At 39.4% G+C, this 71,940-nt stretch overlaps 3 protein-coding genes across 3 annotated transcripts; 2 read left to right on the top strand and 1 right to left on the bottom strand.

Moving 5' to 3' along the window:
- Positions 1-16,038: 16,038 nt before the first annotated feature.
- Positions 16,039-25,707, top strand: RBP2 (retinol binding protein 2). Its single transcript, XM_054386083.1, has 4 exons — positions 16,039-16,111; positions 20,262-20,440; positions 23,926-24,027; positions 25,654-25,707. The coding sequence occupies exons 1-4, from the start codon at positions 16,039-16,041 to the stop codon at positions 25,705-25,707; spliced, it is 408 nt and encodes a 135-aa protein (XP_054242058.1).
- Positions 25,708-40,260: 14,553 nt separating this feature from the next.
- On the top strand, positions 40,261-59,337 carry COPB2 (COPI coat complex subunit beta 2). The gene is made up of 22 exons (XM_054386325.1): positions 40,261-40,309; positions 42,500-42,637; positions 43,240-43,326; positions 44,241-44,367; positions 45,465-45,613; positions 46,730-46,876; positions 50,458-50,557; positions 50,675-50,817; positions 51,025-51,224; positions 51,793-51,903; positions 52,154-52,242; positions 52,321-52,427; positions 52,744-52,887; positions 53,535-53,665; positions 53,896-54,103; positions 54,605-54,715; positions 55,608-55,822; positions 56,095-56,187; positions 56,267-56,447; positions 56,581-56,649; positions 58,518-58,607; positions 59,073-59,337. The coding sequence occupies exons 1-22, from the start codon at positions 40,307-40,309 to the stop codon at positions 59,166-59,168; spliced, it is 2,739 nt and encodes a 912-aa protein (XP_054242300.1). The 5' UTR covers positions 40,261-40,306; the 3' UTR covers positions 59,169-59,337.
- Positions 59,338-59,896: 559 nt separating this feature from the next.
- Positions 59,897-65,658, bottom strand: MRPS22 (mitochondrial ribosomal protein S22). Its single transcript, XM_054386068.1, has 8 exons — positions 65,538-65,658; positions 65,082-65,236; positions 63,505-63,669; positions 62,188-62,331; positions 61,723-61,806; positions 60,530-60,675; positions 60,317-60,425; positions 59,897-60,051 (listed from the first exon to the last, which is right to left on the bottom strand). The coding sequence occupies exons 1-8, from the start codon at positions 65,656-65,658 to the stop codon at positions 59,959-59,961; spliced, it is 1,017 nt and encodes a 338-aa protein (XP_054242043.1). The 3' UTR covers positions 59,897-59,958.
- Between the last annotated feature and the right edge of the window lie 6,282 nt (positions 65,659-71,940).

The raw sequence follows: 71,940 nt of genomic DNA, 5'->3' as shown, positions 1-71,940 counted from the left end.
AATTTAAGTGGACAGTAAAAAGCAGGAGTTCTCCAATACAATACTAATAAAACTTCCCAGTATGTATCATATTGTATTATATTCTTTTTTTGGACAGTGTCATCCATAACCACGTAACCAATTCATGACTTTTCATCCTCTATTAGTAATACATTCACCTGACAATACTACCTATGTGGTATTGCTGTTTATGTTTTAAGGAGGGTCTTTTTTACCTCAAACCAAATGTTTATTGAAGTAATTTACTCATGTCTAGCAGAAGTGCATGTAAAAGTGGAGTTCCTTCAGTACCATTTGCAAGCACTGCAAACACTGAACATTTAAGCAGAATCGCATCTCAGTTCTTCAGCAATCCTTGCCTGAAGATTAAGTTTCTCCTCCATGGAGTTATGGAGGCAGCCCTCTCTGAAGGGAGGAGAGGAGCAGAGGAAAGAAGCACTATAGAGGAGAGGAAGGAAGGATGGGAAATGGTCTGTGGTAAACAACTCTACTGTTATTTACATAACAATAGACCATTTATTTCATGTTAAAAGCTATTCAAATGCTGAACAAATTAAAAGGTCAATATTGTGACAAGAGCATTTCAAATTTAAAATATCTTATTTAAATATTCAGCTCTTTTACAGTTCAAGACAGGAGCAGAAGCATGAGCAGTTGGTTATGGGTACATACATATTATAGAGTAGCTAACATTTAGAACTTGTTGGTGCATGTGCAGAAATGTACAGAGCATAATTATCAGTGGCAATCTGCAGTTCTTAAAAATGCTTTAGTCGACATTCTGGAATTATTTTAAAAGCTTCCTTGTAATTGTTTGGCTGGCATTTCTTTCCCTCCCCCTTTCAGCTACACAAAGCAACTACAGAGAAGTGCAGAGTTGAAATACAAGAAAAGATAAAGGAAGAGCTAAAGCAGAATTGTACTGAAATTTGAAATTACACTTGAATTGAAAGGTCCCTCTCCATCCTGATATTCCCACCAAATTTTTCTCAAGTGCTAGTCTGCAAACTTCCTACAAATAGGAGGTATCCATAATACAATGCAGTCACCATTATAATTTGTTAGGGCTTAGAACCATAGCATATGGGGTGAGCTCACTGAAATTTAGCATTTGTTCAAGTCCAATGAGACTCACATCAGTTCATTGCTCACCTTCTCTAATTCCAAATCAGCATGATTTGATTTATCTTTTCCAAGACATTGACCCTTATTATCCATAACCATTATAATTTCCAACTCTTCTCTCCAGCTGGGCATGTTAAGGGCATGCAGAAGTAGTTAACATATTTCAGTAGTACTTCTGTGAAATAACTGTGTGATCTTTCACTCCTCCTGTCAAGAAACATGCTGCCATTCTTGGTGCTGACATTTCCAGGTTTATTTTTGGAGAGGAAAAGAAGAGAAAAGTGCCATTTTATGTATGTTACAGCAACACAGCAAAGAACGTACTCAAACACAATAGCAAGCAGCTCCAAACACTCCATTTTAGGTAGTTCACAGTAGTTCAGTCAGTCCTCTCCACTGTATCTCTGATACCAGTGTTCATCAGAGACCCTAAATTGCTCAAGACAATCTTTAAGAGGAACATATGGTCTAAAATACCACCACCAAGTCATCACCACTCCTTTATTGCAACACATACATTCCATTATTTCAGATATAAACACAGATACTTTCTCAGTTCCTAAGAGCTGCTCAGATTACTCTGAAAATCTAAGATAATTACTTCTGAGTTTCAGACCTATTATTTCTAAGAAACAGCTGAAAGCACAGAGCAGACTTTCACAACACTGCAGCAGTAACACATCATACCAACTTCATCTGAGATCAACTTCAACCAGTCTCAGACACGGGGGCTGACTTATGAGCTAGACAAACAAGAAGTGCAAACTAGATTTCACACTGTCCTAAATGATGCAGAAATATATGAGTCATTCCCTATGAAGCAAACCAGAAAATAAGCAGAACGTCAGAGTTCCACAGCAAAACAGTCTCTGAACAGTCTGGTCCAAATCTTTGTTAGAAAATTTCCTCGTCATCTTTTGTGCAATGAAACACAAGGCAAATGTCTCCTAAAACCACACAAAGGATTATTTTAGGAAATGGTTTTGCAACATATGTAACATATGTAACATATGTATGTGTTTTTATGTATTTTTTCACACAGCAAGTCTGTCTGGTAGGCATTTGAAGTATCCCATTACACAAAATTCCATTTCTGTTTCCAACTTCCTGCTTGATGGCAGATATTTTTTATCATATTTTAAAATGTGTTTTAATGATGAAAGAAAAAGATAAGCAATTAAACTGCTGAAGGTCACTCAAAAACCTTACCAGGTGTGTGACTGTTAGTTAAAATTAACAGGTAGTAAGCACCTAATTTGCTTGAATACCACATGTATTTTTTAGCAGAGCCTTTTCCCCTCTCCAGCCACATCAACACAATGAAAAGCTGGCCTAGTGTCATGCAGCATTTCTCACTCAAGCTTGAGTAATTTAAATACATAATCCCCTGAAGTAAGTTAATGGGTATCAGTACAAAAACACAAGATCAGTTTAGATTAATCAGTCTCTCATCAGACACTAAAGATTTGAAACAGAGCTGCTTAAATCTTAGTGAAGTGGAGGTAAATGTAGAGTACATCCTCAATGAAAACAAGTAACTTTGTTCTTTTAGATCAGGGGAAACAATTTAAAAAACACCACCACAACAATATCATCAATAGCAATATAAATACAGCTTTCAACACCAGAGATGACCGGAGGTTCACTACAGTTCAACTCTGAAGCATCACTTACAGTTTAGCTGAAGCATAAAACATCACAACACTGGATCATGTACCTAAATACAGGATGGCAGACTTACTTCACCTGATAATTCCTCTTCCTAAAAATGTCTGTATAACTCAAGAGGGAAAATGTGGGAACCCAAAAAGGGAGTGAAAATGAAATGTTTAGATGTCCTTCATGTCTATGTGGGGTTGTACTTCGAATCCTGTGAGAAAGAATGGGAGTAAAGGTAACAAAATGCTGTGTCTTTGAAGCAGATGGGAAAAGCAGTTGGTGAGAAAGCCACCTGTGAAAATTAAAAAATGGGGGTAAGCTGGGGAGGGACTGTTTGTAAAGGCATTTAGCACTAGGACAAGGGGCAATGGTTCTAAACTAGAGAAGGGTAGATTTAGATTGGATATTAGGAAAAAGTTCCTTACTATGAGGGTGCTGTAACATTGGAACAGGTTGTCCGGGGAGCTGATGGAAGCCCCATCCCTGAAGACACTCAACATCAAGCTCAACAGGGCTCTGAGCAACCTCATCTGGTTGCTTACTGAAGTGGGGTTGGACTAGACAGCCTCTAGAGGTTCCTTCCAACACAGTGCATTCTATGATTCTGTGATTCTATGTTTCTCATAAAGCTGTACCATAGGTTATTTTGGTGCTTATTTGCTGATTATTTGATCTCTCTGCAATGAAAGATTTGCTGAAATAGCAGATTTTTTAATTCTCTTTTTTACCTTTAAAGGACAGCAAAACTACCCATAACTGTACCGAGGACTTCAATAGCAGGTATTTCTATGTTTCAGATCACAGCACATATTTTTACTTCTTATAATTAGATACTTAAATTCAACTTACTGTCTGTACTAAAAATGTGCTTGAAATGTGCATGGTATTGAGGTCCCTGCCTTGATATGAAAACTATTAAAACACAATGCTACCCACTGGCAGAAAGCAAAACGTTACACAGGTGTTCTGTCTAGCTAAGAGCCTGATTACTCAGCAGCCTGCATGGTCAGACACTGATGAAAAATGTAGTAATGGAGGAGAAGAGGAACAGTTTTGGGCTGCTTTTGATAAATCTGAACTTTGAAAGCATCCCATTAGAGACTCTGTCTAATGAGTGTTGGTTTAATAGACACTATACAAAAGGCTATAATAATGATATGATTTCTGTACAGATTTTTTTTCTCTGCTCAAACCTCAGATTGTCTGGCAACTCCCATACCATCAAGGAGAAGCCAAACAACTAATAACCATAACTTCAAATGCAGTCTGAAAGGGGCAAGTGGGAAAAAATATCCAGGGAGCAGGCTGGACACTGTCATTTTGAACCAAGCACAACATAATTTTAGCAAGACAGAGGTAAACATGCTTGTTCTGCCTTGTTCATTCAGCTTCCTTTTTTTCTTTATTTTTCTAGTAAAATCAGTCTGCCATTCTAGTATACTATATATGTGTGTGTATGTGTATCCATATGTTTTCTTCTAAAATACACATTTTAATAAACTTTATTTTCATTTGTGTCTTCTATATTAAATTTGATACTTTTTACCAAAAATTGAAATGGCTGTATTTATTAATTCTCTATTTCAGTTCAGACATCCAGTAGCAACATCAATAAAACAGGTAGAAAAATCCTTCCCTCCACTTTGCATGCACGTGCATCCATCTCCTGAACCCACATGGTAGCACTGCTACTAAGAACCTATTCTGTAAGATGTCTGGGAGACATCTTCAGCAATGTGTCCTGAGTTTTAGTGCTTGGCCTACCACCAACGATCTTCAAATGACTAAATGATTGCTTAAGGAGCCATCTCGCCATGCTGAGTATGTTGCATTTTAGTAAAACAGAGTTACTGATTCATTTAACTACATCAGACAGATAGTATCTGGATGTTTCAAGTTACATTTTTTTTTTAAAGATGACTATACATTTCCTAATGTATATAGTTGTATATATTCCTAGATGACTATACATCCCAAATGCTATTTCTATCAAATAACTGCCAACTTAAAGCCAGAAATGCACCACAATGAGACAGACATCTGAATGCCACTGTTATTATGACAAATTATTTTCTAGTAAGTTGCAGGATACATTGGAGAATTAAATATTGGGTGTTTCTCCTCTGTGAGCCTTGCCCACAGCAGAAGTCCAGTTGTGCAGCTGGAGATGCAGGTAGACTATTAGTGGACAGTGGCTTCAGGACCTTAAGGTTATCACAAGAATGATTTAAATCTTTTTGTAAAAGGCTACAGTGAATTAAAAATGGTGCACTAATTACAACAGCTGGTTTGACTTTTTCTGTTCAACTGGATTCTAGAACTTTAAGCAAAATCTTTCCATCATTAAATTATACTAATGATGAAGTATGTGAAACTTGAGGTATAAGATATTTCGAAGTATGTCTATTGTCATGAAGGGGGAAATTATTAATTACCCATACAACAATAATAAATGATACAGCAAACAGGTATTAATAAAAATATTAGTAACCCTTTATTAATATGAAAATTGCCAAACTCATTAAATAGGATTGTTGTGCAGTTGGAATATATATTTACAATGGGAATATGCAGTCTTTGGGCAAAATACAAACAATTCTATGCAAACCAGGAGGCAATAACTTGGAAAAAGAAGGTGCCTGAGAGCAGATAGTGCTCAATTACAGTGGGGGAAGGCTTGATAACAACCTTTAAACCCAAAGGCCAGTGAATTAATTACCTACAGATGGTTGTACCCACATGGGGGATGCTGCTGCTGCTCTGTTAGCTTTGGGACGCTCTCGTACGGCATGGGCACAGCAGATTGCCGGCAAGGAGAGTTCACCGTGTGGTCCCAGGCAGATCTGGCTTCAGCGGACAGTGGGCAGTTAACGACGCTGTTCGCAATGGGCGCTTGCTTGGTTTCTGTTAAACTGTGGCACGGCACGATCCTGGTGGCAAGGGGAAGCAGGCTAGGTGGATCCAGCTTCTAGGCTTGTGGGTTCTCCGGCTTGCTGTGTATGGCTCGTGGCTTTGTCCCAGGCTCAGGACCAGGCACTCGAGGCAGGGCAAGGCAACTCGAGGCAACTTCTACAAGGCAGGTCCAACTAGGCTTGAAAGCAAGGCTTGAAGCAAGGCTTGAAGCAAGGCTTGATCAAGGCTTAAAGCAAGGCAAAGGTGACTACCAAGTCACTTGTATATATACAAATTGCCAGAGATCGATTGGTCCAATGGGGCACTGAAGTCAATGTGTAGCTGCCTAATGGAAAGGCATTCTGCCAGGCTACTATTATAAAAGGCAGAAACAAAACCTTGTATCTGGGGGAACAGTGGTCAGCTTATGTGCTCTCGCCCACATAAACAGCTTGTTTACCAGACAGGCAGGAGTCCTGTCCCCTTTGTTCTTTTTCCTGCATTGCCCTGTCTTTCTGCAGGAAGGAGGGGAGAGAAAGGGACCTTGTCTAGACATCTTAAGGCCTGTCTGGGTTTGTACTGGACCATGACATGGCCTTACCATGACACCTATAAAGTGTTCTCAAAATGAGGTAACAGGACTATTTCTGTTTGATGAAATTTATTCTTTAAAATGCTATTCTAGAATATGAGCTCCTGCATTAAAATGACATTTCAGCTGCTTTGGTCAGGCATGAACAAGCTAAAGGAGACATACATTTTCTTAGCTAAATTGTGCTTGTCATAGAAGCATCAAAGAAAAAAAACCACACTGTTTTCTATAGATTCTTTTAATTCAGAAACCATCAATCAGTATTCAGTGTCTGAGTAATGCAACCTTTATCTGATGAAGATCTGGCAGTTGCAATTACAAAACTTTGCCACAGAATAAATACGATTATGTTATAGATTACAGTAATAGATATTAATGCATAGCTCATGCAGGGAATTTGAGTCCTGAAAAAAATCACTGAAAAGAAAGCTTAGGCAGCCCTAATGGCAATGACAAAGCACCTACACCAGCTTCAGATTTCCAATCTACAGTACTCAGCCCAGGAGGAAGCATGTTTTAGTGAATAACATAAAGGGTTATACTTACTAACTTGCTCTAACTAGTGGCTTATTTCATTACCTTGGCCAAGCCATGTCACTCCCTAAGTTTTTCTGATTTTGCAGAGGCTAAATAAATTCAGCATTCCTCATTTATTTTGAAAATCAAGGTCAGCTTTATCCATTGGCTGTTTTTTCTCTACAGCATAATTCTTCCTAACGCACACCACTTTATTAAAAGTGAGTTCTCAAGCCAGTCACTGGATGACTTTTTATTATTATCAAACTCAGTACCATTATTCTTAATGACATTACGAAGCCTCTAAAAGATAAGTTAAAATTCTTAGCTAGAGAGGAGGAAGACTTCCAGTTAACGAAGTGTGTAACATACTTCATTGGCAAAAGCAGATGGAATAAGAGAGGTAAGAATGACTGAAGACAGTCATTGGTAAAAAAAAAAAAAAAAAAAAAAGGGAAAACTATCCAATGGCAGAAAGCCAATTATTTTATTTCTAAAAGAGTGGTTGAAAACATATTTTGTGCATCTTTCTTTAACTAGAAGGTAAACATGTAATGTGCCAAACTGGCATAACTGGCATAACTGCAAGCTATGTGTCCTCACTCTACCACAGCATTTGCAACCTTGAAATATCCAATATGTTCCTCTGCTGCGATGTGAATGAAGCAATTCTCCCTTCTCTTACGTGTTAACAAAAAGTTTGTTCCTGAGATTTGTTTTGGCATAATCAGCTAAGAATTGACATTAAATAATGAGTGTTTAGCCAACAACTATATGTACAACTCATCAAACTTCCATTCCCTCTTGGCGGGATCTAGACCTGAACAAGCAAGTTTTAAGAGTCAGAAGCAAAAGCCCTAACTAACTCTAAGAGACTGAGGTAGGTTTGATTATACTTTGTTGTATCTGACTTGGCAAGAAAGCTTATAAACTAAGGCTCTCCAAGGTAATTAGTGCCATTTGATACTAGGAGAGGGCAACTGCTAATAAATGACCAATCAAGTACTATTTGCTGAGCCCACTTTGCAAACAACGCTTTCTGTCCTCTGATCCTGCCTACACGTCTCCTACTGTTCCTGCCACTTCTTAGTAAAGTCTCTTCACTGTAGCTGATGATTCTTCACTCTGCTGAATCCCCAAGGCATGCAAGCCATCTCAAACACAGACAAGAAGTGGATTCCCTCCCTCCAACTTACTCGCAGGTGTCATAATGTGGCTGCTTGTGTTTGTGCTGAACAGAGCCCCAAGCCTGGTGAGCTAGCACCTCTGACAGTTTTGCAGTAGCAGCCATCAATGAATATATTACAAGTGATTGATTTTCTTTAAAATAAAAATAATCCCAGTGAGTGTACATGTGCTAACAAGTTAAAAATAGGAATAGGTGTCTGTGACCATGCTGCTTCTGTCTGAATCCTTCAGGGAAATTCAGTTACCCAGTTTACCATATTTCTCTGTGTTAAACAACAACAACGTAACTAAAGGCAAAAGTCCCACATGTCAAGCATGAGGAGCATAGGGGCTGATTGAGGGAGTACAAGGCATTTTTCTCTTGTATTATATATGCATATTTGATAATTTTAAAGGAAAAAAATAAATTAGGCAAGGACAGAGTGGGAAGCATGCTACCATCTCTTCAAAATATCACGCCCAAAGGTTTACAGAAAAAATTTCATTTGACCAGTAACACTTTTCTTTATATAGTGCTCCTAACAGTGCTCTACTGCATAATCTTTCCCAAGGAGAGTGTAGAACCAGCTCTTTCAGATAGCAAGAAGGCTGAACTTTGCTCAGCTACATGTATAGGTTTTCTTTTCCTGGCAGGTCTCAGATACAGTGAGAGGAGCTGGAGGCAAGTGTTAAAAGTAGCATCCATGACTGCTGACTCATTCCAGAGAAACATTTGGGCTTCACTTTTCAGTCCTGTCAGTCTAGGCTCTTTTTATGAGATATACTGTTTCAAACTGGCACTCATTAATATTGAACTGTAGGATAGACACAAGAAAAGCCATCTTTGTTTCTTCACATAGATAAAAGGACTCAAGAGAATGCTGAAGGTACAGTGGGTCAGTGATCTCCAAACATACATTTATCCACACGGGGATTTGTGCTCACAGCATCTGTACTAATGCTTGGCTCTGTATGATTAAAGCAGGTGTTTGAATCTGGTAGAGGTTTTACTACCTATCAAGTATTGATTCGTAAACTGAAAATTCTTTTTGTGGATCTTAACATAACGCTATTTAAAAGCCCACGAAGCTTCGCAGAGCTCTGTCAAGTCAATATTTCATGTTTTATTAATTCCCTACTTAGCCAGCTCTTTGGTAGGTTAAATTCAGTGCCCGTAAACCTCCTAGTTACATATTTACTTGAAAAGGCTCAAAAGAGCTATTTCTGACTGACAGATAAACACATGCTTAAGGAATTCCAAAGAAAAAAAAAGTTATTTAAACAAATATTAAGGGATGGGCATAAACAAAGCATTATTGTGAAAATCTGTACAATTATATGTGTATGTTGCTAATTAATTATAGCCTTACATGCAATGAATGTTCTCATCTCAGAAGCAATTTTCTTGAATATGCCTAGCTCTGCATATCTACAGCAACAGAACTGCCTGCTTCTTTATTACTTTCTAATGGACATTAATTGTTGATCATCATAGAATACAGTTTCAGTCACTTCTGCACCTTGCCAAAATGACTGATATATAGGAAGCAAACTACTTCAGAACTAAAATTAATGAGCATAAAATATCTCTCACCATGGGCTTCTAGCATATGCCCTGATTCTGGAAGGTGATTGGTTGTCCAGAGGTGGTAGATGCCCTATCCTTGGAAGCCTTCCAGGTCAGGTTGGACCAGTCTGTGAGAAGCCTGATGTAGATAAAGATGTCTGTGCTTACTGAAGTTCAGTTGGACTGGATGACCCTTAAAGGCCCCTTCCAACTCAAACTATTCTATGAGTGTATGATTCTATGTAGGCATTAAGCCTGATTCATTCTTCATAAATCTGCCACTAGGCATTTGGAGAAATAGGGTAAAGCACTAAGTACCTGCTTATAAATTAGACATCATCCCTTTAGTACAGTGAAGGAAAGGATAACTTCCAGTTGGGAAAACAGTGTGATAATGCACTTAAAGATTACTATATGTGTGCACACAAGAATCAAGAATCAAGAATCAAGAAGGTTGGAAGAGACCTCAAGGATCATCGAGTCCAACCTGTCACCCTACACCTCATGCCTATCTAAACCATGGCACCAAGTGCCACGTCCAATCCCCTCTTGAACACCTCCAGGGATGGTGACTCCACCACCTCCCTGGGCAGCACATTCCAATGGCCAACCACTCTCTCTGTGAAGAACTTTCTCCTCACCTCCAGCCTAAACCTCCCCTGGTGCAGCTTGAGACTGTGTCCTCTTGTTCTGGTGCTGGTTGCCTGGGAGAAGAGACCAAACCCCTCCTGGCTACAACCTCCCTTCAGGTAGTTGTAGACAGCAATGAGGTCTCCCCTGAGCCTTCTCTTCTCCAGGCTAAACAGTCCCAGCTCCCTCAGCCTCTCCTCATAGGGCTTGTGCTCAAGGCCTCTCACCAGCCTCGTTGCCCTTCTCTGGACATGCTCCAGCAATTCAACATCTTTCCTAAACTGAGGAGCCCAGAACTGGACACAGGACTCAAGGTGTGGCCTAACCAGTGCTGTGTACAGGGGTACAATGACCTCCCTGCTCCTGCTGGCCAAACTATGCCTGATGCAGGCCAGGATGCCATTGGCTCTCTTGGCCACCTGGGCACACTGCTGGCTCATGTTCAGGCGCCTGTCAACCAGTACCCCCAGGTCCCTTTCTGCCTGGCTGCTCTCCAGCCACTCTGACCCCAGCCTGTAGCTCTGCATGGGGTTGTTGTGGCCAAAGTGCAGCACCTGGCACTTGGACTTGTTGAATGCCATCATGTTGGACTCTGCCCATCTGTCCAGCCTGTCAAGGTCCCTCTGGAGAGCCCTTCTACCTTCTAACAGATCAACACCTGCTCCCAGCTTGGTGTCATCTGCAAATTTACTGATGATGGACTCAATCCCCTCATCCAGATCATCAATAAAGATATTGAACAGGATGGGGCCCAGCACTGATCCCTGGGGGACACCACTAGTGACAGGCTGCCAGCTGGATGTGGCACCATTCACCACCACTCTCTGGGCTCGGCCCTCCAGCCAGTTCCTAACCCAGTGCAGAGTGCTGCTGTCCAAGCCACAAGCTGCCAGTTTGGCCAAGAGTTTGCTGTGGGGGACAGTGTCAAAGGTCTTGCTGAAGTCCAGGTAGACTACATCCACAGCCTTTCCTACATCCACCAGGCTGGTCACCTGATCATAGAAGGAGATCAGGTTGGTAAGGCAGGACCTGCCCTTCCTAAATCCATGTTGGCTGGGCCTGATTCCTTGGCTATCCTTCAGGTATGCAGTGATTGCCCCCAAGACAATCTGCTCCATGATTTTCCCTGGCACTGAGGTCAGGCTGACAGGCCTGTAGTTCCCAGGTTCTTCTGTTCGTCCCTTCTTGTGGATGGGCGTCACATTGGCCAGTTTCCAGTCTTCTGGGACCTCTCCAGTGAGCCAGGACTGGTGGAAAATGATGGACAGAGGCTTGGCCAGCTCATCTGCCAGCTCTTTCAGCACCCTAGGATGAATCCCATCAGGTCCCATGGACTTGTGAATATCCAAGTGACTCAACAAGTCTCGAACTAATTCCACATGGATTCCAGGAGTACAACACTGCTCCTTGACCCCATCAACCAGCTCAGGAGGCCAGTTATCCTGAAGTCCTCCTGCCTTACTGTTGAAAATGGAGGCAAAGAAGGTATTTAGAATCTCAGCCTTCTCCTCACCCTTAGTTACAATGTTACCCTCCACGTCCAATAAAGAGTGGAGGCTCCTCTTGCCCCTCTTTTTAGCATTAATATATTTATAAAAATGCTTTTTGTTGTCCTTCACAGAAGCGGCCAGTTTAATTTCTAACTGTGCTTTTGCCTCTCTAATTTTTCTTCTACATGATCTAACAACATCCTTAAACATATCACTAGTTGCCTGCCCCCCTTTCCAAAGGCGATAAACCCTCTTTTTTTCCCTTAAATCCTTCAGGAGCTGCTTGCTCATCCAGGCTGGTCGTCTTCCCCGCCGGCTCGTCTTACGGCATGTGGGAACTGCCAGTTCCTGTGCCTTTAGGAGCTCCTGTTTGAAGTAGGTCCAACCATCCTGGACCCCTTTGTTCTTAAGGGCTGTTACCCAGGGAACTTTCTGAATAAGTTGCCTGAACAACCTGAAGTTTGCCCTCTGAAAGTCCAAAGTGAGGCTTCTGTTACTGCTCCTCCCTATTTCCCTGCATATTGAAAACTCCACTATCTCATGGTCGCTGCACCCTAGACAGCCTCCAACCATCACATCTCCCACCAGCCCTTCTCTATTTGAGAACAGCAGATCAAGCAGAGCCTTACCCCTGGTAGGTTCACCTAAGAGCTGCATCAGGAAGCTGTCATCCATGCACTCTAGGAACCTTCTGGACTGTCTCCTCTCTGCTGAATTAAGTTCCCAGCAGATGTCTGGTAGGTTAAAGTCCCCAACAAGGACAAGGTCTGATGATCTTGAGACAGCTTCCATCTGCTTATAGAATATCTCATCGGCCTCCTCATCCTGGTTGGGTGGTCTATAACAGACTCCAACCAGGATGTCAGTTTTGTGTGGCCTCCTTCTGATTTTAACCCATAAGCATTCAATCCTTTCATCTGCAACCTCGAGTTCTGAGGCATCAAAAGATTCCCTAATATACAGGGCCACCCCTCCTCCTCTTCTCCCTTGCCTGTCTCTCCTAAAGAGCTTATAACCCCCCAGTGCAGTACTCCAATTGTGAGAATCGTCCCACCACGTTTCTGTAATGGCAACTACATCATAGTCTTCCTGGTGAACCAAGAGTTCCAGTTCCTCTTGTTTGTTGCCCATACTGCATGCATTGGTGTACATGCACTTCAGCTGGGCTGCTGATTTCACCAGTTTGTGTGGTCCTCCCTCCTTTCCAGGGAGACTGGTTTCCACACCCACCCCCTTCAGACCTAGTTTAAAGCCCTCCCAATGAGTCCTGCCAACCCCAGTGCCAGCACCCTCTTACCCTTTCTAGATAAATTCAACCCATCTTGGTCCAGCAGGTCAGGTGCAGTAAGAGTTGCCCCGTGATCAAAGAAGCCAAAATTCCGCTGCTGGCACCATCTCCTAAGCCAACTGTTGATGGTGTGGGTTTTCCTGTTCCTCTCAGTGTACACCACAGCTGCTGAGGGAACTGAGCAGAACACCACTTGAGCTCCTGCCCCGTCAATTGATTTCCCAAGGGCCTTAATTTCCTTTTTAATCTTCCTGGTGCTGCTCTTTTCAATTTCTTCACTTCCAGCCTGAATTACCAGCAATGGGTAATAGTCAGAGGGCTGGATTAGTTTAGGTAACCTCTGGGTGATGTCCTTCACCCGGGCCCCAGGTAGGCAGCACACCTCCCTATGGGATGGGTCAGGACGGCATATGGGTCCCTCTGTTCCCCTCAAGAGAGAGTCTCCAATAACTATAGCCTTTCTCTTTTTCTTTGTAGCACTGGTCCTTAAGGTTTGGGGGGGCTGCTTCGTCTTTGGTATCTCCTTGATCGGTTCCTCTACAATACTCTCATCCACATTGCCCTCAGCCTGCAGAGTCTCATAGTTATTGCTCAAGGGCAGCGGGGGAGGGGAAGAGGGTCGGGGTGCATTCCCTTTGCTTCCCCTGACAGGGACCCGTATCCACCCTCCACTGCTCCCCTCAACTGGAGAGGGTTTCAAAGCCTGTTCCCACATATCCAACTCCCTTTCACATTCTTGTATGGTCCTGAGCCTTGCTACTTCTGCTTTCAGCTCAGCCACTTCATCCTTCAGCTCAGCTACCAAATTTAAGAGAAAATTCACCTGGTCACACCTGACACAGGTGTCTCCTTCACCCTCCACACCAAGTGCCAGGCTCGAACACTCACTGCAGCTAGAAGCCTGAACACCAGCATGCTTGCAGAGAAACTCAGTCTGAGAACCTACTGCATGTTTAACACCCTTTGTCCGAGTTGCTACCATGGTAGGTACCTGCAGACAAGAGATCTTAAGATCAGAGATTTTATTGAGGGTTGTGGTTTGGTTTTGTTTTTGTTTTTGTTTTTTTCCCCCTGTACCCTGTCAGCTGACCTGGCACATGCAAGCAGGCAAGAAGCCTACAGCTCACCAGCCAAAATGGCGTCGCGCGCTCAGCCCCGCCGGGTTTTAAACATTCCCGCGGCTGACGTCACAATCCCGAGCAGGCACGCGAGAGGACGACCGCTGGTTGTCGCTCTCTGCCAGGGGTCTTTCCGCCCCGCAAACCCCGAAAAGAAACGAAAAGAGAGAGAACCCAAAGCAGGCACAGCGGACCCAGTGTCGATCCTGATCAGCTCACCAGCCAAAATGGCTGACATTGCTTACAAAGCTGACTTTGAGTGGTTGTGATTTTAATGAGAGAAGCATAACTTTTCTTCTTGTTGTTTTTGTAGAATATTTTAGTACATGCATAAAATGTATAAATAATAATAAACCATTGATTCAATGAGGAGACTAAGTACTCCAAAATATGTACTACCAAACTTACTGCATAAGTATTACATAGTATCACCACTGAACAATGTTTTGAGCACAAAGGTCTTAAAATTTCACTGTCACCAAAACATCACTGGTAGTGTTTTGTCTAGAAATTAGTAAAGCAGAAGCAAAATCAGTCCAATAAATTGTGTTTTAAATGAGACATACATTTTAGAAAGCCACTCTGCCAGTTTGAAGATTTAAAACAGTGAATACCAATTTCCCTGGGTAAACCAGTCTGCAGACAAACTATATGCCGCAGTTAAAAAAACTCATATCTGCCTATGTGCATTCACATTGGAATTCGCCTCACTTCAACTTTCAGTCACTGAAGTTCCCTGAGTCTTTATCTGATGTGTGATTGAAAACCCTCTTAATATCTAAGGTATAGGTCAAAATACTTCTTTTCCTTTTCTTAAATTAACTCCTTAAGTATCACACAAAAGCATCTTAAGAACTCAGGTCCCAGAAAATCTCAACTTAATTTTAGCATTTTTCTTTTTTTAAATCCCTGTATAATTTTTAGGCATTTGTGGAATTTTACTTCTTAAGATCAACAACTCTTCAGCTGACTTATTTCTGAATTGGAGTTGTAGACCTTAATATTTTTCTAATAACATTTCTAATAATATTTCCATTTAAAGAAAAAAAAAAAGAGAGAAATAAAAGTCATTTTGGACACTTGATCACTTCAATTATTGTATCTATAGAGCTTTCTGTAAGTTATCTTGCCTAATTAAAGCCAACATCTAACATTAATTTCTTTTAGTGCTTTTAATTCTGATAAAGTCCTGCTACACATTCAAATTCTCCTTTCAGGCACATTCTGAATGTGCTTCTGTGCACAACTGAAATCTGTTCTTTTCTCCACAACAATGCTATGCTGCTGGATGAAAAATACTTTTCTAACACAAAAAGCTATATTTCAGAGTTATTAAAATTAATTTTGGAAGTAGATATACTATTATTGATTTCAATTTACTTTACATTTCCTAGATTAAAACTTCAGTTAAATTAAAACAAAAATATTTAAGTGCAGTTGGGAAAAATGCAGCTACTGGTACATAAATCAAAGCAAAACAAAAATATTTTAAACAGAAATATTCCTTTTTCTGCCCTGCTTTGCACTTATTGTGCGTTGAAGACTTCCACCAGTTTTAACTGGGAGCTCTGGGTGTGTCAGCTCTGTGAGAGACTGGCTCTTCTCAGGGAAAAGTGAGACAGGGAAAGGAACTGAAAAATAGAATTCACCTTGGAAATTTTACCTTTCTTGTACAATTTGCCACCATGTTCAATATAGTTCAAAGGTATCCCATAATAGCTAGTAGTTCTCTACAAAGGTGACAGTAAAATCTTATCCTGCATTACTACATATTTCTGAAAGTGCTCCTTGTCTGTCAGCTGTTCATCTGAACTTTATTAACAAAGGCAAAGTTTTCTAAGGTTGACACTCTGACCCTTACACTGTATTATCTAGAAAACCATAAACCTTATTTTAAAAGATATGAAAAGGTTTATAAAGCATTCTCTTAACAGATTCTGTTTCCAGTCTCATCACACCATTTGATCTGAAGTTGGCTTTCAGCTCTTGCCATCATGCCTGCAGATTACAATGGGACGTGGGAAATGGAAACCAATGACAACTTTGAAGGCTACATGGTTGCTTTAGGTAAATGAAAAAATCCATATAAAGAGAAAATATTTCAGTTATAAGTAAAAACTTTCCTTAAGGAGACTATTTCTGTAGTGGGTGGCATAATGTTTCTGCTAATCATTAAAAATCAAGAATTTGTTACCTGCTTATAATTACAGTGATCTAAGGATATAAGCAAGAGAAGACTTTCAGACAAAGAAATTAGGCTTTCAGATACAGAAGGTCTTTTTTCTTCCTGGTGCATACTTACTTGTAACAGTTAAGCCACAAGCTGGCTGGCTCTGTCAAAGAGGAATAGGATATTCTATACCACTAAAGCAACAATAACATTTAATATTTAGTTAGTCCTTTGAGCAAGTAGAAATTGTATGTACCAGTTGCATTGTAAAGGGGATAAAAACCTTTAAAAGCATTTAAAGATAAAAGGGCAGATATTTCTGAGAATTTTTGTGGGAGTAATCCTTACCCAACAAGAAGACTTACGTCACAGGAGTTCTTAAACATGTTTAGAGGGTTAACTAAGCTTTAGTTCACTTGGCTATGACTATCATTGGTGGCAACAATATATACGTACATGCAGAGAGAGAAGTTTAGTCAACTTTCATTTACTGCTTGTCAGCCTCTTTGTCATTAGAAGCCTGATGGCTGCAATTTGTGTACCCATTGTGTAGGATATTAAGTATACACTTTGTAGATGCTAGAGGACCAAAAAAGTTAACTGAATGCAAGCAGAATTCTCATCAGTTCATATCAAGATCAATTTATGCTATTTGTAGATTTTTTTTATCCCCACACTGACAAATCCAATTTTTTTAATGACTGGAAATAATTTTATGAGAGAAATGTCTTCTTTTGCTGCACCTGTTATTTTCCATATAAACTGACTTTCAAGAATTTTTGTTCTCATAAAGTTATACACTTTTTGCTCCAAGTCGTTATGATTATGCAAGTCCTGTGCAGGAAATTCTTCCTCTACTTAGGTTAGCAGAGATGCAGATTTTTAATTTGCTGAAAAGGAGAAATAACAGAAGACTCAACATTTTTCCAGAACTTCTTCTTGAGAAGATTGAATTTGCATTGAGAGAACAGTTATCGCCTTTCCCTCACTGAAGTAATATAGCTGCATTCCAAATACAACAGCAACAAAACAAACAAAAAAAAAATGAGTCAGATTTATACATGCTTGAGAAGTGTAATTGTGAGAATTGGGAATCTTCTTCAAGCTCTGCTACATCACAGATGGAGGGCATAAAGGACTTATTGCTTCCTTACCACATATGATGTCTATAAAAGTTACCCAGGAAAAGCAGCCATTGGAGTTGGCTAATTTAACCTAGACTGGAGGAGTCTGTCTGGCTCTGAATTGTAAATTAGCATGTGGCAAAATTCAAACCTGCATTTTATTTTTATGCTTCTATTTGACAGCTCTCAGGGGGTAAACTTGCTCTATGCCATTCTCATTCCCAGATGTCTCATTGTTTTCTGTCCAGTAGTCACTGATTTCTGCCTTCTTTCACTCTTCTTTCTCTGTCTTTCTACAGTAGTGATACTGATACACAAGAGCTTTTTCAGGCTAAAGCTGAGATAGGATTGTGGCTTCTGCTTTGTTCAAAAGGTGTTGAGTCAAGTCAATGGAAATTCAAAGAACATGGTTGCTCAGACTCTAAAATATTTAAATGAGCTAGTCCACAACAGTTCCTCATTACATGTCAGTGGCATCCTTACAATCATTTCAGTCAGTAAATAAATTATTGCATTTTTATTACTAAACCAAGTGAATTTTTGATCCCTTTCTGATCTCATATAGCCCAGTAGAAACTGGGAGAATAATGGATGGACTCAGCCCACATTTGGGTTTGGAATAAGGGCTTCCAATTCTCAGAAGACTACTTAAAAAGAGATAGTAACAATTCATGAGAATAAAAGACCTTGACCCACTCAATAGCCTGAAACAAAGCGAGAGGAAGAATGTGTTAAAATAAGGTATAAGTATTTTTCCTGGGAAATACTTGATTCATTGCCTACCCTTGGCAGACTGTACTGGAGAGGCAGTCACTCAACTTTCTGATAACATTTTTAGACTGCTTTCCCAACAAGATGCCAGCAAGTGGTTGGAATAAGGACATATCTGCACCAGTTGTTTGGATCTGGCCCTTCAGAAGTAGATCATGATTTATTGTATACACATGCCTATATATACTATAAGTTACACTAATTAAATACTGCCAATGAATTAGTTAGAAAAGGCCAACATCAAAACCAAGGCAAAAATGCCTATTGCTATAGGTGATTCTCAGAGATCACATGGATAGGGGGAAAGAGATTCTTCTTCTCCATTTCTCACAATTTTACATGTGGCTCATATTTTAGGTATTACAGTGCTCAGGTTTTTTAATTCATCCACACTTTAAATTCTACACTTTAATTAAATAATAGTGTTGCCCTTTAAGCCAGAAACTTTGTTTTTTATCATACGCATGTTACAAAGTATTTTAATCTACTATAATAGAACAATATATCATTTTTATTGCTTGTATTGTACAAAATGCAGTTATGAAAACCATGCTTTAATAAAACCTCCCCCATTTTTTTTCTCCAGGAGCTAAAAGACTAATATATTAGCATTTCTTTAGAAGTCTAGAGGCTTTTGTTTTTTTCCTCAGAGAGAACTAAATTTTATGTTACCTGGCCATAAATCAGATCCAGACATAGTGTTAACCCACCACAGCTGATAAAATATACCCCAAGAAGCCTTGAATGTAAATACCAAAGAACATTATTCCCCTGTTAAAAAGTCACTTTTTTTTCCAAACCAATCCTCTTACACAAGTTGATTAGTACTTCAGAAGCAGTATAATGAATCTACGAAAAGAAAAAGGGCTCCATTAGTATGTGGCATTGCTGAGCTGACAATGATTAACTCACATGGTAACCACTAAAAGATGGCAAACAAACCCAAAACATTATTCAGTCTCTTGCAGAAGCATGTGAAACTATTTCATTTGCATATAGCACCATAACAAAATTCACTACCAGCTGGTCAGAAATATTTATTGCAGATGGTAATGCAGCTGGTGTTAGGTGAATTGTCTGGGGCAAACTGTCATCTTAGTAATATACATTCTCCTTTTAGCAACTTTCAATGTATTCAGTTGTGAACAGTTGTTTACATCATAATGTTAGTCTTCATCATGAGCAAAATCAGGATGATAAGGAGATCAGAACTGCATAAAATATTGACAGAATAGTAAACAGAGACTGTCAAATGCTGTAATTTGATACTTTTTTGACTTTCAAATTTGCATTTGTCTCCCTTTAACATCTAAACTAAAATTTACTTTTGTGGTAGCTGTCTAACAAAGGATAAGTCAGGCTTTTATTTCATTGTTTCTTTTATGTTCATTAGTATAATTTTAACCTCTTGTATACTCCCACAAATTACAGGTTCATTGTAAAACTAAGATGCCAAAATTGAGGCCTTACTTATTCTAACACACTAAAGGAATAGTAAAATTCTATTCCCTGCTCACTGCAAGAGGGTTGGACTAGATGATCTTTAAAGGCCTCCTCCAACCCAAACCATGCTACAATTCTATGATTATTCTGAGATCCTTCTTTTCAGTCATAGCGAACGCTTGTAACCCTGCAGGACACATACCAGTACCTTCACATGCCTAAGAGCTACATGATTTATACTGCATGTTTTGAAAAGGGAGTGGCTGCCAAGCATAAAATGACAACAGCACTGCAAGCATGCCACAGCTTTATGTGAATGAGGCCAAAAAGGACATGTCAGTCTTAATAGACCCTATTTCACATTTTCCAAAAACCGTGGAGATTTGTATGATGTAACATGCCACCATCCAGTCACTACTGGTTGTATGTTGTAGCTCTGCTCATAACATTTCCAAAGGTATCTTGTTAATACATAAGTTTATAACCAGTGAAAGATCCTCAAATTGAAAGCTTATTTTCAAACAAAAGATTATTTTCATCTGAAATGTTCATCTCTGCAAATTGTTGCAGGTAAAAGCATCATTTGAGTAACTGTGTTCTACATCAGGTGTTCGCTGTTTTTCATTATGTGTAAATATAAGTGCTGTGGGGTTTGATTTTTGGTAGCATACTGGAATTCTAACTGTGACACTCTCCTGATTTTTGGCAGGTATTGATTTTGCCACTCGTAAGATTGCAAAACACTTGAAACAAACAAAGGAGATTGTTCAAGATGGAGATAATTTTAAAACAAAAACAACCAGTACTTTAAGAGACTATCACCTTGATTTCGCTGTGGGAGTGGAGTTTGAAGAACACACCAAAGGACTGGATAACCGAACAGTAAAGGTAAAAAAATGGTACCAGCACCAGGAGTGAGCAGTTCTAAAATCAGCTGAATACATGGGAAAAAAACAACCCAATATTTTACAAACATTAGAGGATTTTAATAAACTACAAATAATTTGCATCTTGAGACAGTTTTGTTTCCTGCTACAAGCATTTATTATACATGCAAATCAGGATGGTGACTCAGATATGTGAGGACAATCGTTAATTACATGTTGTTGTAATAGGGAATTTTCACAGCTTTTCTCTGATACACCTTTTTGTACTTACAAAACAGACTGTTTTCTCCTCCTTTTCTATTCTGCCTTGGTGAGGCCACATCTGGAACATTGTGTCCCGTTCTGGGCCCCTCAGTTCCAGAAGGACAGGGAATTGCTTGAGAGAGTCCAGCACAGAGCCACAAAATGATTAAGGGAGTGGAACATCTTCCTTACGAGGACAGACTGAGGGAGCTAGGGCTTTTCAGCTTGGAGGAGAGGAGACTGAGGGGTGACCTCATTAATGTTTATAAATACATAAAGGGTGACTGTGAAGAGGATGGGGCCAGGCTCTTCTCGACGATGCCCAATCACAGGACAAGGGGCAATGGGTAAAGTTGAGGCATAGGAAGTTCCATGAAAATAGGAGGAAGCGTGAGGGTGACAGAACACTGGAACAGGCTGCCCAGGGGGGTTGTAGAGTCTGCTCTCTGGAAGTATTCAAGACCCACCTGGGTAAGTTCCTGTGTGGCCTGGTATAGGTGATCCTGCTTTGGCAGAGGGGTTGGACTAGATGATCTCTCAAGGCCCCTTCCAGCCCCTAACATTCTGTGATTCTGCGTTTTCACATATGTATCTTTCTTCATGAAATATGTAGGACTTTCTCTGTGTCCATGTGACTGTTCAGTTCTGAATGGCGATGTTCAGACAGTAATTTCAATCAGAGCTTGTTCAACCTCAGCTGGACACTTTAATAGTTACACATTATACAAATAAACCTGCACTAAGCTATTACTCTAAAGGGAGCTTTGGGAAGGACAAGAAAATATTGTGAGCCAAAGACACCACAGATATGGATGGAAGAGCTACTGGCAGTGATAGACAGGCAAGGAGACTCAGCAATGCATGCTTTGATATCTTTAGCATTAGAATACTTTTAGATTAGAATTCTTCTAGGAAATTGTGGGTGTACGTTCAGACACCTTTTGGAGGGATAAGTGGACAAGGAACATTTGGATCAAAGAGCATATTGTGAATTAGCCCTTGCCCTACCTCCTGTCACAGACAGAATCAAGTAGTAAACCTGTCCCTGTGAAGCATTCAAACAAGACTGTATCCAGAGAATTCAGTGAGGGAAAGAATACATATGAGCACTAATTAAATTCACTTACAAAATTCAGCTTCACATTTCTCTATCAATGCTGTTTCTGTTGTACATTCTTCTCACCCCTAAAATAATTTAGCAAGATTCTCAAAGGTAGAAAGGACAGTGGATCTTAAATTTCCATTGACTGTTTCCTTCAGAGCCTTGCTAATCTTGTATCAGTGGCCTGTCTTTGCCATCATCCACTGATCTACCATTACCAACTTGCTCGCCAATTACCACAGTTTTATTCTTCCATTCAGCTCTCTTCCCTTCTCCAAATATATGTTGTCCTTTCCATCAGTATCTTCTCAATAAGCAGGGTTTCAGAACTTCTTGCAAAACACTGAGAGGCTGAGATCTAAGATCATTGTCTGCAAGACCCATTTTATTTAAGCAATTGGCACAGGAAATTGGCAGCATAAAAGACATGTTACATTTAAACTCACATCAGCCTTCACTGGAGTGGCACAAATTCAGCCAAAGACATTGTTTATTCACTATGGATCACTTTTAGTTCTCAAACTAACTTTCTGCAGTGTAATTTCTATGACTTCTTCCAAATTAATTCTCATTCATAGCTTTGCAAGCCATGAAATGACACAACCTATTTTTTTTCAGTATCCTAAATATCCCTATCTCTAAATTTTCTTCCTATCTCTTTCTCCAGTGCACACTAGGTGGGACATATTCCTGTGCCAGAGTTTATCGCTGCCCCAGATCTTTAGATCAGTTGAAGGCATTACTAAGGATCTAAAGACTCATTAGTTTCATCACTTGTTAAATCCATAGACTAATGCTCTTCTAGTACTCTTCACCACTATCAAAGCCATTGCCTTTCTAAGCAAAATCATTTCACTTGCAGATTCTGCTCTTCATTATCAATTATTTGGAAGGAAGGAAGGAAGGAACAATTATAACCTGTCTGTTTTAACCATTTTCCCCTAATACGCTTTTCTAAACAAATTGTGTTGTTTCTGACAAAAGGATAAGGAAAAACGAAGCATGTTGTACCATTATTCTCTGGACAGCCCTAAAAGAATTTTCTAGTGATTTTACTAACAAAACAAAGCTTCAAACACACTTCCACTGTTAGAGGAAGGTAATAAAAGTGGTAGGCAATATTTAAATGTGAAGAGGGCATGGATAATTTAAAGAGTACGTAGCTTAAAAATTCTGTAAATAAGCAAGTTATGAGATGGAATGCATTTTGTCTCATTATTAATAGAAAACTCCCTCATGAGAGAAATAAATCATCCAGTGCTGAATTAGAAAATGAATTAAGCTCCCAATACTCTTGAAGCCTTTTAATAACTGAACTTAAACCAACTGTAACTGGTCCCTGATGAGGATTTGCCTATGATACATGTTAAATGCTTCCCCAAAATACAATGGTTCAAATATTGAACAATTCAAACAAGGTTGCTTTCATCATACTCTAGCCTATCTGAGTAGAGAATTGAGCCTGTAAAGTGAACTTTTCCTTAATGGTCACCCTGCTCCTGGACAAGAATCAGCATACCAAGTACTTTATTAGCAATAGACTCAGAACTACATCAAATCGTGACATGGATAGGAGAGACCCCCTGAGATCACCCAGTCCAACTCCTCTGCTCAAGCAGGGTCAGCTGGAGCACATTGTCCAACTTATGATCGTATCTCTTTAAAGGTCTTATGGAAGTGCATGAAAAGATGGAAATAAAGTTGTGGTATGAGACATTAACAGATTTTTTTATGCAAAGCTAGGAAGGTGCTAGCACAGCACTAGTTGGTGTAAGGGCCCAGATCTTTGCTCATGAAACCTTATAATGTTTTTATTAATGGCTTTAAACAAAAAGAAAAAAAATACCATTTGCATACATTGCACAAGTACCTGTTAATTCACTCAATGATTCACTAGTTAGTATGAACATTTCATATTCAATTACGTGAAGAAATAAGTGGAAATGACAATAAAGCACTATAAAAGTTTCACATCAAAATGCTGTTGTCATTTTGAATGCATTCAGGTTTTGGTTCATTCGAGTTTTCTTGGAAGAAAGATCGAGAATGGTAGGAAACAACTGTAATTGTGTTTTCTAATTTATTGATGAGCTAATGTTCATGTATTTTAAACTTTTTGTTAACACATCTGATTTGTGCAGACTCTAGTGACCTGGGATGGTGACAAACTGATATGTGTTCAGAAAGGTGAAAAGAGCAACAGAGGCTGGAAGCATTGGATTGAAGGAGACCTACTGCATCTGGTAAGGGCTGTTGTACTGATACACAGCACATAACAGAGACTGCAAGAACAGTTTTCCATTTCAAAGGGTTTGTTACTTGTTCTGGTTAGAATGGTCTTTATTTAGAGAGCTCTGATCTCTGAACTCTAAGGAAACTCTCCCCTCTGCTACAAGTGAGGAATGCTCAATTTCTTTCCATCTGCTCCCAATAAGCCATAGCCCTGCTAGAAAACCTAACCAACCAACCAGATTAAAAAACAACAACAACAACAACAACAACAACAACAAAACAAAAAAAAAAAAACCAAGCCAGCCAAACAACACAAAAATCCACCAAGAAAAACCCCACAAAAACCTCAGTATGGGACAGATTGCAAGAAATTGCAATTATTTTTGGTTTTGTTCTGAAAGAAGAACTATGTAATTTTAGCACACTGTGCTGTAAGATCAGAAACCTCTGGATAATCAAGAGGATCCTGCAAACAGCTTACAATGCAATGATTTTGTGCTACTACCATAAAAAAATCAGAACATTCATACATCTGAGTTAGAAAGCTAGAGCCCAAAGATAAAGGAGGTGAGTCCAAGTGAGGCCTGAAGAGCATGTTCAGGAAATAAGGAGCCACAGAAGTTCAGAAAGATTTCAATGTAATAGACACATAATTATTATGATTCCAGTTTCTCAGGAAAGCAATGAAGACACAGGCATGATAACGTTGAATGGTGCAATAGATGAGGGAAGAAAGATTACGGCACATTGCTCTATCTCATTATTTGCATCTACAGATCTATTCCTTCACAATTTTACCCTACAGATAGCTGGCATGGCCAATGACATTGACTCAAGCCTACATGCTTGGAAGGTCAAAGAAATTAATTAAACCTCACTATCTGCCTCTTAACTGAAAGCCAACTGTCTAGTACACCTTTTCAATGCTGTTTTAACACATACTCAGAACTCACCTAAAAAAGCTGCTACCTTCTGGCACGAGGATTCAGGCTAAGACTGAATAGAGACAGAGACTAGGTAGATTTTAGAACAGTCTTCAGAAACTCTGTGGCAGGTTTGGTCAATTGCTGGCCAAAAAGCCAGCTTCAGCTCACTTCAAAGTCTAATTTGGCTGGCTAACCAAAGTGTCTGCACAACAATGTACAGATGTGCCACTTTTAGGAGGTCATATGCAACACTGGGCAAAAATGGTGTATTATTCTCATCCCTGAAAAATAGCTGGGTGCAACTCTGAAGCAAACGCCCTCATCTTTTTAAAGCATCCTCTCTTTTTGTTTTGGTCAAATTTGCTTATTTCATTGCTTCTCATGAATTATGAGGTAACACGTGAATTACAAACTATTACAGTATATTGTTTTAATAACAGAGTATGAAAAAGCCTTGCATTAAACAGAAATTTGTATGCATGTTTCATGTTTGTCTTAGAGCTCAATTAAATTGTCAAATCTAATTACTGCAACACGTAGTGTGCACCTGCTGATTGGTTTGATCTACTACATTATTCTTTCTCTTCTCTTTTTCATAAGTGTATCTTTCCAGTGCCATGGCACAGTTGTAGTAATATCTGGTGGGATCTGCTGTGTATGCAAAATACAACTTATACTACTCTTTATTTTCTACTTGTTTTAATACTGCAGGAACTGACATGTGAAGACCAGGTGTGCCATCAGGTATTCAAGAAGAAAAAGTAAAATTGACCAGAAGGACACCCAAACCTTCATCACACTGTTATCCTGTTATGTTTTATTTAAAAAGAAGAACCAAGCCATATTTGCAGTAACTCTTTGACACTGTTCTGCCATTGCCTTTTGTGCCCATTTATGGAAATAAACGCATTCCATAGAAATAACATCTAACAGCTACAAACATCAGAAATTCCTTTGCATTTCAATCTGGAGTTAAATAATAGTAATTTTCTTGCAAATAATGCATTCCTGCATCATTGTAATCATTTACAGAGGAATGTCCTTTAACAACAAGGCTGAAAATCAAGTCACAATTATCTCAAGTACAGTATATCTCTCCACAGTGCTGTAATATCATAAAATATTTGGATGACTGAGTAAAATTGGGTATTCATTAGACTGTTTCTATTTAATTTAGTCATGGATCACTAAGTCCACAGTTCCAGGCAACAGAATGGCTCACTGGACACAATATATAGCCTTTCACATCCAGGTTATTCATTTAAATTTGTCCTGGGTCTATAGCTGCCAGAAGTTATCTCCTGATACATGTCTCATGGTCAGTATGAAATGCTGTAGCTCCTTAACATGACCCTGATGTGGATTGGGCAATGCTGCTAACTTCCAGTTAGAACTGGAATCCTACTAATAATCCCAGTGGTGAGATCCACTGCTTGAAGCAAGCTCTACATTCAAGAGTTACTCCATGATGTGAAAACTAAGTCATACTTACAGCTATAAAACTGCAGACTACACATAGACCCTGGACATAAAAATCATGCAACACACTGAAATCTTCACCTTGTACCTACCTTTCAAAGAGTTTAAAAGGAAAACTAATTTCTATACAACTCTTCTGAGTTTTATTGAGTCTTTTTCAAAAGAATTCATCTTCTTTGCTAAAGGCAAATTTGAGTTAACTAGGGATGGAAACTGAAATGATTTAACAAAATGTGTGCACAAGTTCAGCAGAACTGAAGCAGGGCTTGTATGCCCAAATCTTCATCTGTTTTTCCCAACTACATAAATTATTCTAATAAAATACACTGTCTTTCCTACAACCTTGCCTTGCAAACATACAAACTTTCACATTAACTTTATAGCCATTTCAGTTGTCTTTTGTCCGTAGACATCCATCTTCTGTTCAGTATGGCAGGAGTGAAAATTCATTAAACAGATCGGTGGTAAGGAACTGGAGAAAAGATGTAGAAAAGAACAGAAATGGTGGAACATATGCTTTGTCCCCATCCCCACATGCTGCTTAGCTTGCTCACTGTAAGTAGCTCAGCATTGGAGTGAGACAGGTCTCTCAGTTGAAAACAAAGTTACATCTGCAAAACCCCAAATGTGATTACTATGTCAATAATATTTACATGGCCATGGGTATAGAAGGATATCCATAGGGATATTTTTATGAATTTAACTTTGCTGCTCCTCATAAAAGTTGACCTGGTTGATGGGAGGAGAAAGGGCAGTGGCCAAACAGGTTTAGTTGGTTTATTAATGCCTCTTCCAGGACACTGGTATCAGACTTCCTGTGTCCTTCAGCTGAACAATGTTTTAATGTTCATTCACACAGAAGAAACTGCACTTACAGATGATAAACTCCTGAGTTTTTCTTATCCCTGACTTGGTTTTTCCAGGAGAAATATAGAATCATAGAATCAACAAGGTTGGAAAAGGCGTCAGAGCTCAAGTCCAACCTATCACCCAGCACCTCATGACTAACTAAACCATGGCTTCAAGTGCCACGTCCAATCCTTTTTTGAACACCTCCAAGGATGGTGACTCCACCACCCACTTGGGCAGCACACTCCAATGGCAGATCACTCTTTCTGTGAAGAACTTTCTCCTCACCTTGAGCCTAAACTTCCCCTGGCACAGCTTGAGACTGAGTCTTCTTGTTCTGGTGCTGGTTGCCTAGGAGAAGGGACCAAACCCCTCCTGGCTACAACCTCCTTTCAGGTAGTTGTAGAGAGCAATAAGGTTACCCCTGAGCCCCTTCTTCTCCAGGCTAAACAGTCCCAGCTCCCTCAGCCTCTCCTCTTAGGGCTTGTGCTTGAGACCTCTCACCAGCCTTGCTGCCCTTCTCTGGACACGTTCAAGTGTCTCAATATCCTTCTTAAATTGAGGAGCCCAGAACTGGACACAGGACTCAGGGTGTGGCCTAACCAGAGCTGAGTACAGGGGCAGAATGACTTCCCTGCTCCTGCTGGCCACACTATTTCTGATGCAGGCCAGGATGCCATTGGCCTTCTTGGCCACCTGGGCACACTGCTGGCTCATGTTCAGCCCGATGTTTAAGTCCTATTTCTAAGTCTCTGCTAGTTACTAAGATAAGCAGTATCACGGTTCATTAAGCTTTCAAAATGTTATCAGAACAAAGTGATAACTAGGAAACAAAATGTGCATGTTTTAATCAGTGGCCTTTGCTCATAGTTGGTTCTTGCCAGGGATGAGTCTGCACAATGCCGGGTTTTATAACTGCACACAAAGTCATAAAGCAAAGGGAAAGCTTTCATATATGACAGAGAGCTATCATGAACTTACAAGTGACAAGTTTGAAGATGGAAAGCAAGCATTCTTCAATTGATTCCTTCTGGTGCTTACTAGTTTTATCTAATGGATATTGTTGAGAAAGAAATTAAGTAGGCAGTGGGCACCTGAGTAGACCTTGACTAGAAGAAAACCTGATCTGGCCCTATATTTTTTCCAATTTGGCGAATTAAAATTGTAGGCCTTTTAGCAAGGAGTGAGAAAATGTGCAAGGTTTTTTACGCTCCAAAACAACATTTCCTTCCTGCACATACTGATAAGAACTTGCAGCACCCTTTACAACTTCATGCACAGAACTGGAAGACAGAGGAGATATTCATTATGTTGCATTGTAACCACTTCCAAAGGTACTCTTGTTTGGATCATATTTGTGGTGTCAGGTTAGTCTCTAAACTACACAAAATCCCTTATCTCCTTGACAGCAGATTAAATACTTGTACTGGAGGACCAGATCTCACTGGTAAATCGGAGAATGTTCATTCACATTTTTTCAGCCCTCTGGCATGCAATGCTATCTCAGCTCTTTTGAAGGATGACCATTTACATTGATTGTTCTCCTAGCAGAGAATATTACCCAAATACAGCAAACAGGAAGGGAATTTACTACCAACCTGATGCAGAAAACAGAGAAGCCTGTACTATAACAAAAGGACCTCCTAGTGAGTACAGTATCGTGCAGAATAGGTACCATTATCTGTCACTGGACTTTTCAAATAACAATGATGAAGGTGTGTGTAAGAAATGTTGATGGTACATTTTCAAAACATCCTCTGCATTGAGATGATTTTTTTCCCTAAATTTAACTAGCATTTTCTTAATAGTTGTTAGACTTCAGGCAAATGTTGTAGAATAATGTTGCAAATGTGCCTACCAATAATACTCTGTGGCTAGTTCTAAGATACTATCTTTCTATTTAGCTCTGAAGGTCAGCTACATACTATATGCACAGAACGGGTTTCAAATTTTCCAGCAATATCCTAGGTGCTCTGATGGTTTGTCACTTGTGAAAAATGCCTATTCCACTGCCATCTGGCAAAGAATCTGAGGTTTCTAAATCAGCATTTACTTTAAGATCTGATGAAAACAAATAAAATTTCACCCCCACCAACCCCCCCCCCAAAAAAAAAAAAAAAGAAAAAGAAAAGTTGTTGAATTACATTTATTTGCTTTTGAGATTTTTAAAGCAAGGGTACATATTTTCCCTTAGTGGGGAGAGATTGATAGAAAAGGTTTCATCAGAAGAACACATTATTTTCAGGTTTCACTTGTGATTGATTTGAAGGGTAGAGGTTGCAGATATTTTAATTTCAGCTTGCTGAGTACACTTGTTATGCAGATGGCCAGGATTAGAAGAAATCATTTTGTGAAATGAGATTTAAAATAAAATGAACCAGACATGCTTTTCAATAGCTACAAAAACTCTGAGAGTTATTCTCTAAACATCTCATAGTGTTTCTGTCATTAGAAAAAGGAATGCAATAGGTGGCAGTACCTATCCCGAGTTCTTAGAGGTGGAGGAATCCATGGAAAGATTAGGAGCTTTGCCTTATGTGACAGCAAAAAAGGCTCCACTTGGCATAGGAACAAACATGAAAAGCTGCTACAGGAATGTGGGCTCACACTATCATCCATACCCAAAGGCAAAAAGAAAGACAGGACAAGAATAGTGGATGTAAATTGCAGCATGGAAACATCAGGTGGGCATCAGGTAACACATTGGCACTCAAAAGATAATGAAGGACTGCAAGAGGCTGGCAGAGTTTGTGAAGTCTCTATGGTCCAACCACAGTATCCACTTTCTTCCCTCAGTAGATCAAACTGCAGTAAGAGTTGACAAAAAAACTGGCAGGAAGATCTCAAAAGTATTATATTCCTATTGCTTTAATGAAGAAAATGGCCAGAGAGATTACTGGCAGTAAGAGAAAGGCTACAGCATAAACTTATGCTTACCAAGACCAAAAAAAAAAAAAAATTTTAAGAATTGCTGGAAATTCTCTTTACCTGTTTTCATGCTGTTATACTTTGGATTGCTGCTAGGTTTAGTTTATGTAACGGTCTGTCATAGAAAGGCTTGCTAAAAATCTGATAAACCTTTCACAAAGACTTTTCCTGTAAACTGTTATGACTTCAGATTTAAACCATGTCATGGAAGTTAAATAGAATATCTCCCTGTGAAAACTGCACAGGGCATACCTTTGAACTGCTTTCAATACGCAGTGCCCTTTGCTGCCTTTTGCCACTGCACTTGAAGTCAAATATTTTTCCATTGCTTTTAATTTTTTTCACCTTTATTTCATTGATTTTCTGATTCATAGCTGTGCTCCTTTAAATACACTTGTATTTACAGCTGGGTGAGGGGTTTGATAGCCTCATTTGTTAAGAAAATGAGGCATAGGTGTCCACAGTTCTTGTTTGCCCACACCTTCGCAGCTTCTGAACCATTTGCCCAGCATAGATTGGCCACACAAATCCAACAAAGGATTAATACTCTGTAAGATACAACAGTTCTACAATTTTATATGAAAATGAAAGGTCAGATAGAATACCTTCAGTAAAAAACAGGCTACAGGCTGAACTCACACTTATCAAGTCCCAGCAAAATCACTTAGGATAAAGACACAATAAATGCCTATAACCCTGGAAACCCTTCTGCTGGAGTTCATGTCTTGATGACAATGAATTCAACCATGAGATGAAATCCATAGGAAACCAAGCCCCAATAGTTCTACTGCTCACAGTAGTATTTCTTTTATAAACTATCTTACAATATGTAATACTTTTTTCTACTGACTCAGTTCTCTGATTTTCTTTTTTCTTGCTATTTACCTCTTGTTATTCCAAAATTTGATTATCTCATTCTACATGTAGGAGAAAAGAACTTTAATGCTTAAAGAGTATGTTCTTCCTGGAGATGCCCTAAAGCCAAAGATTGCTTACATTTTCTCAATACCAGGCTAAAGCAATGCTCTTTCATCATGCCAATGCAGTAGTCCTAAAACCCAGCTGAACATTTCAGTCTGTTTTTCGTACACACCAATTCATTGATTGAAAAATTCCATACCCTATGGTCATACATTCTAAGCTGATCAGAGAAAGGCTACTGAGCCTTTATCACAAAAGCAAGTAAAGTCTTAGTACAATTCAGCTGGAATTTCAAGTGAGCCTGCAGTATTATCTCAAAATATATAATTTTATCTTTTCTCTACAGGTTTTTAATTAAATGTCAACTTCTGAACTAATTCTAAGAAGCTCTAGCTGTAGCTTGGAGCTGGGTTTACAAGTAGTTCTGCTTAAATCAGAGCACTTCTGTGGAGTCATTTTACTCTGTTCAGCCAGAGTCAGACCTGAACTGAGTCAGGTCTTAAACATCTCTTTACAACACAGACCATAGGCTCTGCGCCTGCAGAATTTAATTCATTTGAAGTACCAGTACCAGAAAAACATGTATCACTATTCACTGTTACCAATATCTGCTTCAAAGAATCAACAACAAAAAGATGTAATAAACTTCCTGAATGTTTAGGAACAAAGTTTCTAGGTTAAATACTTTTCACTTAAATGTTCAAAAATAAAAGCAGGTGCCATAAGGTAATTTATTTCTGTTATCTCAAAATAAATTTGAGAATTTCCATTTATTTATATGATATATATGACATCACATTTTAAAAAATAAATCATGAAGCAACTTAATCTAAATTAGACTCTAATTCTCTACACGTTTTTGAGAGGCCAGCATCAGTAAAAGCAGTCAAGAATAACACCTGGAAGATGGGCTTTACTGGTTATAGGATTAAGGCAGAGCTAAATGGCTCCCTTTGTGAAATAACAGCCTTGGTTCTCTAAAAACACAGATTGCTGTTTGCTACTAATGGGTGCCTTGAGGAGCATTACAGCAAATTGCTTTCCTTGATGGCATAAACTGAATACACAGAAAACACGAACACTTAGTTAAAATGTTACCACATCAGAAGTCACTAAAGAAAAATAACTGTCTTCCAGAGAAGGGCTTTGTATAATCATAACTGAACTATTTCAGTTTTTGTGAACTTGTGCCATTTAAAATGGGAAGCAGAAACAGATTTTCTACTGCCAAAGCTGATTGCATAGTCACTCTTCAGCAGAGTGAAATGAATGCTGAATGTGACTAAACCACAATGGCGGGAATAAATTAACTATTGGCCATCAGCCTGAGGGATCCATTGTGGTCTCTAATGGACATCTAGACAGTCTGGCCCTTGCCCTGATTTGGACTTTCAGATACAACACCTGCTCACAGCAACAGGGTTGTCAGACTGCTTTGGTTACACCTCTTCCTACCTGACTCACCTTGCTTAGTTTGTATGGTATCTGCATTATGATATTTTCCAGGGGCAAAGCAGGACTACAAGAGAATAATATTTATCAAAAAATTATCTCATACGAACTGGCTTAACACTTTCTATGGAACAAGTTAACCCAAAGGAATCGAAGAACTTCTATTATTATTGGTTTAAACTTCTGTGATGTTCTATTGACAAAGCATGAAGTGCAAGGCAATGAAGATGCTGGCTCTTGAGCTCAGATTCAGGTTTACAGGTTTTTCATAACCTGTTTTTTTTTTCCACAAGGATAAATCTCCGTATTCTTTTGATACAGTTTATGTTTGTCTTTTGTTTCAAAGAAGAATGTCAATCCTTCAAAAAGTCTTAAACAAAGTGGGAAAAATATTTTTGGCTTATTGTAGATCGCAATACAAGCAAACTATAGAAAGGCTATGCAGGAAAACTCTATAACTTCCCAGATAGATGTTTTTATTTGTAAGGTATATGACAGAGTTCTGTAGCTGTCCCAGTGCAAGTAATTTAAATGAGACTTAAAACATATGAGGAATCCTCCAATGAAAATTAGAACATATTTTGGCACTTCAGAATAGGGTTTTTTAAAGGCCCAAATAATCTACCTCTCATTGCCAATTAGACAGAAGTAGAAACAGATTAAAATTCTTTCCTAGAATAAATCAGTGTCACTGTATCAGATATAACAACAGTGCAATATCTACAAATCTAGGCCTGCAAAATATTTCAGGTGTATGCAGTTCTTTGTCTAGATGACCAACACAAGCAACAATCAAGATTTCTAGCTATACACGCTCTGGATCAATTTCACAGTCACGTATCCACACAGAATCACCCAGAACAGATTCAGACTAAGCAGCCCAAACCACCTTCTCAAATATCAGATCAATGCTAGAGCATTCAAGCTGCATGTTTTAGTTGTTTTCTGTATCACACTTGGACTAAAGAACAAGATACAGAAATATTTCAATCAATTGGTCTCAGACCAGTCAAAGATTAAACTGATCCTTCTTTCCTGACTGCTCCATTAGGTATTGATAATGAAAACCATTGCTATTTCTATCCTTTCCTGTCAGCTGCATCAGCAGTAATTAATCTCCACTAACTGAAGAGCATAAACATAGCCTGGTGCTTTTATTACCACTTTTCTCCCCTGCATTATAAAGATTACATATCAAAAAAGATGCCAGAGAACATCTTTAGGTAGGAGAGGAGAACTTCCATATCTAGTTCAATGATAGGTATTATTTTCTGGTAGTATTAATTCGGGAGGGGAAAAAAAGTAAATGTTGGTTTATGTAGCTCTCAATGTGTTAGATTGTAACTACATCCCCATATGGTGACATGAGCTGCAAAAAACAGCATTCCTGTCACGTCTAATAAGCTTTCCTGAATACTTAACACTAATACCCTCCTTATGAAGTTACCTGAAACCACAGAAGAATGTACAGCTTTAGTGATTATTTTTCAGACAATAATTGATATGATTATATGTTTCATAAAAATGTGCAAAAAATCTTTTTTTCCCCATACTATCATCTTAGCATAGAAAAAAATTCTCAAAAAGTCTGGTCTACACTGCAAAGGGTTATTGCCAGAAGCTTCTTTTTGTCACTGTAAGTGTAAATATGGATCTGATATAAACTAGCAAAGCCCAGTTTTTGTCTTGTCCAAATCAAATCTGCTTTCCTAAACATCAGTATTCTCTCAGACAAAAACACTGCTGGCAAAATAACAATGGCCTGCAGTGTCATTTTATATAAGCTCCCAACCTCTGTCTGCAGTCAGAGCCAGTCTTCTGAGTCCCATCTCTGAGAAGTCCTTCAAACAACTCCATCAGTACTTTCTATTACATTTAACACAATAATATTCATCAGAGTCATGAAACAGTTCATACAAAAGATTAGACAGCATCTTCCTTAAAGTCTATTTTAAAATAAATTCAGACATTTCAAACAGTGGATAGCAGCTCATTCAATTACAAACCCATCTGAAGAGGCTGGATTTTGTCAGCAGAACAGCCAAGTATATGCAGAGACATATGCAATGTCCTGTCAGACTAGATCTGCCAGAACAAACTTTTTGTGAAGGATGGCCTGGTGCAGCCCTTTGACATGTAAATATTACAAAGGAAACAGATCTTGTTGGTCAACTTGATGCCAGAAACTGCTCCTTGCCACATGAAAATATCTATGCTTAACAAAAAATGAGGAAATTCACCTTCTTTCATTGAGAGGGAGGCTCATGTTGTTTCCTTAATGGCAAGAAACTGCTGGGTAGAAATGTGCTTGCAGTTACTGTGGAGCAGCTGATCCATGTTAACTGCATTACCAGACTACAGACCTGAAGTTTATTAGTGCAGAAACTAACAGATAAGGAGCAAGAACTACACCTGTCTTGATTGTACTTAACAAAAAGATTTCTGGAATTTTGTTCAAGACAAATAAATTATCGGTATAATGAAAGAACAAAACGAAAGACAACAAAAGAAAACCCAACCCACAAATGGCCCAAAACAGGCTGCAGTTAAAAGCAGCAGTAGTAGCAGGCTTCAAAATCATCATTTAAAAAGACGCGAACAGCATTCTTTCGCAGGCAGATCTACTACAACAGTTTCCAGAGCTCAGGTCCAGACATCAATCAAGAAAAAGATATTAACAGAATCAAGGCGCCATCTAGTGGCTAATTCTTTAAACACAATGCTAAGGAAGGTATCCTCTGGTTTCCTGTCCTCTTCACCGATCATACCAAAAAACACTGTCATTATTGTAATTTTAGATCTGCACAGTAAATTGAATAACATTCTTATCACTTTTTGTTTTCAAGAATATAACTATTAAGACAACGTGTGCAGCTTAAACCATATCACGACTCTACAAGTGCTTTTAGTTTGAGAGGATTAAATTCCTAGTGAATTTGAATATTCCCATTTGAATAGCCCTATAGAAACAGTATATATCTTTTTCGTGTGTGTGTGTGCCTCAACGTAAAGGATATAACATGACATATGGGTGATTGTTACTATTAGTAAAAGCAGGGAGGGGAGAAAATGCTAGAAGTTTCAGGAGCAGCAGCATAAGAACAGTTGAACCCAAACCCTCTAAGATTAAAAGCCTAAACTTTGTTAGCTTGAACACTTCATCTTTGAGAGGGAATTTTTCCAGAAGATCTGAATGCTGCAAATTTTATGTCAAGTTCAATTTACATAATGACAAAATGGCAAACTACAGAAAAAGAGACATTCAAAGCTAAAAGCATGAACTGCTACAGTCTGAGTTTAAACTCTGAAATGTTGGACAGGGATGGTTGTAATAACTTGCAGTCTTTATCCTAGATTAAGAGGGTATATAGCACACCCCAATACTATTGAATTACATATATGACTGTATGCCTGAAAATCTTAGTGATTCAGGTTCTACTACAAACGGGAAAACAAAATAGAGCTTACATAGGATGTATATATAAATACATAGTTCCTTTTGCCTCTGGCAATACATTATTTGTGTGCGATTATTACAAAAGCAGCAAGGATAGCATTTCATGCAGCTCTCATCACTGCTTGCTCTCCTACATATATAACTTGTTAGTGTGTCATTGTGAAGAAAAAGCTTCAAATACGAAGACAAGCATTCAGTGCTACAAAGTGCCACAAAATTCTGCGATTGCTGATGAGTTACAGGGCAAACAGAAACCATGTAGCTATGCAGATCAAATCACGAAGACAGAGTGGTCTTAACCTTTCCTCAAAAAACCCCCTACAGATTACGGCCACTGAAAATTAATTTAAACAATAAAAATAAGACTGAAAAAAGAAATCCCCAAACCTGCTGAAAGAGCCACTGCCCATTTGACAGGTTTATCTTGAGAATGGTTCCATGTTACAGTCACCTTTCGGGCTTATTCTCCCCCCTACATAAATTACCCTGGCCTGAAAATAAAACCTAGTAGCAGGGTTTTGGTTTTATATACCTGGGTGACACACAAGCATTTGAGCCGGTGGTGAAACAACTACTATCATACTAGAAAACAAAAACACTGCTCATAGCATTAGATCTTGCAGGATGAGTGCTTAAGAAATAGGATCTTAACAACAAGCATGACAGCTACACTTTAACCTGATTTTCCTTCTCTTTGTTTGCTGAGAAAAATACACAACTGAAAGATACTGTCTTATTGCAGTTCCATAAAAGCAGTTTTAATATCATTACTGTTCCTTTGAACCAGATCCTACTGTTGAATATTTAGATACTAATACTGTTCAGTTCATTTTAACTCACAAATAAACATGCTTAGACAGTTTGATTATTGACATCGTACATGCAGACATTAAACCAAGGGCTGAAATACCATCTCTGCATCTCGAAAACACAGAACTGCCTCATCAAAAGAAAACAAACAACTTTGCTCATTCACAAGGCATAGTCAGTTATCAAAATCTGGCCACTAATCTTTCACATCAACTAAGTGTCTGAGTGCTGTTCTTAAATTTTCTTTTATTCCTTTTGTACACTTTCCATCTCGATAAAAAATTACTCTGTTTCAATCTCATCTAACATTAATGGAAAACAGATGCAATATATTCAGTTTTCCAGAGTGCTGGGAACAGAATATTCTGATGATTGGTAATACTATTCAACTAACATTTTTGGCAGGCTTATGGAAAACCCTATACTGAGTCATCTCCCAAGCACTGTCAAACTGTGGTCAGCCATGATAAGGTAATAATATAGAACAGCAATTACAAGTGAAACTAAATGAATATTTTTGTCACAAAATCATTAATATTGTTGTAGACATTTTAAAGTAGCTGTTGGAGTGGTACTTCTCAGCCAAGAAGTTATGGGTTTTGTAGTTCATGTTATCCCAAGACTATATTCAGGGCAAACTAAACTGCTTGCTGAAATCAGATCTCAGAAACAGTTTGACAGATATGTTTAAAGAAGAGCTGAGAAAATGGAATCAGTTTATCTGAAGCCCCAAAACTCAAAAAAAGAACATTAATACCAATGTTCAGAGAGAGTGGAAGTCATTGTAAATCTGATTTAAAAAAAAAAAAAACAGCTCTACACTTGGAATACCTGGGAGGATATATACTGCTGCATTTCCAACCACTGTTGTGGTTTCAAGGCCTGCCCTTTGCCACTGATCTTAATATAAGTGGAATCATGCCAAAATAGTGACTATGTCCTCCAGAAAAACTGCAAAGAATCAAGTGTACATAAATCAGAAGCACTAGTGGGTCAGTCAAGACCTCTCCTGCTAAGTGGTTACATAAATGACATAAAGACAGCTCTTATCTAATGAATCAAATTAACTCAGAGAAGCTGTAGCACAAGAGGGTAAAACCCTCTTTATATTATGTATAACACTTTGTTCACTCTCACTGACAACCTCTTTTTTTGTCACAGTAACCTTTTTATAGACCTCTCCCTTTGCATTATTAGCATAACTTGCTGTTCTACCACAATTCTTTATATTTTCTGCTTAAATTAAGTCTATATTAGATGCTGTTATTATTTATTTATTTATTATTATTTTCCTGTTGCAGATTTTTAGGAAGTATTTTGTGCTCCCTTATTATCTTTTAAAAGGTACCTCGCTACTGAAACTTGAAAATACAAGCTGACATAACTTCCTTGATCAGATGAAGACATCCTATACAAAAAATTCTAAACCCACACTACTGAAATTTGCAGAATTGTAAGCTGGAAAGGCAGACCTGTATGGAAGTGTCAGGGAAGATGATTTTAGGTGACTTCAAATATAGAGCTTCCAAACCTTTCTTTACATCCTGCAGTATCTATTTTTCTCTGTATGCAGCACACAGAATCATAGAAGGCCAGGTTCAAAGGAGAGAATCTGGTCCTTGGTTGGAACACAAGATTCAAGCTTCCTCGAGAAAAGCATGGTCTAGATTAGATGGGTCAAACCCCTGTCCAGCTGAATCTTAGATATTTGAGGCAACAACCATTTTTGAGACAGTTTATGCACCAACTTGCTGCCTCTGGCAGGTTGCAAATTTTGGAGAGAACGAGGTTATTTTTTGTGATATGAACTCTATGTTTTTGACAGTTCTGCTAAACATTACTTTTTTTAAAATTCCTCATTATACTAGTGAGTTTAATACTCTGATCTTTCTGTATGATTCAAGACGGTACCCAAGGTTAGTATGTTTCCAAGAGAATGAGAAGAGGCAAACACTCAAAGAGCATCTCAGACTGAAAGAGACAAACTGCTTTGCACATTTGTACATCCCTGATCTGCAGCAAAGTGAAATATTATAATTTCAGGGAGCTTTTGATTCAGATTTACAGTGGGGTTTATCTCACAGCTCTGCCACCTACACGTGTTTTATCAATCCTTACTATCTTCCAAGTTAAGGCTGCAGTGGGTTTTGTACTTCAGTTCACTGCATTGCGAGTATTAACTCCCAGCAATGAACAGCACTTCATAATCATTTTGCATATAACATAAACACCTTACAATATTATAGAGCTGACAAGCCTCTGTATATTCTAAAAGAAAGGGTCTAATGAGAATAATAAATGATAACTCCCAGAATACTTAGGGAAGTAGTAAACCATCCATAATGCTAGATCAAGATAATAAAGTTAGTCAAGCTCAGAGATGCTGGCCGTAAAGACAAGTGAAAATCTAAACTTACCCATAATGGCTGACAACATTTTGCTGCTTTTACGCTTGGGGCATTTCTCTTCTCACTTATTTTCATCAGACTTGTGGGGGTTTTTTGAATTTCAAGTATCTGTCTTTTCTGTCTTTGCTCTCCTGCAGTGAAAGTAAAAAGAGTTGAAGTAATCTCACTGTCACCCTTTTGTTTGTTTATGTCCTTCAAACTGTAAACACTCCAGGGCAATGTAATCCTTCTTACCGTGTTGAAGGATAGAGCACATGGGGCTTCTAATCCCCACTTATATCCAAAAGAGTATTTTCATCAACTGAATTTCAGTGAACATAAATATCCTCTGTGTTATTCTTCTCCTTTACACAACAAAATGTAGGAGCTGCAATTTTTAATTAAAGATGAAGCTTCAATCTGACAGCAGTGCTAGGAGAAAGCTCAACAGTGGTTTGTTTTGCTTTGGTGCTCCCCAAAATCTCACATTCCCCATAACCTTTCCACTAGATGCTGTCTGTTTGTGTTTGTCTGTTTGTTTTCCACTGAAAGGGTTGTCAAGACCTGAAACAGGCTGCCCAGGGCAGTGGTGGAGTCACCCTCCCTGGATGGATTTAAAAGATGCATGGATTTCATGCTGAGGAACATGGTTTAGGGCAGCGCCAAGTTAACGGACTCGCTCTCAAAGGTAATCTCAAAGGTCTCTTTCAACCAAAACGATTCTGTGATTGTGGTTCTCTTCTCTAGGACACCCAGAGCTCGGTAGCTCTCCACCACCATCTGCTGAGAGGGGCACGGTGGCGGACAGGTCCGTGACTGCGGGCAAGTCCGTGACGGCGGACAGGGCAGACCCGGCTGCTCTGAGGGGACAGCGCGCGTGCACCACCAGAAGCGTAGAGTGGAGAGGTGCTGCCGACTCCATATCCCGCCATGCCGCGGGGCCTCCCGGCGCTCTCGCGGGGCGCGGGAGCTACAGGCGCCGCTCTCGCGAGAGCGACGGCCCCGGAAGCTCCACGTCGGAGGGTCGGAGCCAGCTCGGGGCGTAGCGGCATCTCAACTGTCGGCGGAGCCACGTACTACCATGGTGAGTCCGGGGATCGCTCCACCAGCGAGGCCTGGTGCCCGGGGAGCGGGGCGGAGGCCTGCCCCCGGGAACTCGGCGTGGCCTGAACGGGGAGGGTTGTAGGGGTGCTGCCTCTGTGGGTGCTGCGTCCGCTAGTGTCCAGCTGTGTCGGGGCTGTTGGAGCGCACTGCACGGTGCAGGAGGCCTGACAAGTCTGTCCTGAGGTGTTTTTTTACGAGGCTTCGGTGAGGTTGCCCAGCTTTGCTCCGCGCAGCTGCTGCTGTGGCCGCCAGTTCCCGTGCCCCCACCAGACGGGCGCAGTTAGATGTGGCCTGATGAGCGGAGGCCTCGTAGTTGTGAGGGTCTGAGCAGCCGCTCCGGTAGGACGAGCCTGGAGGTAGGCCTGAACGTCATGGGGCCTTTTCATACGCTGCTGCCCTTTTCTGAGGGAATTGGGTTTGGTCCTGGATGGGAGAAGCCAGGGATGGCTGTGCAGGGCGCATGTTTCTCACTTTCACCCGAGTTTCCCTGTTCCTGTGCTACTTGAAAAAGTTGTGGTGTTATTCAGTGATTTAGGACATGAACCTGTTGGAGTAAGTCCAGAGGAGGCCACAGAAATGATCAAGGGGATAGAACACCTCTCCTATGAGGGAAAGCAGAGAGTTGGGGTTTTTCAGCCTGGAGAGGAGAAAGCTCCAAGGAAACATTATTACAGCTTTTCAGTACTTAAAGAGCCCTATGCGAAAGATGAGAAAAGTCTGTTTAGCAGGGCCTGTTGCAACAGGTCAAGGGGGGGGTGGTTTTAAAATAGCAAAGAGAGATTTAGACTAGATATAAGGAAGACTATTCTGTGATTCTATGAAGTTTTTTTACAGTGAGGGAGGGCAAACACTAGAACTGGAATTGGGTTTGGCTCCAGGCAGGGCAAGCCTGGGATCTCTCTGCAGGGCCTTCTTGCTCTCTTTGACCTGGGCTTCCCTGGTCCTGTGCTACCTGTAGAAGTCATAGTGTTATTCTATGAATATTCTGTTAAATAATTTTAAGGAAAGTTGCTATTTACTGTGTTTGAAGTCACAGCGCAGGTGTCTTGGGCTGTGTTACCAGTGTGATATTTATCAAACCCATCTAACATCTGTCAAAATGTTTTGAGTACATACACAGAATCATTCTGTGTGATAGATGTTGCAGTTAACATCTCAGATGAGCCACAGTCTGGTCCTTAGTAGCAGTAGATAAGAGCAGATTCGAGGATAAGCACAGAATCACAGAGAATTATCTTGCCCACTTACCTAGTATTTATGGCATGAGAAATAAACTAGAAGTTCATTCTCTCCTGTCACGTCTCATGTCCATGAATTGTGGGTACTAGGGAATAGCTAGGTATCTCTTTATCCTTGCAGTGTCTAACATACGTAACCGCAAGTTTAATTTTTACTCTACTTCTAAACACATGCAGCATTCTTTGATCAGATACTACCCGTTAGATTATCTGTAATATAGTATCAGTAGCATTAAGTGAGCTTAGTAGTCTTTGAATATCTAAATGAATCTATAATGCCTCAAATATATTAGAGAATCATTTTGCTTTACTTCATGCCTTTTAAATACTCTGATTTTACATTGCTGGTGATGAAAGTGGAAGGTTAAAGCCTTCTTTAGAGGGGAAGATTTAAACTTTTTCCTTCCCACAGGTTTTTGCAACATAATGCTCCATTCTAAAGCTTAATCTTCAAAGAGTGAATAGAAATAAATGTATAATGGGCAAACGTTGTGTTCCATTTGTGATAACTCCCTATTGCACTTGTTTTTTTTTCAAGTGAAGTATCAGGAAGATTCAGTTTCTATCATTTGTATTAGAGGCAAATTCTTTTTTCTCTGCTTCAGCAGTTCAGGGACTTAAAGATGATGTGCAGTGTATTTTTTTTTTTTTTAATTTGCTGGAGATAGCTTCTACAGTATGAAAAAATTTTGAATTTCTTAAAAGTAAATTAAATGGACCCATTGCCACGGTGGGGATGTGGTGTTTCAAGAAACCACTACAGAAAGCAAATAGGCAGGTGGATAGAAAAGAGTAGTAATCTTCTGTCTGCTTGAAAAGCAGGATTGACACCGTTTATTTTAAGGTTTAACTTCAGCTTTATTTCTTCTGTCATATTTCTGAGCCAATTTGATGCTGAATAATGTGGTACTCTCCATTCTTTTCCTCTCTAGCCTCTCCGACTTGATATAAAAAGGAAACTAACAGCACGATCTGACCGGGTGAAGAGTGTAGACTTGCATCCCACGGAACCATGGATGCTGGCTAGCCTTTATAATGGCAGTGTCTGTGTTTGGAACCATGAAACACAGGTGATGGTTTTGGTTTTCCTTTATTATGAAATGTTCATAACTATCAGATTTGTGAATATGATACAATATGAACAAGAAGAATCTTGAATTACTGTCACTAACTGACCAATTCTTCCCTGCCTTACTACAAAAGTCAGTATAATAATAGACAAAGAGATTTTTAGCTGTGACTTCAATGATGTTTCATTTCCTAGAAATGTAATTTTCAAGGATCATCTCCTTTTTGGATTCCTTGCAAACTAATACATTTCCTTATGAAAGCCTCTATCTCTACCTGCCATCTATATTACAGAAGGTTTTAGGAACTATTAGACTTCTACCTGTCTGTCAGGTAAAGTTGAAATTGGGCAGCAGCTCTAGTAATATTCAGAGGTGAGGTTGGGTTAAGTATGAAGGGAGAATATGAAGGTGATGTTGAAAGAACAGAAGAGGCAAATATCTCACTTCTTGGACAGGTAAACTTCTTTTTTAAAAGTGTGCATATAGTGCTGTAGGGTTCTTGGAGAGTTGCCAAAGGCAGCATACTGGACACCATTAAGATATAGAGCTGATTTCAAAACATATTTTCTCCAATGCTATAAATGTAATATTTTTATTTTTAGACTCTGGTGAAGACTTTTGAAGTGTGTGACCTGCCAGTGAGAGCTGCCAAATTTGTGGCAAGGAAGAACTGGGTTGTTACAGGAGCTGTAAGTTATCATCGTCTTGTAATTTCCATGTGCAGTAGTACTTTATTTTATTTTCATGCTATTCCTTTGTACATCACCTAATAATATGATGTGATATGAATTTGTAGAGGAGAAAGGAATACTTCACTACACTTTCCCAGAAATTTTCTTCTTTAAGCTTAGAAACTGGAACTTTTCATTTCAAAGGAGAGCAGCTGAATACGGTGAATAATGCTGCATGTAGTGCAAGGACTAGCTAAATTCAAATTTACTGTCAACACACTTGGCACCCTAGATATTAGTAGTGCTGCTTTAACCAAGATGGTAACTATTGACTATATTAGGTAAGATGACTTAGAAGTTGCTTTCTACTTTTGTTCTTGGTTATATTAAAAATAAATTTTTTTATTTGCATCTAAGAAAGTCTGCTTTGAGAGGAATAGTTTTATTCTAGTCTTGGTATCACATTTTTCTTGATGAAATAAATGCTTTTTGTCTAAATTGAGGTAACGCCTAAGGGCTTTTGTGTCAGTATTCTTTTTCTAGTCTTTTGCCCTATACAGTTAAAAATTTCATATCATTTCATTTGGGAAAATAAAGTTGAAATTGCTTTTTCACTTGACTTAGAGCTAAAACTTCTTTCCCCCTGGCTCCATATCATTAACATCATTATAAATTTATGATGGAGAATCTTCTTTTACGTTTTCATATAAAACATTAATAATGCCTTAGAATAGGACTGGGTAATTTATATACTTCTGAATCAAAGTATAATATGAATCATTAGTGATGTACAGAAAATGTATTTTCCTAAATATTTTGTTGGTAGAAGCTCTTAAATGGTGGTTTGGTTTTTTTTCTAACTGCGTTGCATTGAATAAAATGTGTATTCTGCAGAGACCTATTTTAGTGGCGGCTTTTCTTCCCTTTCATAGGATGACATGCAAATCAGAGTTTTTAATTATAACACCTTGGAAAGAGTTCACATGTTTGAAGCACATTCAGATTACATTCGTTGTATTGCTGTGCATCCCACACAGCCTTTCATACTGACAAGCAGCGGTAAGAGTTCTTTGGTATATTTTGAATTTATTAACCAGCTATTTTTAGGCTGCTGTTTTCTGTCTACTGAGGGATTGCATGTGTTTACATTCTTCTGCTGAAACAGGAATCTTTGAGCAAGTAGCCAGCATGACAGTTGTCACTTCATGTTATTTCTTTGCCAGGAATGTTCCTGGTTTTTCAGTGGAATATCAACTGTACTTCCAGTTTAAAATATAATAGCTTATGTTCTTCTCAGAGAAGAATGAAGAACCTTGTTGCGTAGTATCTGCCAAAAGAAAGGTTCCTTTTTAGCTGTTGAGAGTTTGCACCATCAAATTTACGTTCTGAAAAAAGATTGCATAATTATTGGTGAATGTTTTAAGCTGTCAGTTTGACTTGAAGCAACATTCGTCTTTTTTCTCAAAACACTACTGAGTTCTCTGTTATTTGTTCTATATTATCTATGTTACTCAGGGTTGGAAGAGCACAGTATCCCAGCACATCTTGCCCAGGAACAACTACATCATGCTACTCAGCCATTTTCATTTTTGGAAACCTTAGTAATGCAGTCAGAACTCTGCAAGAATGCAGAAAGCCTTGAGAGTCAGAAGCACCCTCTATTTTTGTGGTTTGCTGTTGAAGCTAAAACATTTATACTTGAAATAAAAGTACTAGAAAGCCAGCTTGGTTGTCTCTGAATCCTCTTCCTTAGGGCTCATCAGAGTAGATGCTGCAGAAGAAAGCTTGGGTCTGGTTCTTTAATATCTGCCCAGTACTTTGAGAGGAATAACGATTCAGTACCTTAATTCTTAATCTTCCTTTTTATGACAGATATATTTCTTACTTAGTTTTATCACCATTTTACTGGACAGTCTTTTTGAGAAACTTAACTTCGTGTGATCCTTGTGCAAGCAAGGACTGGTAATCTTGCAGAAGAAAAATAAGAGTATTATCAATGCTTCCTTTCAATGAGAAAGGGATGAGTGAGCCTTTAACCTGAAGTTACTAAGGATTATATAATGTAAGAAGGTAGTTATTGGAATATGTTGAATTAACTGAAGCTTAGTTTGGTTGGTTGTTTTTGTCATGTTTGTTTTTGTTTTGTTTTTTTTCAGATGACATGCTCATTAAACTGTGGGACTGGGATAAAAAATGGGCTTGTTCTCAGGTGTTTGAAGGACACACTCATTATGTCATGCAGATTGTCATAAACCCAAAAGACAATAATCAGTTTGCCAGTGCTTCTTTGGATAGGACAATCAAGGTAGAGAACCTGTATTTTGGGTTTCTTCTATTTTTTCAGTCATTAAGTAATTATCACAGTACATAAACCAGTAATACTGGGTCAGAGTTCTTAAAAGCAGCTGCAATAATCAAATTTGTTTTGAACAAAGACCTGAACATTGGTTCAGTTTCTACACACCTACTAAGGGATTCATAAGACTTACAAGATTGTGCCACCTCTAATCATTGAAATGTGGTTCTCCAAATTGGAAGTACTACATTTCCATCTGGCTTACAGAATAATGTTGGGGAGGGGTGATGGTTATTCTGTCAAAGAGTAATTTGGGAGGATTGAAACTATATATGTGTGTGTGTGTGTAGTAGGTAAAGTCTTTAACTGTGTGCATTAGAAAAAAAAAGTAAAGGCATTTCTCCCATCATTTTGATGTTGTTGGCTGTCTATTGAATTGTTTCCCAAGGTATCTTCAGCTTCTCATGATAGACTTGAAAGAGCCTTGTTTGCTGTGAAATTGTTACTAAATACCTAGGACTGTACATTTATAGTTATCTGAACAGTGAAGCATCCTCATGTTCCCTATAAATTACCAGTATATTGGCTATAAAAAGCCAGGTTTGATTTCATACATCCTTAGATGTTGACCGAGGTGTGTTTAAGTGTTGATTTGACATAATAATAATGGGAAAATAGTGGTACATCTACAACTCTATTCATTTTGAGTCCTCATTTTGCATGAGGTTTGTCATTCATTTAAGGTAACTGAAAAAATAAAATTCAGGACATGTGGCAGCCTGTGTGTGCACAAACAGTTGATTGCTGCTTGTATTAGTTAATTTCATTAACAGATACTGTTTCTTACAAACAGTCTTATGTGGTTTTATGTCCTTTAAAAAGAGTTGAAAGAAATCAATTCCTTTTTTTTGAGGTGTGAGCACAATGTGTACAATTTGGCATGTTATTTCAGGTTACTTTGGATGAAGGATCGGTAGTTTGATAAATAGTTCTTCTTCAACAAATAAAGTTCTGTATCTTTGAAATTGTAAATTCAATCTGAATGCCTACTCTTTGGCAATTTTGAACTGGATGCAAAAGATGGATAACTACATGCAATTTGGTTTGTTGTTTTACTCTGGGAAGGTGTGGCAGCTTGGCTCCTCATCACCCAACTTTACTTTGGAAGGCCATGAGAAAGGAGTAAACTGCATTGACTATTACAGTGGAGGGGACAAGCCCTATCTCATATCAGGTGCAGATGACCGATTGGTTAAGATCTGGGACTACCAGGTATGTGTTCAATTCTTCATAAACTTTTGTAGCCTGGCATAGCAAAACCATTTGTGAAGACAGAAAAAGAGAGAAATTACTTGAATACACCAACAGACTTTCCTCATTTTTCCTTGGAAAGAAGGGGTAGGGGGGAATATTTCGTTATACGTTTCTCATTTTATACAAACAAAATTGCACAGTCAGGATGACAACCAAAAAAAAAAAAACCAAACCACAATTTTTTTAACCTTTGAGAAAACACGCTGTGAATTTAAACCTCAGCTGTTACCATAAGGGTTTTTTCTTGTAATGTAGTAATCACTGATTTTGAACTATTTTTTTTATGCATTAAGGTACTTCTATTTTCAAATGTAAATGCTGTTTATGTATAATCCTTTCACTTCTCATTAGTTTTTTTCCCCTTTTATTTACTCCTTTCCTTCTCTCTATTTTCATCCTGTGCCCTTTTACATAGGTACATGTGTGCATGCACCCACACTTACATGCTTCTACTTGACAGTTTGCAGGGGGCATGAGGTGACTTGCTTGAATGCTGTACAGGAAAGAGAGATTGAATCCAGGGTTTCAATTCTGTAGCTGGAACCTAGAGCTCTTAAGTTCTTCCTGGGTACGAGTATATAAAGAGCAAGACTAATTTTCTTAGGTAGTACTTGGTGGTGGTTAAAGCATACTGCCTTTGAGTAAATCAAGCTCAGATTTTAAAGCTAATGCTGTTAATTAAAGTACATGCTGCAGTAATAACTGAGAATAACAGTGCTTGAAATTTTGCCACCACAGGACAGTTGTAGACATGAGTTACGTAGTCTAATGGTAGAGGAACCAACGAGATGTGGTGCTATGTTGGACCTTTTTTTTTCACCAATAGGGGAGGGCTGGTGACCAATGTGAGGCTCAGGGATAACCTTTGCTTCATGGTCACTGCAGACACAGAATGCAAGATCCTCAGAGCAACTAGGATCCGTGGATTTTAGGCATGCAGACTTTGCTTCAGGGATCTGCTGGCCAAAGTATCTTGGGACAAAGACCTAGAGGGAAGAGGGGCCCAGGACATCTGGTCAGTGTTCAGGGATCAGCTTCTCCATGCCCAGGAGCAAAGTATACCCACAAAGAGGAAAGCAGGAAAGAATGCTAGGAGACCTGCCTGCATGAGCAAGGAGCTCTTGCACACACTGTCACACAAAAAGAAACTCTACAAGGAGTGGAAGAAAGGACAGCTAGAATGGGGGGCATATAAGGAAGCTGCCAGAGCAGCAAGAGACCTGGTTAGGAAACCTAAAGCTCAGTTACAATTAAATCCAGCCAGGGAGATATAGGGGAACTGTAAAAGTTTCTATAGGTATATTAATGGTAAAAAGACGACTAGGGAAGGTGTGGGCTCCCTCAGAAAGGAAACAGGTGAAATGGTGACAAGGGACATGGAGAAGGCTGAGGTTCTCAATGACTTTTTTACCTCAGTCTTCACTGGCAAGGGCTCCAGCCACACTCCCAGAATAGTGGAACATAATGGCAGGGACTGGAAGAAAGAACTGCCCATTGTGAGTGAAGATCAGGTTCATGACCATCTGAAGAACCTGAAAGTGTTCAAGTCCATGGGACCTGATGAGATACATCCACGGGTGCTGAGGGAACTGGCAGATGAGGTTGTTAAACTGCTTTCTGTTACATTCCAAAAGTCATGGCTGTCTGGGGAGGTCCCCACTGACTGGAAAAGGGGAAACATAACCCCTATTTTCAAAAAGGGAAAGAAGGATGACCTAGGGAACTATAGGCCAGTCAGTCTCACCTCTGTGCCAGGTAAGATCATTGAGCAGATCCTCCTGGAGGCATTGCTGAGGCAGAATAATAACGAAGAGGTGATTGGGTACAGTCAGCATGGCTTCACCAAGGGCAAATCCTGCCTGACAAACCTGGTGGCCTTCTATGACAAGGTCACAACATTAATAGATGAAGGCCGAGCAGCTGATGTCATTGACCTGGACCTGAGCAAAGTCTTCAACATGGTTCTGCATGACATCCTGGTCTCCAAGCTAGTAAAGTCTGGGTTTGATAGATGGACCATTCAGTGGATAAAGAACTGGGTTGATGGCCACACCCAAAGAGTGGCTGTCAATGGCTCCATGTCCCAGTGGAGGCCAGTGACAAGCGGAGTCCCTCAGGCCTCAGTCCTGGGACCAGTCTTGTTCAACATCTTTGTTGGTGACATGGACAGTGGCATTGAGTGCACCCTCAGCAAGTTTGCTGATGACACCATGCTGTCTGGTGCAGCAGACACACTGGAGGGAAGGGATCCATCCGGAGGGACCTTGACAGGCTGGAGAAATGTGCCCATGACAACCTCATGAGGTTCCACAAGACCAAGTGCAAGGTCCTGCATCTGAGTCAGGGCAATCCCAAGCACTGATACAGGCTGGGCAGTGACTGGCTCAAGAGCAGCCCTGAAGAAAAGGACTTGGGGGTGCTGGTGGATGAGAAGCTCAACATGAGTCACCAGTGTGCACTTGCAGCCCAGAAAGCCAACCAGATCCTGGGCTGCATCAAGAGAAGTGTGGCCATCAGGTCAAGGGAGGTGATTCTTCCCCTCTACGCCACTCTGGTGAGACCCCATCTGGAGTACAGTGTCCAGTTCTGAAGCCCTTATTACAGGAAGGATCTGAACACACTGAAGCGTGTCCAGAGAAGGGCCACGAGGATGATCAGAGGGCTGGAGCACCTCTCCTATGAGGACAGACTGAGAGAGTTGGGACTATTCAGTCTGGAGAAGAGAAGGCTCCGAGGAGACCTTATTGTGGCCTTCCAGTATCTTAAGGGGACCTGCACGAAAGCTGAGGAGGGACTTTTTAAGGTGTCAGGTAATTATAGGACTAGGGGGAATGGAACAAAACTAGAAATGGGTAGATTCAGATTGGATGTTAAGAAGAAATTCTTCACCATGAGGGTGGTGAGACACTGGAACAGGTTGCTCAGGGAGGTGGTAGAAGCCTCACCCTTGGAGGTTTTTGCAGCCAGGTTGGATGTGGCTCTGAGCAACCTGATCTAGTCGGAAGTGTCGCTGCCCATGGCAGGGGGGTTGGAACTAGATGATCGTTGAGGTCCTTTCCAACCCTAACAATTCTGTGATTCTAATCTTAGTTGTTTTAAGCAGACTAGACTTTTTTCACAACTCTATGGACAAACATTCTTAACCAAGACAGTATTAGATCTGTCTTCACCTGTAATTCAATTCATATAGATGTTTTGCTCTTATGTTTTTGTAATGTAGTCAGCTTTCTATTTTGTTGTAATATGTTGTGCTACATAGCTCTGAGAGACCATCTGAAAATAGAGGAAAACAACTATGTCAAGGGAAATATTTTTTATGGAGAGAAGAAATTTAATACAGTCATAGTTTATAATATGTCTCATGTTGTTGTTTGAGCATCTTGGAAATAAATGTTAGTAGAAGAAATGTAGAAAAATATGTTTTCTGGTAAATTTTGGACTTGGGGGGAGAAAGGAAAGTTAAAATGTAGCAACCTCTTTATTACCTGTATGTGTACTTTTGACTCTTGGGGTGGGTTTTGGTTTTTTTTCTTTTTCAGAATAAAACATGTGTGCAAACACTAGAAGGACATGCTCAAAATGTGTCTTGTGTCAGCTTCCACCCTGAATTGCCTATCATTATCACAGGATCTGAAGATGGTAATTTTGTTTTTTGATCTTATGGGAGAACTCTTCTTGTGGTGTGGCTACACACCTTCTTGGCCTGGCAGCCAGAGAAGAGAGAGGTGGTGTAACTTTTGTTTCTTTTTCCTCTAGGAACTGTGCGCATTTGGCATTCAAGCACTTACCGCCTGGAAAGCACCCTCAACTATGGCATGGAGAGGGTGTGGTGTGTGGCCAGCTTAAGGGGATCCAACAATGTGGCTTTGGGATATGATGAAGGCAGCATTATTGTTAAGGTATAGTTAGCAATCTGAAATAGAGGTGGTGATTCATCACTGTCCTAGGTACAGAGCAACTGACTTCTGGTTCTGTGAAAACAGTGAAAATGGGGCATTTTAATTCACATTTTTAGGCAGACCTAAATGCTTCACGAGATATTATATGAAAATATGAACTGAAAAGAACACCAACAATGTGCTAAATTCTTATGCTACACTTTCTAGCTTGGTCGTGAAGAGCCTGCCATGTCCATGGACGCAAATGGAAAAATCATTTGGGCTAAACATTCAGAGGTCCAGCAGGCTAACTTGAAAGCTATGGGAGATGCTGAAATCAAAGATGGAGAGAGATTGCCACTGGCAGTAAAGGACATGGGGAGCTGTGAAATCTACCCTCAGACAATTCAGCACAACCCTAATGGACGGTAATAGATTTCATAACAAAATAGTTGAACATTTCTGGTGTCTTTTTTTATTTAGGTATTGAAAGTCTTTCTGAATGAGGAAAACAAGAAAGGGTTCTGTGTGTGCTGGTGGAGAACAGGTGCATCAGAGCTAGCCACTGTAAAATCAGGGTAATAGATGGACTTCACAGGTAAAAGCTGGTTAAACAGACAAGATGAACACTGTAGGTAGAGGAAGAATTAATGCAACCAAAATGTATGATACCAGCAAACCACATTCTTTTATCACTTCTCTTGAATTGTGTTTTTGTTGTTAACATATAAGCCAAATTGAAATCAGAAGGATACAATGTAGAAAAGCCACTCAGAGACTAGGAGGAGGAGGGAATAGCAAGTAGCTAACAAGATGATGCAGAAGAAAATCCAGTTCTGTGGCTCTTTTGGAGTAAACAGAGCTCTTTTATTCCATCTGCTTTTACGTGGTTATATTGGGCTAGGGACCTTTAACTTTTCAGATGACTTCTTTCTATGATCATGCCTATGAAACTGAACACAGATGTCTGACAAATGCATCCTTCTCTCAATCTAGGTTTGTGGTGGTGTGTGGAGATGGTGAATACATCATCTACACAGCTATGGCTCTGAGAAACAAGAGCTTTGGCTCTGCACAGGAGTTTGTATGGGCACATGATTCTTCGGAGTAAGTGTGGCTCTTTTTTTCCTTTGTATTAACTGAGATTTGCTGCTGCTAGTTTTCAGGCTGTGCAAATAGTAAACTGGCCTGAAGATACATTCAGTAACTGTCTTGCTTCAAGTTTTTGCACTTGTACCACTCTGCTAATTTTTGAAGGTAAATCATACGTAGTTGTTTTGTAGCAGGTTATGATTTCAGTAATTTGCCACTTTGGAAGTAGGATAACTTATTTTTTTACAATGTAATCTCTCTTCAGATATGCAATCAGGGAGAGCAACAGTGTTGTAAAGATATTTAAAAATTTCAAAGAGAAGAAGTCCTTCAAACCTGATTTTGGTGCAGAAGGTGAGCATTTGCATTTAAAATAAGTGTGTTGGCACTCCTTGCAGAATGTGGATTTCTTACACCTTTATTCTCTTGCAGGTATTTATGGTGGCTTCCTGTTGGGAGTCAGATCTGTCAATGGTTTGGCATTTTATGATTGGGAAAACACAGAACTGATTCGCAGAATTGAAATTCAGCCCAAACACGTAAGTTTCTAGATGGGACTGAACATATTTACCTCTCTGTGTTTACTGTTTTGTTTGTTTGTTAGTTTGTGGTTTGGTTTTGTTTTTTTCCTAGACTGCTGGTTTGTTTTCTGAATGAAGCCAGGCTGTCAATCATTAAGTAATAACTTCTTATTTCAGTCTTGTAGCAGAAAGAAGAAAAAAAAAATCCCTCTGTCTTGGCTTCTCAAGTCCTGAAGCTTGTGTGAGAGTTACTATGTTTGAACCATAAGTTAATAAATCCTCCTTTCTTAACCTGGGGTCTAAAACTGTGCCATTACTGATTCTGATGATACAGATTTTCTGGTCTGACTCGGGTGAGCTTGTCTGCATTGCTACAGAAGAGTCATTCTTCATTCTGAAATACCTGTCAGAAAAAGTTGCAGCAGCCCAGGAAACACATGAAGGTGTCACTGAAGATGGAATTGAAGATGCTTTTGAGGTACCTTCTTTTTTAAAAATAGAATAGGGTCATTGAAGCAGGCCTTCCCAGAGTATAGCAGATCTAGTCCTTCATATACAGTATGCCCAGCATATATCTGCCTGAGAAGCACTGTTAGTTGTTTTTTTGGGGCTCCTTGAGGAGAGTATCCCTCTTGGAATCCTAGTATGACAGAACCTGGTGCTCGTGTCTCTCCACATATCTGTTTGCTTTTCTTACAGAGTTATAGAGCTTATTTTTATAGCACACACTCATGTAGTATGTCTACATACCTTAAACTTTGTCTGCAGTTTTTGAATTTTGAAATGGATTTTAAAATTCAGAACAAGTGAAAAAACTCATGTTGTGAAATGTCAGAAACACAACTTGTCTTGTGAAATTTCTTTGATTATCTTACTTAATGCTTAGTTTGGTTTTTTTGTTTTGTGGATTTGACATTGGTTTAGCTGATTATTAAGGCAGAGATTTTGTATGCTACAGAATTTTTGTAAAACTAAAAGCATGATTTAAGTACTTCCTACCTGTACCTAAACTTCTTTTGCAACTTGCTTAAGTATTTCCTTAAGTATAATATGAAAAAGCAGTAGTCTTATTGTTACCTAGAAATACTTCTTCAGGTATCTAATTAAATGAAACTTAATTTGCAGGTTCTGGGTGAGATTCAGGAGATTGTGAAAACAGGCTTGTGGGTAGGCGACTGCTTTATTTACACCAGTTCTGTGAACAGACTCAACTACTATGTTGGTGGAGAAATTGTCACCATTGCCCATTTGGACAGGTAAGCTGCTGAATCAGTTGCAACCAAGCATAGGTTCTAACAAGGTGAACCTTGTCACCTGCTTTCTGTGCGTTTCTAGTTTTGTTGCATATCATGTTTGTGTATGTTCTGAGGCGGTAATCTTGGAGAGAATAAACAGTAGTGTAACGTGAAAGTGTACGTATGGTAAAAGAATAATTTCATGTGACTAGTAGATCTATTCAAGATTAATATCCTTGATTTTATTTCAGGACAATGTATCTTTTGGGATATATCCCTAAGGACAACCGACTTTATTTGGGTGATAAAGAGCTAAACATTGTTAGCTATTCTTTGCTCGTCTCAGTGCTTGAATATCAAACTGCCGTGATGAGGAGAGATTTCAGTATGGCTGACAAAGTTCTTCCCACCATTCCAAAAGAACAGAGAACCAGAGTTGCACATTTTCTTGAAAAACAGGCAAGAAAACTACTTACTATTATCAAAAACTCCATGAATTAGTCTAGTCACATTTCCAATTGAGTTTGCTAAGCTATTGGGACAGGACAAGGGTTGAAGATTTTAAACTAAAAGAGGGGAGATTTAAACTAGAGAGAATAAATATATTACAATAAATATATATACAATGAAGGAAGTGAAACCCTGGCATGGGTTGCCCAGAGAAGTGGTCGATCCCTGGAGAGATCCCAGGTAAGGTTGGACGGGGCTCTGAGCAACCTTATGTAGTTGCAGATGTCCCTGCTTACTGCAGGGAGGTTGGGCTGGATGAGCTTTAAGGGTCCTTTCCAGCACAAACCAGTCAATTACTTGATTCTATGAACACCCAGTCATGTTATCTGTAAGCATAAACTCTTTATTAATCATCTGTATTTATTTGAGAAGACTGTAACCTTCTGTTTAGAGGGTTTTGTAAGGGCATCTAGGATGCTGTTTAGCCTTACTTTCACATTTTTGTTTTAGGGCTTCAAACAACAAGCTCTTGCAGTATCTACAGATCCAGAGCATCGCTTTGAACTTGCCCTTCAACTTGGAGAATTAAAAATAGCCTATCAGCTTGCAGTGGAAGCAGAGGTAAACATATAATTTTTGGTGTTTCATACTAGTTCTGAGTATTATTTTGAATCTAATAGGCCCTGTGAGGGAAGACAGTGGTATGTGGGAATACATTACAACTCCCTGAACGTTATGCAAATGCCTCCAACTTCCTCATTGTGCCTGTAATTCAAAGGAATCTAAGCTGAGGGTTTGTTGTGCCTGTAATTCAAAGGAATCTAAGCTGAGGGTTTGTTGTGCCTGTAATTCAAAGGAATCTAAGATGAGGGTTTGTTGTGCCTGTAATTCAAAGGAATCTAAGCTGAGGGATAGAGGCAGGAAAATGTCTGCTCGAAAAGCTACGCTAACTCCTTGAGAATGCAAAACCTGAATCAAGAGCCAAGCCTTAATCTCCTGTATTTAACAGTGAAAGGAGGAATGACCAGTCTGAAAGCTCTAGGCCTTTGTTCCAGCATTGACAAACTCAGACCAATGCACTGGGAAGACTGACAGAATTGATCTCTTGGTTCCTGCTGTAAACTAATCAAGTTAGCAGTAAGAAATAATAACTTAGGGACACAAAAGCCTTTCTTACATTCTGAAGGTTAACTTGTGAGCTTTAAGAGATTGTTACTGTTTAACTTTGCAAAGTTTATTTCTACCTTCTTCCTCCATGTTTAATGAAAAAATGTTTGGTTTGTGTCATGGTACAACAGTGCAGTGATCTGCATGTAACACTGAGTCATGCTGCTAAGCTGCAGTAATCATAATTCTGTCACATGGAAGACAGGTATAGTAACAGGATACAGAATCTTCACAAGGAAAATTACCTTTTCACGGTGAATGCTCTGAAAACCTTTAAATACTGTTCAAAAACGTGAGGCCTATTTTCTGTTTTCTTTCCTTCCCTGTCACCTTTTTCTACCATTAGTCAGAACAGAAATGGAAGCAACTAGCTGAGCTTGCTATTAGTAAATGCCAGTTTGGCTTAGCCCAAGAGTGTCTCCACCATGCACAAGACTATGGAGGACTGCTGCTCCTGGCTACAGCTTCTGGAAATGCTAACATGGTCAATAAATTAGCTGAAGGAGCAGAGAAAGATGGCAAGAACAACGTTGCATTTATGAGCTACTTCCTGCAGGGAAAGTAAGTAGCAAGCAAGAGACTCGGATTGTCCTGTTCTGCTTTACCAAGTGCAAAGAACCTCAGGTTTTCAAATGTTTAACTACAGCTAACCTAAAACTTGATGGAGAGATTTTGTGGCAGGTACCTTTCAGAAAAGTTGATCCTATTTTATGATGGCTGTTCTTTAAAATCTGCAATGAAAGTACTTTAATGTACTAGAGTAAAAAGCTAATATAATACAAAAATTTCTCTTTATTAAATTTACCAGTTAAAATCCCATCTAAATCTTTCAGGCTTGATTCATGTTTGGAACTCCTGATTAAAACTGGGCGTCTCCCAGAAGCTGCTTTTCTTGCCAGGACATATTTGCCAAGCCAAGTCTCAAGGTAACCCCAAAGCATGTGCAGAGCATGAGCAGTGTTGTCAGAATCAGCTGTGTATAACAACTACAGTTTGGTTCTCCAGGGTTGTCAAACTGTGGCGGGAGAATCTCTCTAAAGTCAATCAAAAAGCTGCAGAGTCCCTTGCTGATCCTACAGAATATGAAAATCTTTTTCCTGGACTGAAGGAAGCTTTTGTCACTGAAGAGTATGTTAAACATAGCCTTGCTGACTTGCGACCAGCCAGAGAATACCCCCTTGTCACTGTAAGTAGGAAGCAGGAGGTCTTAGCACCAAATGGTTTTCTAAAGATACTGTGTAAGATCAGCTTTAAGAAAGTCAGTGCAACCACTTACACATTCCCCGAACACATTTTGATGATTTTGTGTTTATTTTTAGCCAAATGAAGAAAGAAACTTACTTGAAGAAGCAAAAGGCTTTGAGCCTTCTGGATTAATGGCACCTCAGGTCAGTGTTCCTACTAAATGATGAAGTCTAAAGAGGAGGCAGCTTTGCTATTGTACAGTAGCATCTACCCTGGAGACTATTTCACCAGTAATGGACAAATTAGAGCTCTTACTGGCTTGGACGCAAACACTGCAGCTGACCTCCTTGTTCTTTTGCATCAGACTTCTCTTAATCTACTTCTGTAACTACCTGTGACTTCTTGACTGTTAAATTATTTCTTCTGTGTGTAACTTACCTTGGGTCATCTTTCATCAGTATGAGTAATGGTAGAGCCTTACCATTGAATTTTTCCTGCAGAAAGTCCATTTCAGTTGCACATACAAACACTGCCTCAACTGCTGCTAGTTTTCTAAAAGCTCAAAAATTGGAACTTGTAAATTGGCAATTACAGCAATTAAAAATGCCTTATACTCTTTGTTTACCTGCATGTGTATCAATATAACATAATTGATACGAATCCTGCTCAATTACTTGTAAATATGTTGTAATCAATATCTAAAGTAACTCAAACAGATTATTTTTTTTTACCACCTCAGTTGTTCAAGTTTATGCAGAAAACATAACTACAAACAGAAAGGAATACTTAAAATGCTTTTCAGATTTGAAACAAGATGACAACTTCTAATTCTTGCTCATGTCAAATACAATTTATATTTGAAGGTGAGTTTCTTTAAGGCAGTGATGTTAGCACAGCTCCTGAGGCTATAAACTTTTAAAAGAACTTAAGTGGAAGCAGAGGGAGAAACAAAATCACTGCTCTCCATTATGTCTCTATTTTTATCTCCTAGGAGATGCACTGCAAAACTTTGTTGACACGTCAGAGAATTTAGCTTGCTTTTAAGTAGCTTTAGTGACTGCTGTGTAGCAAAGCAAGTATCACTATGCAAAATCCAACTTCTGGGTGCATTTTTAAAGATAAATAGCCTTACAAAAGTTACATAAATCAGCTTAGAACTAATTTGCATTAGAAGCTGAAAAGCACCAATATCTATAGGGCAAGGTGCCAAGAGGATGGGGCCAGTCTCTTCAGTAATGCCCAGTGACAGGATCGGGCAGCAGGCACAAGCTGGAACCCAGGAGGTTTCACCTGACCATGAGGAAAAACTTCTTTCCTGTAAGTGTGCCGCAGCACTGGACCAGGTTCCCCAGACAGGTGGTGGAGTCTCCTTATCTGGAGAAATTCCAAACCCACCTGGATATTGTGATCCTGGGCAACCTGCTGTGGGTGATGCTGCTTTAGCAGGGAGGCTGGACTGCATGATCTCCAGAGATCACTGCTTTTCTGTGAATGTCAGAAGTGTATCTTACCATGCAGTTCACAGTTGCATTGAAGCCCTTAAACAATTGTCTCCTACAGCTGAGGCTAACTAGGGCAAGTTTTGTAGGAGATAATTATGTATTGAAACTAAATATGGTTAATTGAATAGTACCAGTGATTAAGTAATCATGTTAGCTTATGAATTTTCTTAATATAAAATTAGTGCAGCAGTGAAGAGAGAAAGGTGTATGAGACACAAAGCCCAGCAACAGTAGTGGAATGCCTGCTGAAACTGCTGTGATGCTCTCAAGTAACCTACTCACTTTCCTGCTGAGGACATGGAAACTCACCTCCTTTTTAACAGTACTTCAGTAGTTGAAAACAACCAGTGATGTTTTGAAGGTTGTTTTCATTGTGGGAGTTCCATCATCAACTACTTGAAATAAACTGGGCTGAAAAACAGTCCTCTCGTGGAGTGAGGACTGGAAGGCTCGCTGTCTGTGAAGTTATGGTTTAGAAATTACTGAGGGGAAACTGAAAGAGAACCACTGATCTGCTGTCATCTAATTACTTGTTGCTGGTTGTTTCTTTTTTTCCTCTTTTTCATTAGAAGGCTGAAGAACCAGTTCCATCTCCTAAACAAGAAGTGAAGAAGACAGTTGCGCAGAATTCCGATCTGCTTCCACCAAGACAGCAGAAGGTACTGAAGTATTTTATTAAGGGAAGCACAAGCACTAACTTCATATTACATTGAAGACCTCCAACTAATGTGATTAAACTGAGCTTATTTGGTTTAGAAAATGTCACTTTCTACATTAATAGACTCAGACGAGTTAGGATCAGTATAATGTATGGATACCTTCCTCCTCTGTGCAGAAACTGTACACTGTAACATAGACTAGTCCCTCCAGCCTTGTGGCCTTACAAGGAATAAAGGGTGCAGTCCAAACACAGCTGGTCAGAACATAGCAAAAGCTACAACTCTGAGGTGCTTTCTTGTCAAGAAAGCAGCTTCTCCCTCCACCTTAACAGTGATGGGCCCCCTTCCCTGCCTCAGCTTGTTTTGCAGAATGTCCAACTCTATCATACAGAATCACATGTCTTACAAGCTGGCTCATGTGTAACCATATTAATGATCCCTGAATCTGGTCTTTTCTTTATCTAGACACTTCTGGACTTGGAAGATGACTTGGATAATTTAGATCTAGAAGATATTGATACCACAGATATAAACCTGGATGAAGAGATCTTAGATGAGTGAACATTTCTTGGATGACTAAATCAATTACTCCAAACAAAGGGATGAAGTTCTGTGGACTATGTGCTCCCATAATTTGATTTTTATACTGCAAGTGGACCATATACATGTAGAAAGAAGGGTAGATCTAAGACCTTGCTTTCACTATGTTGAAATTCAAGATGTAGGCCTGCTCCAGTGCATACTAAGAATGTTTTCATTCATCAAGAAATTATAAATAAAGTTTTAAACATTCCATTCCTCCATTCTCCTTTTACCAATACTACTATCTTAACTCAGTATTGCAAATGGGCACATAGCAGCCAAGCATTAATCTTTTAGCCTGCCTTTCCTGAGCATGTATACTTGGATACAAGGCTACTTCTGCACTGTGCTATTTTGCTTTTATCTGGTCACAGTCAGTACCTCAGTTGCTGTTCTAGACAACACTTAGGTCTTTTAGCTACCACAACTGTAACATGTCTTCAGGGAGAATAGGCTTATACACTTTTATAAATGAAGCTGTCCAGGCCCTACCTTTACTTCAATAATTAATTATGGGAAATTGCTTAGATTCAAAGAATAACAGTAAAGGAATTAACCTCAGGCTGTATTGTCACCCTACAAACCAGTCATGATTATTAAGTTCATTGACAGAACTTCTGAAAATAATAAGCTGCTACAGTGAGCAACTCTTGCATATTTCAGTAAAAAAATTTCAAGAACAGTCAGTTGTTTCAGGTATTTATTGTAGAATCCTGTACAGAGAACATTTATAAACAAGCTTAAAACTGATGATGAACCAAGGTTTATTTCATGAACCTGTAGAGGCAGCCATTGCTTCTTCATAAGCCTGGAGGGCCAGCTGTATATAGCCTTCTTTCTGTGACTCAGTTTTTGCAAATACCTGCAAATACAGCAGGAGAGAGAGTACTGTACAATTTAGAGCAGGGCTGCCTAGTGAGATTTCATCATTCCTGCAGTAGATGAGCCAGCTACAACTACCTAAGAGTTTAAAAAAAAAAAATATCACACCGCACAATCTGGCATGCATGACAGTTCTAGTTAAATGCCTGCTGCTTAAGGTAAGGAGAAATCTGGACTACTAAATAGGTTTCTGCTGTGTAAAAGCCTCTTCTGTAGTTAAGTAGCTGCAAAGTATAAAAGCCTACCTTGATCAAATCAACTCCCTGAAGGTTCCCTTCTTTAGCTTCTTTTGCTGATGGACATTCAGGATGAAGCATATGATAGAGTGTAATTAAGCTTATAGCATTGTCCAGCCTAAAACAAATAAAAGGGCTAGTTGTAAGTTATTTTCTCTTAAGAGTATTTATAGAATGTACTTTGTGGTGTGCTTTGCAAAGTTAGTGAGAAACACAACTTACAAGTCTCTTTGGATCATGTCTATTAGTAAACCATCTGCTTGCTTTCTGTTCACTAGATACCACACCATCCCTCCAAAGTGTCGTGTGGAACGGAGCAGGTCGTATTTGGCATGTTTCTCAATGTCATCATAGGTCCGATGATGAACCTAGACACAGAAAATGTTTCAGTTCCATTAGCATAGCTAGAGCTTCATGACGGTTTCTCCCCTCTACTTCTTTTTGATCTATTTTCAGATCTCCCACCAGTGCAGGAGCAAGCTACAAGCTGAATCACGCCACCTTATAACCTTTACATATATTTTTAAGTCAGGGTAACACTGGGATAACCCACTTCTTAGTGCTTAGCCACAGACACCTTTATGTTAAAATCAAGTTAAATACTAGCTCTGTACAGAAAACTTTGGGAAGAAAGAACATAATCTCTGAACCTTCATTTCAATACTGACAAGTTGTAATCTGTTCTTTAAGGAGAAAAATGCCAGAGCAAAGATGGAAATTTTACTTCAAAGAAAAGGTACTTGAAAAATTGCCTAAGAGAAGTTATGTTCTCAGTCATTTGAGAAATACTATAGCTTAAAGTAAACACTTGAAAGGCAAGCATAGTTGTAACATGCTCATCAGCAACTAGTTACTAAATTTAAATATTTCAGCTAGAAGTATATTTTTGTACCTGCTCTTTGTCAGAAACAATCTTTGTATACACGGCTCTCAGGAATACTGGATCAGTTACCTAACTTTATCAATTATCAACCTGTTCCTTTCAAATCCTGACACATCAGTCAGAAAGACTTCAGGAGCACAGCACTGGCTGTGGCTATTTGTGGGTTTATCATAAATTTTGACAATGGAAATACCTAAACAAATACTATTTTAATGCATCTGTGGTTCTTCCTATACTGTTGAAAATTACTTAAACAGAATCCTGTGACTTTTCTGCAAGGAGGTAAAAAAAAAACAACCAAACAACAAAAAAAAAAAAAACACCACCACAACAACAAAAAAAAACAAACCAACAACCCCAAACAACAGCACACAAAGCTCATCACAAGGATAGCAGGTAATCTATATGGGGAAAAAAGAACATACATGAACACAACCTGTGATCCCCAGATAATCCTTATGTTTGCAAAACAAACCCAGAAGTTCTTCCCTTACAACATTTTCCTGCCTAGAAAAATGAAAAGTGAACTCACTCTGATATAATCTGGTGAATCTGGTTCAAACTGAGCAATGCACCTGTTGAGGAGATCCTCATGACGGTCTTGCTGAAACACAGCCTAAAACAAGAGTTCAAGTCCGTATCACACTGTTCCAACACTTCAAAATCCAATCAGCAGGCACAATGTTTCTGTTCTGGGCAACACTTAGACTGATTATCCCCTTCATCACAAGACAAAACAGGTCCAAGTACAGTAACTGCCTTAATGGCATTAATACCATGTGTCTTGATTTGTGTTTCTGAAAAAAGTTTACGTTTTCAGATTAAGCATGATTTCATCTGTGTGTAACAATTAAATGAGGATTTCTACTATGACAGAACATTTATTTACACTGACCTATGATGTACCTGGCACTACACTAGAACTTAAGTATTTCAAGCTACAATGATAAGCACAATTATGTAAAAATGATGTGTTTCAAAACCAGGATGATCTTACCACAAGGTTTTCGTCCTTGAATACTACGGGGGGAATAACTCTGCGCCCTTCTTTTGGGAAAAATATCTGTATCATTCTGTCTCTTTCCTCCCAGGTTGCTTTGCGCAATACACCATTTGTTTCTCTAACGACAATGAAACGTTCCTGAAAAGAAGGTAAAAACAAAACATTATGCCCCAAAGTCTTCTCTCTTCATAGACAGAACCTCTGTAAAAAAGACTGGGTTTTGGCAAATAAAATTCTGTACCTAAACTCACACTAATAATACCAATTTCTGATTGTTGCTGTGTGCCAGAAGTATCATTTGTCCCTTGGTATCTGCTAAATAAGTGCTACATTTTCACCTCAGTTTTATGACATAAATATGCACGTGTCTACGCTAAGCACTACAGCTCTGTGAAGTTTAGACAGATGATGTAACTAATACTCAGAGAAAAGAGTTAACCTTGTTGCTGGCCTGTTTTCATGCATTTAACAACATTATTAAATTAAGAATGCAAGTGCCCTGTACTTTTAACTTTGTTTCAGAGGTAGGTGCTACAATCAAGGAAGGGCAGCCATGAAATAAACACAAGAAAACACTATTCTCAGATCTGTTCACAAACAACTCATTTAGGGCAGCAGACGGGAAAATCTGCTGGGAAGAGAAAGTTTTTAATACAGTGAGGCAGAAGAATAAAGAGCAGCTTCCTGGAGATTTCTCTCAGATGGAAGACTTTGCAATTCACTTCACAGGATTATTACAATATGCATGTTTGATCCACAGACACTTCTTAGAATCATAACTATTTGTTAAGAATTTTTCCAGTCTCTTCCTACAAGTACTTAAGACAGTCTAGATTTTTCACTATACAATCAAATCTTTATCCCTATACTCCACTATTCTATTTGACAACTATTTCTTCACAGCTTTCCCATAAATTCATTTATCAATTACTCAGCTTTCCACCAGATCTTTGCAACTCTGAAGTAGCTCCATCTTTTGGTTTATGCACAGTACTAAACCATCTGATTCTACAGGTAGCTTCGAGAAAGTATAGAAGATCTCCACACTCCTTGCACAGTACAAACACCTGCTTTTGAAATAATTAACTATCCCACAGCTCACCCCCCACATCTGTTTTTGAGCACTACAATTTATCATTATCAGTTAGAAGCAAACATATAAAAATACATTTTGCCCTGTACCAGATGGAATTTTTAACTCCTCAACCTTTTTGCCAAATGCTGCAGCTACTTTCTTTTTAAAACTTATTAAGTAAGCTTATTTTGAAATTAAGAATGACAAGGTCTTAAAATAAATTAATTCTTACTTACACGATGTGGAACTGAGTAAGTTAAATCTGTAAACACATATTTTGTAGTTTCAGTTCCTTCAAGGAATTTGTCTTCTGATAAGACATCATCAATTGGCTCTCTCTCCTTCAAAACAGGGGGCATTGTTAGTTTTTCTTTAGCTTCCTCAATAGCTTTTCTTGTGGCCTTGGGGGAAAAAAAAAAGTTTAATTTTACAATTAAATATAATCATCCTCTTGAAAAGCTAACAAGTTTAGGACAAATATTTTCATTTAGAGATTGTTTTTTTTAATCTTCTATTTTTTTCCTGCAGTTGAGAAGCAAGACACTAATTCAGTCTCCAGGTAAACGAAGTTCCAAAACTGAAATCTACACATACTACTGCAAACACCAAGTTTATTTCAGGTATTTTTCCATGGTAAGTTTCCACCAAAGCATAAACCACATTCCATAATTTATATATACCTGTTACAAAATCACAGAATTATTCAGGTTGGAAAAGACCCTTGGGATCATCAAGTCCAACCATTAACCCTACTCTGTGAAGTTCACCTCTAAACCATGTCCCCAAGCATTGCATCTAAACAACCTTTACACACATCCAGGGTTGGTAACTAAACCACCTCCCTGAGCAACCTATTCCAATGTCTGACTACTCTTTCTGTGAAAAATGTCTTCCTAATGTCCAGTCTAAACCTACCCTGTTGCAGCTTGAGGCTACTCCCTCTTGTTCAATCACTGATTGCCTCTGAGAAGGCCTTCAGGCCCTTCACCAACTTTGTTGGCCTCTGCACTCACTCCAGCATGTCAACATCTCTATTGTATCAAGGTGCCAAAACTAAACACAGTATTTGAAGTGTGGCCTCACCAGTGCCAAGTACAGGGGGACAATTACTTCCCTATTCCTGCTGGACACAGCATTTCTAATACAAGCCAGGATGCCACTGGCTTTCTTGGCCACCTGGGCACACTGCTGGCTCATATTCAGCCACTTCTTGATTAGAACCCCCAGGTCCCTTTCTGCCAGACAGCTTTCGAGCCACACTTCCCCAAGCCTGTAGAATCGCTTGGGGTTGTTGTGACCCAAGTGCAGGACCTGGCACTTGGCCCTGTTGAAGCTCATACCGTTAACATTGTCGCATCAATCCAATCTATGCAAGTCCCTCTGTAGAGCCACCCTACCCTCGTGTAGATCAACATTTCCACCTAACTTGGTGTCATCTGCAAACTTAATGATGACACACTCTATGTCCTTAGTGTGGCTGCAGAAGAAATTACTTTAGTCCATCCTAGACCATAGTCAAAAGGATTTCCAGGGCTGTAATTTAAACATCAGATGATGACATTTAACACAATGTGGAAGCATAGGGATAATAAAGAGAACCAGCACACATGAAAAAAGCACCTGATCTCCTTCCATCTTCCACAAAAACTGAGAAAACGTAGGCAAATAAAATACCAATTTTCACTCATTTAGGAAACCACATAAAACAAGGAAAGAAACTAAAATGTTTCCGACAGCAGCATTAAAGAAAGCAGAAATACGGGCTGTTACAGACTTTTTGCTAAAACCAACACCACGAGGTCGAGCAGCCTACCTCTTCCAGCTGAGCTTCCGTCATCAGCTTGTACTTGGGTGGTTTAAGCTCCATTTTCACCGGTCTGAAGACCTTCTGCAGATTGAGCCCTGTCATTTTGTAGAGCAGGTTTTGAACCGCTTCATCCGTGAATGACGGCTTGGCAGCTTTTCCTTCTGGGGGGGAAATTTCACATGCTGTTAACTCGGCTGGAAAGGAAACCTTAACGGGAGTAGGGGACAGAAGAGACGACGGCGATCATGCCATGCTCTTACTCAGGCGAAGGTCCAGCTGCAGCGCCTCACGCCTCCCCCAGGCCTCGCCGGGCCTCTCCGGGCCGGCAGCACACCCACCCATTCCAGCCCGCCCTGCTTCCCTTCCCTCAGCCCCCCCGCTGACTAAGGGCGGCTAAATAGGCGCTGCAAGTCCCTAAGGCAAAGCCGAGTGGGGTTCCCCTCCGCGCCCCCTCTCACGTACCACCCGCGGCCCCCGGGTCCTGCCCGATCCCCCGCCGTGCTTGCCAGCCCCACAGCCCTTGCACCACTCGGCACAGCCGTGCGGGCACAGCAGCCGAGCCCTTCGCACCGAGCGCAGCCATCTTACACGCGCCCCTTCCCGCCTGCTCCGCCCTGCCGCAGGCGCGCGCCGCGCCGCCCCTCGAGGCACGCCGGGAAATGGAGTTTGCTCCCAGTCCCTCAGCGGTTGCTTTGCGTGGTCTGTCCCGGCTCGCTCAGACGGGAAGGGACGGTTCAGGGCTCCAGGATGGGAGATTTCCTTGCTTAGTGGGGAGAAAGAGTAGTAAGGGAAAAAAAGAGGAATTGAGACTACCGTTCATGCTACGGCGATTAGACCGCTGGTCAAGTGCGGCTGCTCAGAGATTAGGAAGAGATTCAGGGCTACGACGATAATGACAGGACTGGAGTACCTCTCTGAGGCCTGAGTGTATTTAGCCTGGAGAAAAGCAGACTGAGAGGAAATCTGACCATTGCTTATCAATATCCAAAGGACGGGAGTCAAGAGGATTGGGCCAGGCTCTTTTCAGTGCCGTCCACCCAAACAGGAGGAAAAACTTTCCTGTGAGGTTGTCAGAGCTCTAGAACTGGCTTTACAGAGACTGGGGAGTCTCTTTCTCTGGAGAAATTCCAAATCTGCCTGGACATTGTGCTCCTGGGCAACCTGCTGTGGGTGACCCTGCTTTATCAAGGGGCTTGGACTAGATGATCTCCAGAGGTCCCTTCCAACCCCCACCATGCTGGGATTCTATGAACCGTGTGACGCCAGGGGTGCAGCCTATCAGCAGCTGACAGCTTTGATGCCCCTCTGACTGGTCAGCCAGCAGGGCAGGGAGCCTGAGTGGGAGAAAGAGCACGGTAACAAATGCAAAAATTAAAACCTCATGTGGCTCTGTATACTAGGTTGTCACTGGCATGGAGACTGAAAGGAAAGTCTTGTCCTCAGGCGGTGGATTTTCTGTCTGGCCCTTAATTTAAGGGAACTCCAAAGGACACAGTGAATATTCATGCCTGACAGTACTACCTGAGGAGTACCAGTACCAGTAGAGTGCCTGGACTTCCTCAGCCTGGTAAAAGCAGTAACTGCCATTAGTGATGGTGAGTTTAGTCTTCTCACTTTCAGGGAACTGTAATAGTTTTCTAAAAGAGGGGAAATAAATAACTGTATTCAAGGATTAATTTATGTATCCGATTGATAAAACAGATCAGATCTAATGGCTGTGATGAGGAGGGGATGAGTTTGAAAGAGTTGTGTTATTTCATGAAAACAATAACTGGCTTCTTATAGCAGAATCTATTTCAAGGAGTTGAAAGTTTACTGTTACTTGAAGTTTATTTTCTCTAGCTCATCTATATCTTCTAATGTGAAGTTCAGCCTTACAGACTGCCATTAGGGTTGTGTGAAACAGAATGAAAACCTGTTATCAGCAGGCAAGGCTTTCTAGAGGGACCCTGAATGCTTCAGATTTTAAAAATGTTCAAAGCCATGCAATGATGCAAATGGGCTGACGAGTCCCTCTTGAAACAGGAAATATTTTATCTCCAGGAGGGAAGATATAGAAACACAAATAATATGCTTAAAGTCTGTCGATTTCTAATTGGTTTAAAAATTAGTGGGTTGTTCGTTGCTATGCCAAATCAAAGTCTAAATTACATTACTTTTGAAAGTGGAGATGAAGTCTGTCAGAAAAGGAAGACTTTATAGCATATATTGGTCTTCATTAGAATGAAGTTAAACATCGGCTGAAATATGTACTTGTTTCTAATAACAGATCCTCATTGTACTAGGGAGTGTTCCTATTTTCCTAGGCCTTATTCAATACCCAAGAATACATGCTGGGTTGAATTTATAGTCAAGCATTACAATATCCTGGCCTTTCCATTGTCAGAAAGGTTGCAAGAGGGCATATTTTCTCATATTTGTATTGATATAATTCAGCTGAAATCCTTGAGACTTGAAGAGTGCAAATGAACCCTTAATATTATTTTAATGTAATTTTGTGCACAATTTTCTTAAATAATCCTGAGAAAATTAAAACTAATTTTGAAGAAATGGAGAAGATGTTGTTTTTCAGTTCTTGCTCAGAAGACCTCTGGAGTGAGAGCTATACCCTATAAGGGAATTGGGAAGTTATTTGGCCCCTTGCCTAAAAGCCACTTCAGACCTGTTCATGAAGTTGGATGGCAAGCCAGCGTCCATTTTAATTCACAGAAGTGCTTAGAAAAACAACAGAATTTATTGGGCTATATCCAGGAGAGGTTAAATTCACGTTCATTCTGTACTGGAGTAGTAACAGCTGCTGTGAGGATTAGCCTTTTGGCTTGGGGGATGAAAGGAAATATTGACTAACTATACTGTAGATGGAAGTGTAGCAGATTAACATAATTTATAAAATAATATCAATATATATTGGATAGGTAGATTATATTTTTGTTATGGTTTCTATTTGTACTAAAGTAACAGTTTTAAGTAAGATGTTTTGTATTGGTATGCTTAAAAATATGACACCATCTTGAAGAATCAGTTGTGTAAAAATTGATAAGGAAATAAAGCATATTTCTTAGCTTTTGTTACTATGTTGAACGCATCCCAGGACAGTTGCTGTTGAAAAGTTACAACCATCTGATGATGGGTGGATGTCCCCTGTGAAACACGGTGGTGGTCTAAGTCTGGATTCTTTTGGAAAAGTGTCAATACAAAATCACCTCCATAGTTGGCATTAATTTCCTTTTTGTTGGTAGTTTCAGGAGAGCAAAAGGATCGGATGGCTGCAGAGAATGAACCAGTTTGGTTAACATCTCAGGGAATGAGAAGGCAAATAGGGAGCTTAGGAGCTTGCATTGTTGCTTTGCCTATTTAATTGATAAAATAAGACCCGAAGCTTACCACTCTCTCTGAATAATAAATATGTCAAATTAGTGGTAAGAAATTGTTAGGAAGGAAGCATACTTTCTTGGAATAACAGTGAAAAACACAAAATTTAAGGTTTGGTAACCCTGAATCCAACTGCTGTAAGAAGCAGCAGTTACCCCAGTCAGGCTTTGTACATGTCCACAGTTGATGACATGATGTTTTTAAAATTAATGGTTGGTTCTCTTGTTCCTGCAATCTGGCAATCCTATGGAACACTTTTTTGAGAGACACAATGGGCTGGGTTGGAAGCTCTTTTTACAAAACCTGTATGGAATTGTCTGGAGAAAAATTATTTTTTTCCAACGAAAGGCAGAGAGTCCTGAAGAAAGAGATATGACACAAAATCTGATAGTCTTTAAAGGGAAAATGTGGTTGGTTTTGTTTCCTCATTTACATAGATGAAGTGGGTTGTTTTTTTGCTAAATATAATTGGGGTGATCGTTTGTAGTATGATTGTCCATTTTCAGGCCTATTACCTGCAAGTGTCTTATCTGCTAGTTTTTCTCCTTTCTCTGGAATTGTGCATTGCCATCCAGAGTTCTGGGTTGCTATTTTGATAGTGTTGGTGATGATGATGCACAAGCCTTTGCTAATACATCAAGTGGCTATTTTCTATCCTAAAGACCATGTAGATATCTGAAGCTGGTTTATTTTCAATTTCACTTCAATACTTGACAGCAGGAACAGATCAGTGTTGCTGTAGAGCTCTGTCCTGAGCTGCTAGGCCAAACTTACTTTCAAGGGCAGAGTTATAGGTAGTTCTGCTGGACAAAGCCAGTTTTTACAAATAATAACTGAGATGCCCACTGAAATGCAAGAACTTGAGCTCAGCTGCAGCCATTATTGTCCTGTGTGAACAGCTGCCTTCTGTCACCTTTACAAATCTCCTTAGTGAGAGGGAATGAGTGAAATGTGATGCAAAAGTCTTCCAAGTTTGGTTCTTTGGTGCTGTTGGTTTTAGCAAGTGCTAATAGTAAGCACAGGTTGAAGAGCAAGTGTCTCTCTGGGTTTCATTTCTGCCTGACCATTTGACATTTGTATTTCAAATTTGAAGGAAAAAGGGCGAAAGAAAAGGTATGGATTTATACTATCCATGTGTCACATACTGCTGAGGTTTTAAACATGAGAATGAAAAGTGTCTGAGCAATTCTAGTGGATAATGTGAATGAACTGTTTTCAGTAACGACTCTGATTTACAATCTCTGTCTCACATAAAGCTGCCATAATCTCACTTTAATAATGATAAATTAGATATATACAAATACTGTTTCCGGTAATTGAAATTACATACATTATTTATTGTAGGGGTATAAATCCCACTTCAGTTTATATTGTTTGCTAGGGCTTGAGCCAAAGCCCATTAAAGCCATTGGAAGTCCTCCCCTGACTTCAGCAAGCTCTGAATTAAGTCTGTATTTTTCAAATAATTTTATTCCTCCTTACTGCTCTTGTAATACTTATCTTCTAAAAGCAAATTGTCAGAAAAAAATGGTAAATATTCAGTATTATTCCAAGTAAGGTAAGATTCATGTAGTTGTAATTTTGTCCCTTCTGAATCATTTCATCACTGTTTAAAGTCCTGGCTATCTGAATCCAAGCACAGGCCAGGGCATTGTGAACTAATTGTTACCCATGGAGCAGCATGGGATGGTTCTGATACCTTCATTTCCACAGTAGAAAGAACAAGGATCTGGGCAGATTTGTTGGTTTGTTTCCCTCTCTGCAGACAGGATGTTTGGAGGAGATGGCACACTCCAATCCCAATTATATTTTCCCCTTCTCTCCTGTTTCTAGCACAGATATCTTTTGCTCAGAATTCTACTTATATCTGTTTTTCACTGAAACTTGGACAGAATATTCTGAAGCCTAGACTGTGCAGACTAAGCCTAGATATTTATTCTGTGTATTCCCTGGCCAAATGTCAAAGGCTCCAGAAAAATCCAAATAGGATATGTCTACTAGGTATGCTTTGTAATATTTTGTCACTCTCCCAAAGCAGCCTGGAGATAGGATTTTACTTTTTTTTTTAATCCAAGTTTCATCTGGACCATTGTATCATTTTTTCATTTAATTATTTTACCAGTGAACACACAGAAGCATATCATACTAGTTATAGACTGCTCTAACACCTATTCAATGACAACTGCAAAATTTAATTTCTTCCTGCCTTTTCTCATAATGGCTGATTTTATTAACAGACACATCCGCTTCATTCCTCAGTTCTTTTAGAAGCAGATGAACACATTTTTCTGCTGACCTGTTAACAGTTACATAGAATAGTTTTCCCCCAAACTGGTTCAGTGTCTATCATAATTTCTTTTATTTGTGTTGTTGAGTTTTTCTCCAGTTTAAAGAGCAGTTACCTTAGAGCCACAATCTTGCTGCTTAATGTTGCCCCTCTTAACGACATGCCGTTCCCTTCTCACATTCTGTTGGCTCTGATACTTTTTCTCTAGGATTCTTTCACAAGTTCCTTTTTTCTTGTTTTTGTAATTGTTTTTCTTTAAATCTACTTGTTCTTGCTATTGTACCCAAACATGCCTGTTCTCATCTTCTATTACTTCAAAAATATTTATTATTTAAAGAACCTACATGACAGGGTCAACTTTTCATAAACAATCTCTTACCTCTACCAGACAAAAGGATTTTAACACTATCTAAAATAAAACCCTCTCTCTTCTAAAGGTGGTGCTGGAGAGGGTTATGATTCTTTTCTTTTTCTTTCTTTCTTTTTCTTTTTTTTCACTTTCCTTTGGATCCAGAATGTCATACAAATTAAATTTGCTTAGGCAAACCCACTGTGCATTTAAAAAAGTCATTATAAAGCCAGGATCCTGGGGGTCTGACAGAAAAGCTAAACCAGCTGTGCTCTCCAGTACAAACAAGACGTAAATCTACAGTATCTTCTCTTCATGATCAAGCAAGTGAAAGAAAAGGCTTGGAAAGTAAAAGATATTTTTATCTCACAGAAGCAGAGCTAGAAGAATTTAATTTCAATCTCAGCCATTTCTGGTAGGCTGTTAAAATCCAATTTTTTTTTTCATCCGTTTTAAGCAGATTTTCTAGCCGAACAACTCTATTTACCCATTTGATATGAAGGTTGTCTTTAGCTTCAAGACTGAATGGTTATTCAGCTGTTGGTGGAGAACACAAGAACAGTTCTCACAATGTTTTCCAGTTGTGTTTATTCTTGTTACTTTCATTCTATCCAAGTAGAGCAAGACAATCCTAGAAACAAAAATGGATATAGAATTAATTTGGTCAAATAGTTATCAGCTTTTTTGCACCATTTATTTCCAAGTAAACCTCATGACATTTATTAGGTTGCCCACTACAGTTAATAGGAAGATTCCCATCCATTTTTGGACAAACTGCCTGAGATGTCACTAGATGATTTCCAGAACAGCATGGACAAAAATGATTCAGCTGGTGCTAAACTTGCTTTTTCTAGCAG

The sequence above is a fragment of the Indicator indicator genome, chromosome 13, assembly GCF_027791375.1.
Source record: "Indicator indicator isolate 239-I01 chromosome 13, UM_Iind_1.1, whole genome shotgun sequence".
NCBI lineage: Eukaryota > Metazoa > Chordata > Aves > Piciformes > Indicatoridae > Indicator > Indicator indicator.
The sequence above is the reverse complement of the archived record's forward strand: the minus strand, read 5'-3'. Positions and strand labels throughout refer to the sequence as shown.

Bases quoted from the DNA above. Each gene is read 5' to 3' on its own strand.
- RBP2 (XM_054386083.1), top strand. From the start codon at position 16,039: ATGCCTGCAGATTACAATGGGACGTGGGAAATGGAAACCAATGACAAC. The intron at 16,112-20,261 runs GTAAATGAAAAA...GATTTTTGGCAG, and splicing joins AGGCTACATGGTTGCTTTAG to GTATTGATTTTGCCACTCGT. The intron at 24,028-25,653 runs GTAAGGGCTGTT...TTAATACTGCAG, and splicing joins AAGGAGACCTACTGCATCTG to GAACTGACATGTGAAGACCA.
- COPB2 (XM_054386325.1), top strand. The intron at 53,666-53,895 runs GTAAGCTGCTGA...ATTTTATTTCAG, and splicing joins ACCATTGCCCATTTGGACAG to GACAATGTATCTTTTGGGAT. The intron at 58,608-59,072 runs GTACTGAAGTAT...TTCTTTATCTAG, and splicing joins TTCCACCAAGACAGCAGAAG to ACACTTCTGGACTTGGAAGA.
- MRPS22 (XM_054386068.1), bottom strand. From the start codon at position 65,658: ATGGCTGCGCTCGGTGCGAAGGGCTCGGCTGCTGTGCCCGCACGGCTG. The intron at 63,670-65,081 runs GTAGGCTGCTCG...TTTTCCCCCAAG, and splicing joins CGGAAGCTCAGCTGGAAGAG to GCCACAAGAAAAGCTATTGA. The intron at 61,807-62,187 runs GTAAGATCATCC...CTCTTGTTTTAG, and splicing joins TCAAGGACGAAAACCTTGTG to GCTGTGTTTCAGCAAGACCG.